This window comes from Erinaceus europaeus, chromosome 7, assembly GCF_950295315.1.
Source record: "Erinaceus europaeus chromosome 7, mEriEur2.1, whole genome shotgun sequence".
NCBI lineage: Eukaryota > Metazoa > Chordata > Mammalia > Eulipotyphla > Erinaceidae > Erinaceus > Erinaceus europaeus.
Window position 1 is genome coordinate 121,786,338 of NC_080168.1, and position 68,566 is coordinate 121,854,903.

At 42.8% G+C, this 68,566-nt stretch overlaps 1 long non-coding RNA gene across 1 annotated transcript; it reads right to left on the reverse strand.

Annotated features, from left to right (window-relative positions):
- Positions 1-27,314: 27,314 nt before the first annotated feature.
- LOC132539329 (uncharacterized) lies at positions 27,315-57,429 on the reverse strand. The gene is made up of 4 exons (XR_009550578.1): positions 57,292-57,429; positions 52,962-53,075; positions 35,030-35,130; positions 27,315-27,887 (listed from the first exon to the last, which is right to left on the reverse strand). It is a non-coding gene; the product is annotated as an uncharacterized LOC132539329 (long non-coding RNA).
- Positions 57,430-68,566: the final 11,137 nt, after the last annotated feature.

Here is a 68,566-nt window from a genome sequence, read left to right on the forward strand (position 1 = left end):
AGGTTGGAATAGTGGAGATGAAGTGTTGGGGGTACTCACTGCAGACTCTAGGGTACTTCAGCTTTCAGGTATATATTTTCCTCTAGTTTATGGAAATGTGTGAACATGCTCTATCTCATGGAACTTGGTCTATATCTAGGTTTTGGGACTTTGTTAGGAAGTGAACCACCTGGAATGGAATTAGAGAATACTATGAAAGGAAAGGTCTCACCTGAGTAATGAAGCTGAAGGGTTGTCATTCCACACCTGAAGTCTCTGGACACAGTCTGAGGTGAAGCATGTTGAGGTGGCACTCGTTGCGTTGATTAGGTTGCCATCAACGGATGCAATATTATTTGATATGAATTGGGAGAAGCATGCGGGAAAGTGGGCCCCACCCTAAGTTTCCAGGACTGAGGGAAATATAGGCTCTATAGTGGAAATGTGAGGTTCCTACTGTCTTAGGGTTCAAGAAGACAATGGATAGTTATTGTTATCATCACATTATTTGGTAATTGGGTTAACTTTGAAAAGTCCCTTTGTTAGGGTTTGCTGTATAATACCCAGTATCTTGTATATAGCTGTGCCACCAGTTGCTTCTGATCTACCTGGTCTAGGCTTTTGAAAGAGTCTGCATATCAAAGACTCATCCTAAGTTTTAAAAGACTCAGTCTGTGTTTTAAAAAGTTCGAGACATACAATCAATTTTTCCCCTCATATTAATTAAATAGTGATTTATATGACTACAAATTAATAGGAGTGTACATAAAAACCATTCCCACCACCAAAAGACTGTGTCCCACTCCACCCCCCTGAATCCCCCCCCCCTGCCCTGGGAAGCTGAATATCCACCCTCCCTCTCACCACAGAGTTTTTACTTTGGTCCCCTACTCCAGATTTAGTCAGATCCTGCTTTTAGTTTCCCTTTCTGATCTTCTTTCTCAACTTCTGTTGATGAGTGGGATCATCCCATACTCATCTTTATCTTTCTGACTTATCTCACTTAACATAATTCCTTCTAGCTCTGTCCAAGATGGGTCAGAGAAGGTGGGTTCATTGTTCTTAATAGCTGCATAGTATTCATATATATATATATATATATATATATATATATATATATATATATATATTCACAACTTTCTCAGCCACTCATATGATGTCTGGCACCTGGATTGCTTGCAGGTGTTAGCTATTAGGAATTGTGCTGCTATGAACACAGGTGTACACATTTCTTTTTGGTTGGGCATTATGGAGTCCTTGGGGTATGTCACTTGGAGAGGGATTACTGGGTCATATGGAAGGTCCATGTAATTTACATTCCCACTAGCAGTGCAGAAGATTTGCTCTGTCCCCACAGCCTCTCCAGCATTTGTTACTGCTGTCCTTTTTGATGTATGCCATTCTCACAGGGGTCAGGTGATATCTCAATGTTGTCTTTATTTGCATTTCTCTGACAATCAGCTACCTGGAGCAATTTTTCATGTGTTTGTTACCCTTTTGGATCTCTTCTGTAGTGAATGTTCGGTTCATATCCTCTGCCCATTTTTGGATGGAGTCATTTGCTTTTTTGTTGCTAAGTTTGATGAGCTTTTTGTATAGTTTGGTTATTAGTCTCTTGTCTGATATATGGCATGAAAATCTTCTCCCATTCTGTGAGGGATCTCTTTGTTTGTGTGATAGTTTCTTTGGCTGTGCAGAAACTTTTCAATTGATGTAGTCCCACTGTTTTGTTTCTGCTTTAGTCTTCCTTGCAATTGGGTTTGTTTCATCAAAGTTGTCCTTGAGGTTTAGGTGGGAAAGTGTTCCACTAATGTTTTCCTCTAAGTATTTGATAGTTTTTGGTCTAACATCCATGTCCTTGATCTACTTGGAGTTTATTTTTGTTTCTGGTGAGATAAAGTGGTTCAGTTTCATTATTCTGCAGGTTTGAACCTAGTTTTCCCAGCACCATTTATTGAAGAGAGCCTCCTTCATCCATTTAATACTTTGGGCCCCCTTATCAAAGATAAGATGTCCATCAGTGTGGGGGTTTAGTTCTGGGCTTTCAATTCTGTTCCACTGGTCTGTGTGCCTATTTTTGTTCCAGTACCAGGCTGCTTTGATGATGATGGCTTTATAATATAGTTTGAGATCTGGGAGTGTGATGCCTCCATTTCTGTTTCTTTTCCTCAAGATTGTTTTGGCAATTCTAGGTGTTTTCTGGTTCCAGATAAATGGTTTTCTATTCTCTTAAAGAAGCTTTGTGGAACTTTGATGGGTCTCACATTAAATTTGTTTATGGCTCTGGGGAGTATATTCATTTTGATGATATTTATTCTTCCAATCCATGAGCATGGGATGTCTTTCCATTTCTTGGTATCATTTTCTATTTCCTTGAATAGTGACTCATAGTTTTCAGTATACAAGTCTTTCACTTCTTTGGTCAGCTTAATTCCTAGGTATTTTATTGATTTTGCTGCAACAGTGAATGGGAGTGATTTCTAGATATCTTCTTCAGATTTAGTGTTTGTATAAAGAAATGCCATTGATTTTGTACATTGATTTTGTAGCCTGACACCTTTCTATACTGCCTAATAACTTCTAGTAGTTTTATGCTGGATTCTTTAGGTTTTTCTATGTATACTATCATATCATCTGCAAATAGTGAGAGCTTGACTTCTTCCCTTCCAATCTGTATTCCTTTGATTTCTTTCTCTTGCCTGATTGCTATGGCAAGAACTTCCAATACTATGTTGAAGAGTAATGGTGATAATGGACAGCCCTGTCTAGTCCCTGATCTGAGGGGGAATGCTTTCAGCTTCTGTCCATTGAGTATGATGTTGCTATAGGTTTGCTATATATGGACTCCACTATCTTGAGGAATTTACCATATATTCCAATTTTTTGTAGTGTTTTGAGCATGAATGGGTGTTGGATTTTGTCAAAGGCTTTCTCTGCATCTATTGAGATAATCATGTGGTTTTTGGTCTTGCTTTTATTGATGTGGTGAATGACATTGATTGATTTATGTATATTGAACTAGCCTTGCTTTCCTGGAATAAATCCCACTAGGTTGTGGTGAACAATCTTTTTGATATACTGCTGTATCCGGTTGACCAGGATCTTGTTTAATATCTTGGCATCTATGTTCATCAGAGATATTGGTCTGTAGTTTTCCTTTTTTGTTGTGTCCCTATATGCCTTTGGTATCAAGGTGATATTGGCTTCATAGAAGGTGGAAGAAAATGTTCCTGTTTCTTCAATCTTGTGGAAAAGCTTTACAAGTATAGGTATTAACTGTTTCCTGAAGGTTCTGTAGAATTCGTTTGTGAAGCCATCTGTTCTAGTACTTTTTTTGTTGGGAAGATTCTTAATAACTGTTTCTATTTCTTTGTCTGTGATTGGTGCATTTAGATTTTATAGTTCTTCTTGGTTCAGTTTTGGAAGGACATATGTTTCTAGGAATTCTTTCATTTCTTCCAGATTCTCTAGTCTGGTGGTGTATAGTTCTTCGTAGAAGTCTTGCATGATTTTTCTGGATTTCTGTTGTGATATCTCCTCTATCATTTACAATTCTATTTATTTGTGTCTTCCCCCCCCCCTTTTTTTAGTGAGTCTGGCTAGGGGTTTGTCAATCTTGTTTAATTTTTCAACATTTGGTTTCATTGATCTTTTGTATGGTTCTCTTATTTTCGATGTTGTTTATTTCTGCTCTAATTTTTAGTATTTCTGTCTTTCTGGTTGCTTTAGGTTTCCTTTGTTTCTCTTCCTCTAAGTCCTTATGGCATGCAGTAAAGTCATTTATTTGAGCTTTTTCTTGTTCTCTAATGTGTGATTGTATGGCTATGAGTTTCCCTCTCAGTACTGCTTTAGCTGTGTCCCAAATATTTTGATAGCTTGTGTCTTCATTTTCATTTGTTTCCAAGAACATTTGAATGTCTTGCTTGAGTGTCTCTCTGACCCAGAGGTTCTTAAGCAGCATGTTGTTGTGTTTCCAAATTCTGTGACTTTTAGTAATTTTCTTTTTGCTGTTAAATGTTAGCTTTACTCCATTGTAGTCTGAAAAGATAATTGGGATGATTTTAATGCTCTTAAATTTGTTGATGCTGTCTTTGTGGCTGTCTTTGTGGTCTATCCTTGAGGATGTGCTGTGTGGATTTGAAAAGAATGTGTATTCCAGTTTTGGGGGGTGAAGAACTCTGAAAATGTCCAGGAGGTCTAGTCTGTCCATCTCTTTATTGAATTATTTTATTTCTTTGTTGATTTTCTGCTTTGATGACCTGTCTAAGTGTAAGAGTGGGGTGTTAAAGTCTCCCACTATCATTGTATTATTGTTGATGTATTTTTGTAGTTCTTTCAGTAGGTGTTTGATGTATTTAGATGGTCCTTCACTGGGTGCATAGATGTTAATAATTGTTAAATCTTCTTGGTTGTTTGATCCTCTAATCATTATGTAATGGCTTTGCCTATCTTTTATTTAAATTAATGTCTATTGTGTTAGAGATGAGAATAGCTGTAGGATAGTTTTCACTTTGAACCTGTGTTTGTCTTGTTGGGTCAGATCGGATTCTTGCAAGCAGCATATGGTTGGGTTGTGTTTTCTGATCCGTCCTCCCACTCTGTGCCTTTTAATGGTTGAATTTTATCCATTAACATTTATTGATATTATGTATTTAATGTATTGTAGTGCCATTATTCAACAATTCTTTATTTGCTCTGATATATGGCAAGGATGATAGTGATGTTCTTGTTTATAAGAGATCTTTTAGTACCTCTTTCAGGGCAGGTTTGGTGATGGTTACCTTCCTTAACTGTTGTCTGTCTGAGAAGGTGTTGATCCCTCCATCTAGTTTGAATGAAAGTCTAGCAGGATATATTACCCTTGGTTGAAACCCTTTTTCATTCAGGGCTCTATAAATATCTTGCCATTCTCTTCTGGCTTTTAGAGTTTGAGTGTAGAAGTCTGCTGATAGTCTTATGGGTTTTCCCCTGTATGTGACTTTTTGTTTTTCTCTTGCAGCCTTTAGGATCCTTTCTTTATCTTTGCTTCTTTTCTTTGTAACTATGATGTGTCTTCAGATCTGGGTTGATTCTGTTTGGGACTCTCTGGACCTCTTGAATCTTAATGTCCTTTCTGTTGTTTAGGGCTGGAAAGTTTTCTTCCATTATTTCCTCTAGAATATTTACTTCCCCTTCCTTTCTTTCTTCCTCTGGTAGGCCAATTATATGAATGTTGCTTCTTTTGATATCATCCCATATGTCTATGTTGTTGTTTTCAGTGTCTCTTGATCTCTTTTTGAGCTCTTTTACCTCTTTCTTTGTTTACTCTAGCTCATCCTCTGTCTGGCTAATTCTGTATTCTGCTTCTGTTAATCTGCTTTCCCTTCCCTCAGCTTCTTTCTTCAGTTCAGCTATAGTATTAGCTTATTCTGCTAGTTGGCCTTTTAGCTCAGCTATTTCAGCTTTCAATTCTCTAATTACCTCGAGATAGTTTGTGTTTTCCTTAAGGGTCTCATCTGTTGTTTCCCTAATTCTGATAGCCTTTTCCTCCGTAATTGTCTTCATTTCTGTGATTATTAGGTTTATTATTGCTTGCATACTTTTCTTTTCTACGGTTACTTCTGACTGATTCGGAGTTTCTTCTGGGCTCCTGTCTTGATTCATTGTGGTAGCAGTTTTATTTGCTCTTGATTTAACCTTTTATTTTTAAGTATTGATGTGTTTTTTATTTTTCTGTTCTATTGTTTTTCAATTGTTGTGTTTTGAGTACAAGCCATGCTATATTGAATACCCTATCCATAGAATCCCTAGTCACAAGCTGCTGCCTTTTGGAACTCATGCCAGCTGCTGTTTTCAAGTTGCCATCCAGAAGTCAATTTCTTACAAATTGTAAATTGACTTTATGGTCCATGTTGTCTGTTTTAAAAAAAAAATGCAGAGATTATGCAGTCAGTCAATGTTTAAACCCATGATACTCTGGGAATTCATTTTTATAAATGATGCAATTTTCAGGTACTTAGATATATTTTACCTCCAAAGTGAATGTATAATGTCCCAGAAGAATTCTCCATGGAAACTAAAAAGAAATATAAATACCTACTTAGCTTATAACATTGTTTTTGCAAAGTGAAAACAGTCTTAGTGAAAATCCAGGTCTTGCTTAAACTATTATCTGTGTTTTCTACTCTTCATTCCCGCAGAAGGACAAAAGTGCATATTAAGAGGAAATTAAGTCCTAGATTCCACCATGTATTGTCACAGAGGGGGCTTCAATGCTATAGTCCTATGGTTCTCTCTCTCTCTCTCTTTCTCTCTCTCTCTCTCCAGCCCTCTTTCTATCTGAAAAAGTTGGCTCTAAATCATAAAGCCCTGGAGATAGCAAAAACAAGTAAACAAACAAGAAGCAAGGGGAGGGGGTGGGCAGTGGTGCATGTAGCACCATTCCCAGGGATCAGGGTTCAAGTCTCTGCTCCCCACCTACAGAGAAGATAGTTCATAAGTAGTGAAGCAGATCTTCAGGTTTCTATCTTTCTCTCTCTATCTCTATATCCCCTTCCCTCTCAATGTCTCTCTGTCCTGTCAAATTTTTTTTTTAAAAGTTGAAAGGGAAAAATAGCCACTAGGAACAGTGCCTTCATAGTGCCAGCACCAAGCACCAGCAGTAACCCTGGAGGCAAAAATAAATAAATAAGTAAATAAATAAATAAATAAGCAAGAGGACATTAATTCCTAATAACAGCAGAAGGTCTATGGTCAGCATACTTTTCATATTAATTGCTTTTGTGGCAGTGTATCTCTCTTTCCCTTCATTTCAGACCATAAGCCATGGCCTTAGCTGATCTGGAACAGCAACTGAGGCAGAGGCTTAATGGCCTAACCAGGACAATACCAACAACAGTGGTCTCTCGGGGCCAAGTGGTGGCGTACCTGGTTGAGTGCACATGTTACAGTGCACAAGGACCTGGGTTTGAGCCCCCAGTCCCCACCTGTAGAATGAAAGCTTTGCAAGAGGTGAAGCAGGGCTGCAGGTGTCTCTCTGTCTTTCTTCCATTCTATCTTTCTCCCTTTCCCTCTCAATTTCTGACTGTCTCTATCCAATAAATAAATAAAGACAAAAAAAAAAAAAAAAGCCAGAGATGTTCTCTGGCATCTGTCAACCTTTCTCTCTTCCCTTTCTTAAAAAATAAATAAATAACCTCCAAATCTTCATCTGCACTATTCCAGCCTTTAGGTTCATGAACAGTCAACAATTTCCTTGGCTTTGTATGTTAACTCTTCTTTCAACCACCAGGTTCCAGATGCTACCATGATGCCAACCAGACTTCCCTGGACAGACAACCCCAACAATGTGTCCTGGAGCTCCGCTTCCCCAGAGCCCTGCCCCACTAGGGAAAGAGAGAGACAGGCTGGGAGTATGGATCAACCTGCCAACACCCATGTTCAGTGGGGAAGCAATCACAGAAGCCAGAACCTTCCACCTTCTGCAACCCACAATGACCTTGGGTCCATACTCCCAAGGGGTTAAAGAATAGGAAAAGCTATCAGGGAAGGGGATGGGATACAGAGTTCTGGTGGTGGGAATTGTGTGGATTTGTACCCCTCTTATCCTATGGTTTTTGTCAGTGTTGCCTCCTTTTTATAAATAAAAATTATTTTAAAATTAAAAAATAAATAAATAAATAAATAAAAACAGTTGCCTCTTGAGATTCCAGGTGACTAGACTGGTTCCCCTTAATACTAATCCAGGTACAGCATTATGAAGGAATTCTCTGTATTCTTAAGCCCAAAGGAGTGATGATAGTTGTGTACCTGTGGCTGCTCCCTTGCTTTCTGGTGAGGTGTGAGAGGATGCTCTACCCTGTTAGAACAGCGTGAATAACGTTATCAAGTCAGCTCCAGATTTAGAGCTCCACCCAGACTTTGATACTTACTGGGAAGTTTCCAGCATTGGATCAGATTTTCAATTCAAATGAACAGAGCAGCTATGTGTTCTGTGCCTCACAGACCCTCCCAATTTAACTTGAAGCCTTTTCCCTTCTTCCAGATGGCTGGCGTAGGGATGGAGGGAGGCCAAGGGACAGAATTAGCAAGCACACCCAAAGAGACACGCTTCCTATATATTCTATGCTATTGCTCTTCAAAAAAAGGGGTTTTGTGTGGTATGTGTATATGAGAGAGAGTGAGAGAGAGATAAAGAGAGAGAGAGAGAATATCTTGGTGCCAGGGATCAACCCACATGAACAAAGCACATACTCTACTCCCTGAGCCATCTCCCCACCCCCACCCCCAATTCCAACCCTGCGTAACTGGGCTTCTCCTAAAATGATATTATCCAGGTAAACTTGAAGAGTGAAGAATACATTTTTCCCCCACCAAGGTTATTTCTGGGGCTCGACGCCTACACTACCAATCCACCACTCTTGTCAGCCTTTTTTTTTTCCTTTTCATTCTTTCTTTCTATTTTCATTTGACGAACAGAGAGAAATTGAAAGGGGAAGGGAGACAGAGAGGGGGGGAAATAAAGATAGACACCTGCAGATGTGCTTCACCACTCGTGAAGCATTTCCCCTGCAGGGACGGCTGGGTGGGGAGCAGGGGCTCAAACTCTGATCCTTGCACATGATGATATGTGCACTTAGCCAGTCGCACCACCACCCAGCACCCAAGAATGCAGAACACTTTTAACTCCTTAGGAATTTCCCTTCATAAAGCTCGTCGGAGAGAAGTTTTGTTATTGTTGTTGTCTTTCCTCAGAACTGGATGACTAGGTGTGAAGGATCCAGAACAGTTCTTTGTCCATATTACATCTCTACTGTCAAAAGGCAACAATACTTGTCTTCTCAGGGTGGGTCACTGCACAGGAGGACCTTAACTCAGGCCTTGAGGATTTGAGGCAGCCTCTTGAACCGTGGCTGTCCAGCAAATGCTTCACCCTGTTTTGTTGTTGTAGTTGCTGTTGTTGTTGCCATTTTGTTTGTTTGTTTGTTTTGCCTTGGACATAGAAGCAAAAATTCTCAGCAGCTGTTTCTCAATCAGAGAAAACAAATACCAAAATAGGTATTTCACAGTCGGGGGGTTGCATAATAGATAAAGTTTCGACCTCTCAAACATGAGGCCCCAAGTTCGATTCCTGACATCCTGACTTTGCATGTAGCACAGCAGTATCTGGTTCTCTCCTCTTTTTGTTCTCAGTAAATACCTACAATCTTTAACAAGTAATAATAAATAATAAATTAAACTAAAATCTTCCATAAGCGTGACCGGGCGTGTGTGGCTCTGGGGTGGAAGGCAGATGTCAGGGCTCTTGGTTCAATCCCCAGCCCTACAGATGACAGTAATGCTTTGCACTCTCTCTTCATCTCAAAAAATAATAAAATAATAAGTTTTAAAGCCTTAACCAACTGGGTTTTTTTTTCTTCTTCCTCAAGAAATAAAGCTAAGTGACATAGCACAAACTTTCAAAGAGTGTGAGATATTTGAATGTGGAAGTTTATACCGAAAGACATGTAGGAGCATGATCAAAGCAGAAATCATGCAAGAGCCCAGCTGCCTCTCATTAATAGACCAGATATGCCACATGATAGAAAGCTGTGTGAGGAGGTCAGGTGGTGGCACAGCTGGCTGAGCGCTCAGATTACTATGCATGTGGACGTGGGTTCGAGCCCCCACTCCCCACCTGCAAGGGGAAAGCTTCACAAGTGGTGAAGCAGGTCTGCAGGCTTCTTTCTGTCTATCTCCCCCTTCTCTATCTTCTCCTCCCCTCTCGATTTCTGGCTATCTCTACCCAATAAACAAATAAATAAACTTTTAAATTTTTTTTCAAAAGAAAGAAAGCTGTGTAAATATTAAGATCAAGTGTTGCTGCATGTAACTTGGGTGACTTTCATCACAGTGATGTTAAACTAAAGCAACAAGGGGAAAGACTGAGTGAGTAGAACTGAGCGACTTCTGGAAACTCTGGCAATAAAATGTCCAAGCACATCTTATCTTGGGGAAAGACCAAATCAATGTGTGGGGGAGGCCACTCAATGGATACAGGTCATATTTTGCAGACATGAAACCCTGGGCTTCATCCTCAGCCAGAATATCATTCTCTCTCTCTCTCTCTCTCTCTCTCAATATAAAATAAGTATTTGGGGTTTTTTTGTTGTTGTTGTTCTTTTTTCCATTTATTTATTTATTTATTGTACCAGAGCACTGCTCAGCACTGGCTTATAGCGGTTCTGGGGATTGAACCTGGGACCTCAGAGCCTCAGGCATGAAAATCTTTTGAAGAACCATTATGCTGTCTCCCCCGCGCTAAATAAGTATTCACTGAAATGACAAGAATATTCAGGAAGATTTGGAGTCACGACTATTTACCAGCAGGCGTTCAGTTTTTAAAGATCTCATAGAACTTAAGATTCGGACATATTCTATGTGCAAATTATGTCTTGATTTTTCATCTAAGCCCTGTTAGCACAGATTCTGGTTTCTCAATTACAGGGGGGAAATGCTCTTTTATTTTCTTTATTTAGTTTTGTAATCTAGACCTTTGGGCATGTGCAGTTCTATCGCTCCTGTCTGACTTAGAGAGACTGCTATGCCGGAGGGCTCAGCCCAGCAGGTAGCTAGCTCCTAGGTGAGCTATCTCACTTCTTTTACAACTTTTCAAAGTCTAGCACACCTTGGAATTTCAACCTATCCTCTGAATGACTTTAATCTTACCGATGTGAATCACTACATAGCATCTGGAGACATCCCTCCTTTAAGCTTGGAGCTATGACAAGTAAAGAATAACAGGAGTAATGAACTAATAACTTTGAAATGGAAAAAGCTGCCATCGTGCTCAGCAACATTTAACACGAAGTAAAGGGCCAGCTATAAGTACGGCACGTAGTGTGGACTGACTTCCAGCTCAGCATAATTGGCTGAAGCTTGCTGGATTCTATTGGCCTAGATGCAGATGGAAGGGATAGCGGTTGATAGAACAAAGAGGATTTTTGGTATGGCTGTGGTTGCTGCCATTAATTCATTCCACCTCTCTACATTTAACCACTGTAAACTCTACCTCTCTGTTACACAGCCTAGCGTGTTATTCAAACCCACGCAGAGTTCCACACTTTAGTTTACATTTCCCCATGTCAAGTCTGACCTATCTCAACAATGTTTATTTAAGCTCAATTTAGTTTATATTCTAATGTTGACTTCTTTTCTGAGGGTAAGTTGTTTCTCCACAACAAATAATAGAAGCTTTAACCATTAGAATATAATGCCGTATTCTGTGTTGGTCAAACAAATGTATTACTTTTTTTGACTATTACTCAAATGTAGAATTCAGTCTGGGATTGGATGGAGATATTACAAATCCCTTTGACTTACAAGTACAGTTGATCAGAATGTAATGGGCCTGCCAGCACAGCACTTACTCTTGAGTAAGAAATATCATGAGCTTGGGGACTAGGCAGTGGTGCACCTGATTAAGCCCAAGGATTAGTACTAAGTGCAAGGATTCGTGCAAGGATCCAGGTTCAAGCCCCAGGCTCCCCACCTGCAGAGGAGTGGCTTCACAAGTGTTAAAGCAGGTCTGCAGCTGTCTATCTTTCTCTCTCCCTCTCTATCTCCCCCTCCTCTCTCAGTTTCTTTCTGTCCTCTCCAATAAAATGGAATAACTAGCTGCCGGGAGCAGAGGATTCATTGAGCACCAAGCCCCAGAGATGACCCTAGAGGCAAATAAATAAATGAAATAAGTAGCATGGAATTTGTACTGTAACGATCCTTCCGACATTCTGGTCCCTGGATGAATTTCTTCCCAATTCAGTCACCAATAATAAAATTCAAGCTATACCCCAATTACTAAGAAAAATACCTTTAAAAGAAAGTTTGTATACAATACATTATGTAGTGGTCCCTGTATGTTTAAGTCTCTTAAAGCCAGGTGAAAGTGAGCTTTTTTAATTACAATGAGATGACTCTATTCATTCCATTCCAAGTAGTTATAAACACAGAAAATCAAAACATGGTCAAGTTCTTTTACCCCAGTACATTTTGGGTCCTCTAAGTTATTAGTTATTCTGGCATAAGGATCCTGGTTCGAGCCCCTGGCTCCCCACCTGCAGGGGAATCGCTTCACAGGTGGTGAAGCAGGTCTGCAGTTGTCTGTCTTTCTCTCCCTCTCTCTGTCTTCCCCTCCTCTCTCCATTTCTCTCTGTCCTATCCAACAACAATGACATCAATGACAACAACAATAATAGCTATAACAACAATAAAAGCAACAAGGGCAACAAAAGGGAAAATAAAGAAATATTTTTAAAAGTTATTAGTTATTATTCAAAACAATAAAATGGGAAATGTCTTATTCACCTGTTCCAATTTTCATTGATAGGTCTGTGTTATTAAGTTCAACTAGAATATTCACTCTGTCAATTAACCTGCCCCCCTTTGGGTTCCATTCTGTTGTCTTTTTAAAAGAAAGAGTAAGATAAAAGAGGGAGAGAGAGAGAGAACAACACTTGAATCTGGGTCATATTACATCAAATAGCACACAATCCAAATGAGCAATTTTATAATCCCCATTTCATTTTCTCGACTTTATTTTCCTCATCTCCTAAATTTTCAAACTGACTTCAAATCACTGTGTTGCTGGCATCTATGTAAACAATTTTGCATTCCTCTCTGGGAAAAGGCAGGCATGCCAGCTGGGGTCTTCAGAGAAGTCTGCAGCTCCATGCCATTAGACCTGAAAGAGAATTGTGTAAGAATTCTGTTCAGGAGAATCCCAGTGCAGGAGAAGGACCAAGCAGAGGCTGCCCAAGAGAGACCCGACTGGCCCCCATCTTCCCACCCCCACCCCCTGCCGCTGCCAGACCGCACTAAGTACTGAGAGCCTCCAAACTCTGCTGTAGACATAGCCTGGGTCCCACTGCAATGTAGTCAGGAGCTGGGAGCAACTATGGTGTGACCACTGTAGTGATTCCTAAGGTCAAGTCTCCCTCCTGCAGCTGCGCTCTCTGCAGCAAGCTCTCTCAAAGAAGGTGCCAATGGGACATGTCCCCACCCAGCACAGACAGCAGTGGGCAAACAAATGATTGCACAAGGGGCTGGGCAATAGTGCCCCAGGTTGAGTGTACACATTACTGTGCGCAAAGACTTGGGGTTCAAGCCTCTGACTCCTACCTACAGGGAGACTGTTTCAGAGGAAGGGTAGCAGGGCTGCAGGTGTCTATATTTCTCTCTCCTTTTCTATCCCCCTTTGACCCCCCATCTTTTCTCTGTCCTCTGTAATAAAAATTAGGAGAAAAAGGGCCAGCAGGAACGGTGGATTTGTCATGCAGGCATGGTGCCCCATTAATAACTGTGATGATGGGGGGAGGGGAAGAGGGAGAAGGAGAGGAAGAAGAAACACAAAAAGGCATTCACACACAAGCACATCTACATCAGTGCCAAGGTGTCACTGTGGGACTGGGATGAGTATTCTCATGGGTACCAGGCCCCAGATTCAAGCCTCAGCACCACATGAGAACAGAGAGTTATGGACAGCAACAGAATTATGGGGGGGGGGGGTGTTGATATTCATGGATACAGTGGTGCTCTGTTCTCTCTCTTCTTTCTCTCTCCCCACCCCCTTTCTCTCTCTCAAAAATAAAGAACAGAAAATTGGGCCAGGAAGACCACTGAGCAGTATCAAGCAAATGCAAGATCCTGGGTTCATCCCCTCATGCTGCCTTAAAAATACATACATAACTAACTAAACAAATAAACAGTCACAGTAATTTTTATTACTTTTATTTATTTATTGCATAAAGACAGCCAGAAATCAAGGGGGGATAGAGAAGAAGAAAGACACCTGCAGCACTGCTTCGCCACTCGTAAAGCTTTCCCCCTGCAGGTGGAGTCTGGGGGCTTGTAATATGTGCACTCAACCAGGTATGCCAATACCTGGCTCCTAGTAATTCCACTGCAAATAAATATTTATTAAAACCTACTTTATTTATTTATTTTTCTCAGCACATTGTTCAGCTGGTGCTCAACTGGCTTATGGTGGTGCTAGGGACAGAATCTGGCAGTGTTGGTGCCTCAAACATGGTAGTCTTTTTTGCAGAACCATCATGCTCTCTCCCCTAGCTCAAAACCTAGATTCCTAATATTCAAAACAGATTAAAATCACCTAACTAGATTCACAGTCCCTGAACCATGTTGGAGTGCTCTCCTACCCCCAATTTGTAACAGACCAAACTCCTTACATTATGTGTGGGGAGGGTGGAGGGGGGGGGGTGTCTGTGTCTGACACTGGCTTTGTTGCAACATGTTATCACTCCGTGATACCCAGCAGGAAAGAAAGGAAGGGAATCTCAGGTTGTGTTTTCCCTTCTGTTTCCATGGACACGGGTTTATAATTGTATGTGAAAGTCAAAAGCTGTCACTCTCATTAACTCGGTTCTTGGCGCTCCTTTGCTCACAGCTTCGATTAAGACAGCAAAGTCATTAGGAGTCTGCATGGAACACACACACAAAATGAAAGGAAGATAAAAGGGTGGTGGGGGCAGGGGAGGGATTGAAGAGTGCTTGCAGGAAAGGAATGAATAGAAAGCACAGAAGTATCTGATAGAGGCAGGGATGGAAAGCACATCCGACAGAATCTCAGCATACGAAATAGATACAGTTTGCTTCTACACTGGCAACAATGGAACTAATGTGTCTTTGAAATATGTCCCAGCCTTTGCCAAGCTCTCTATCTACTTCTGGTTGTCTCTCACTCAGACAGGTGACTACGGGTTGAACAGTTTTAAGGAACTTGTCATCAAACATCAACCATTCCAAAAAGAAAAAAGGATTCATAGTTATCTCCAGCCTCGGGGATGGTGGCCTAGCTACTACTTTATAGGTTCCAGGTCTGTGGGTTGTACCGTTTTCATCACATGATGTCCATGGACAGTTCACCGTGGAAAGACTACTGTCACTGGTTGCAGCTGATAAAGCCCAAGGAAATTTTATTTGGGGGTAATTTGGTATTCAAGACTATATGTATATAACTTGTGTTTTAAATAAAAGTTAGAAAGGAATTACTGGAGTATGAAGAATTCATCACTTGTGAAAGAACTTATTTCACTAATAGCTTAAAATTAAGAAACTGAGATGTGAGGATAGACAGCAAGAGAACATGGGACTTAGGATGGGCCAGTGGCACATTCCTCTGAGTGCACCCATTATCATGCACAAAGACCCAGGTTCAAATCCTCAGTCCCCACTGCAGGCAGAAAGCTTCACAAGCAGTGAAGGAATGCTGAAGATCTCTCTCTTTCTCTTTCTCTTTCTCTTTCTTTATCTTGATCTATCACTGTCTCCCTCTCCGCTCCCAAGTTCTTTCTGTCCTATCAAATAAAAGAGAAAGGCCTAGATATAATATTTACAGCTGCCAGGAGCAACAGATTGTTTGTGCAGGTACTGAGGCCCAATAATAACCCTGGTGGCAAAATAAAATAAAATAAAATAAAATAAAAACCATTCTGCATGTGAGAGACTCTAGCTTCAGTCCCCAGCACCACTAATAGCCAGAGCTGAGAAGTGGTCTGGTAGGAAGAAAAGGAGAAGGTGAAGAAGGAGGACAAGGAGGACAAGGACAGACAACAACAAGGAGGAAAACAAGAAGAAATTCATTTAATGTAAATGATATTAAATTTATGTATTCTCCAGGTTCTTAATGTGTTTGGTGTGGCATGTCTGATGAGGTGAGATCCACACAGGACAAGCTCCTTGGTGAGCCACTCAAAATGTGGAGCCTTCTCATCCCACTTGCTTTCTTCCTTTTGTTATGTAACAGGAGAGAAATCACAGAAGTGAAATCCCGCCCACAAGCAGGCAGCTGGGATTGTAAAGGGTGTGAGCACTTCTGGGCAGGAGTGTTAGGGGCAGCTGCCAATCCTTCGTTTATGGGTAATGACCAATTTTTGAATATCACTGTATTTAACTACTAGTCTAAACCCCGTACCAGCTGGACATCCTCACACGTTCTCCATGTTGATTTAGGATTGCATTTTGGGGTGCCCAGACATAATAGATTTGGACTAAAGGTTGCCATGGCAACTGGAAATTTCATTACGGGCCTAGTATTTTTTTCCCCCAATCTTAAGAAAGTGTGCTCATGTGTTTGTGCTCTATGAGTCAGACATGGTTAGGGGTAACATTTTGCATGCTTTGTAATTTACAGGTAGTCAGAATTCTACTCCTAGTGCCTGGAGGAGGGCAAATGTTGTTCAGGTCTTTTTTTTTTTTTTTTTCCCATCCAGGGTTATCACTGGGGATCGATTCCTGCACCACAAATCCACTGCTCCTAGAGGCTTTTTTTTTCCTTTTTCCCTTTTGTTGCCCTTGTTTTTTATCATTGTTGTGGTTATTGTTGTTGTTGTTGTTGTTGCTGTTATTGATGTCATTGTTGGATATGACAGAGAGAAATAGAGAGTGGGGGAGGCACAGAGGGGAAAGAGAAAGACAGATACCTACAGACTGACTTCACCACTTGTGAAGCGACCCCCCTGCAAGTAGGGAGCCAGGGGCTTGAACCAGGATCTTTACGCCAGTCCTTGTGCCTCGTGCCATGTGCGTTTAGCCCACTGCACTACCACCCAGCCCCCTTTTTTTTTTTTTAATCTAAGAATCACCTCAACATTGCTTCTTCAGAGAATATTAGTGATCTCATACATGGACATCCTCTAAATGCATTTGAACACTATTGAAGCATTGGCCTTCATTTGAATCTGCCGTTTAACACCCATTAAGTCAGAATCACCTCTCCACAGTGAATCAGACCCTGACAGTTTGACATGATCAGAACAATGAACTCCTTTGTTAAATAACCAACATAGGTGGGGAGATAGCACAGGGAGGGGCCCTAGATTCAACTCGTGAGCACTGGCAATAGTCAGAGTTAAGTGGTGGTGCATTGGCCAAAAGAAATAAACAACAAACAAATTTTGCAACCGTCATTCACATAGCAATTTTGAACACTGATCAAGAATTATTTCAAGGTCTATTGTATACCAGCCAATGTTCTGAGATCTGAAAAATAAATTCTTCTCCTTCTTCTTCTCCTCCTCCTCCTCCTCCTCCTCCTCCTCCTCCTCCTTCCCCTTCCCTTCCTCCTTCCCCTTCCCCTTCCCCTTCCCCTTCTCCTCTTCTTCTTCTTCTTCTGTCAGGCGGCCCCCTCCAGCTCCATCCTCCATTGCTGACACTATGGCCTATTTACATAATCATTGTTTTGCTTGCTCTATCTTCTTTCTACCTCGAGACTCGCCCTGCCTGCAGGGTACATTAATCCCGCCAGTTAAAACCCTAGCAACCTTTGCTACAGAAGTTTTCTACCTTTCCACTCTTTCTTTTCTCCACCCCCTTTCCCAGCCATCTCTGTCTGGACTTGCCACTTCCAGTTTTACCCTATGAAACCCACTTCTGTTCCTGGTTTCACTCTCTTCTCTTCTTCTCTTCTCTCTTTTCTCTCCCTGTGCAGACCTGGAGAAGAGCTGGCGTGCAGAGCGGGAGTCAGCCATTGCAGTTTGGTGCCACATGGCTTAACCCGCTGCACTCACTCCCGACTCTGGGGTGCCCGCCCGCATGAATAAAGAATTGTATTACCACGCCACCACAAGTTCCTGGTCTCTCTCCTGTGAAACTAGCCCAGCATTCTTCTTCTCTTCTTCCTTCTCCTCTTAATTATTCTTTCTCTTCTTCTTTTATGTCTCCAGGGTTATTGCTGGGGCTGGGTACCTGCACTCCTGGGGCCATCTTTTTTTCTATTGTTTTTGTTGGATAAGACAGAGAGAAATTGAGAGAGGTGGGTAAGACAGAGAGGGAGAGATTAAGATAGACACCAGCAGACCTGCTTACCATTTGTGAATGGACTGGCCCTCTCCTGGTAGGGAGCCAGGGGCTCCAGCCAGGATCCTTGAGCTTCCTGCTATATGTGCTTAACCCAATGCACCACTGCCCAACCCTCAGATTCTTATTTTCTAAAAGGGGGTTAGGGATAGCATATTGATGGTTATGCAAAAAAAAAAAAAAGTCTCTCATGCCTGAGGTTCTAACATCGTTCATACCAGCATAGATCAGTGCTCTGGTTAAAAAATGAATGAATCAAAAGAGGAGAGTATAGACAACAGGGAAAAATAAAATCAGACAAGACAGTTGCAGATGATACAGGCCATGAAGGAAATGACACAAGTTAAGTCTCCAGATGAGAGCAGAGAATATGAGAGGGGGTGAATTGATACTGTGAGATAAATTCTCATGGACTGGGATGACAAAAATGATGCCAGGCCAGAGAAAAGCTGAGGACAGGAGCTTTCAAGTAAAAGGATCCAACAAGTAGGAACAATCTTTGTGCACTCAAGAAACACAGGAAAAAAAATAAAATAAAATAAAACCAGGCCAAGCAGGGGAGAGGAGGAGAGGAGGAGAGGGGGAGAGGTCAGGTAGAGGAGGCTATGTATCCTCTGAGATGCTGTGACGTAATTAAGTGTTCCTTTCCAGGTGCAATTGGCAATCTAGGACAGCCCTGAATTGCAACGTTTGAAGTGAAATCATTCAGCCATGTTGTAACTAGCATTTGATAATGACTCGTCGATATTTTTGGCTTATAACTACAAACGTTAATGCTATTATTGCCAGTCTTAAGGAACCAATCAGTCCATGGTTTTTAGTACCTAATAGTTGTTTTTTTTTCCACCATATCTCACAGCCAAATCTTTCTTTGTGTCATAAATCCTACCTAGAGTTATTTCTGATTAAAAATAAATAAATAAAAGTTAAAAACCTTAAAAGGGAACAGTCAAAGAAATGCTATAAATACTGGGAGGGAGAGATTTGGGTGGTAGTGCAGTGGGTTAACCACACATGGTGCCAAGCGCAAGGACCAGAGTAAGGATCCCAGTTCGAGCCCCTGGCTCCCCACCTGCAGGGGAGTCACTTCACAGGTGGTGAAACAGGTCTGAAGGTGTCTTTCTCTCCCCCTCTCTGTCTTCCATCCTCTCTCCATTTTCTCTCTGTCTTATCCAACAGTGATGACATCAAATAACAACAATAAAACAAGAGCAACAAAAAAAAAGGGAAAATAAATAAATAAATACTGGGAGGGCAACATAGGTTCAAACCCAGCCCTCACCACACTGGAGGAAGCCCCCATGATCTGTTGTCTTTCCTTCTCTCCCTATATCTCTGTCTCTATGTCTCTGAAAGAGTAAGTAGAACAGCAAGACCCTCAGAAATGACAAAGAAAATAAATGATATAGTTACTGTTTTTTCTCTACTATTTGCTGTTTTAAAAAACATAGAGAAAACATAAAGCCCAACCTTTGGTCTTTGGTCAACTTGCCCCTTTTCCTCAAAAAAAATAAATAAAAGAAATAGGGAATCAGGAGGTAGTGCAGTGGGTTAAGTGCACGTGGCACAAAGCGCAAGGACCAGCATAAGGATCCCAGTTCCAGACCCCGGCTCCCCACCTGCAGGGGAGTCGCTTCACAGGCGGTGATGCAGGTCTGCAGGTGTCTGTCTTTCTCTCCCCCTCTCTGTCTTCCCCTCCTCTCTCTGTTTCTCTCTGTCCTATCCAACAATGATGACATCAACAGCAATAATAACTACAAGGGCAACAAAAGTGATAAATAAATAAATAAAATCAGGCAAAGTCTTTATTAAAAAATAAATAAATAAAATAAATAAATAAATATATGCTATGGTTTGTTATTTTAGAGCTAGTTTAGCCTTCTTTTCCTAACAGAAAAATCAACAGTGAAAAGGAATATGTTTCTCAGGAGAACAAGAAACTCAAATTCAATGGGATTCTTTTATTTTTAATAACCTCCCTTCAACACTCTTCTTTCTTCTGTTTTCTCGTTGGTTTTTTGGGTTGCATTTTTGAATGCATGAAAATGTATAGCCCAGCTCTCCAGTCAACCCCCATCTAGTTGCTCACTTTAAATAGTTAGGATTTCAAATTTCCAGTCCAAGCAACTTACTTTGCCATCCTAAAAATAATAATAAATAAGTAAGTAAATAAATAAGAAGCAGCTTGAGTACATTTCAAAAGATTCAGTCCTGTAAAGTAGTAGTGAGGCTGGAAGCTAAGTAATCTATATTCAAAATTCAGAAATGCGGTGACATTCCAATTCTAGTAGCAGTAAAGTACAGTGCCAGTCCCTGTTCAGGGCGCCATGTGCCGGGCTGGCTTCACAGGCAGTAGAGAGATGACTGAGCTGGGAAGCAGTATCTCGTTTATTAATCAGATACATCGCCTTTTATGCATCTCTTCACCGGAAGTGGCAAGGGAAAGGAAATGACTAGGAAAGGGGGCGGAGCAAAAAAGAGCATGAACAGAACATAGAAAGCTTCCATCTAACCAGCGGGGATTAAACCAATACCCTGCAGGCAGGGCGGGACCCAGGTAAAACAGTGATTATGTAAATAGACCACATCGTAAATAATACAAGTGAACCTAATGTGATGATCAAAACAGAAGGTCTTATAAGCAGAATTTAGAAGCATACCAACAGTACAGAATTAGGACAAGGTCTACATTAGATAAATATTTTTGACTTGACTGCATCAAATAGCAAACATAGCCATGAAGAAGGGCCAGAGGCAAGAAAAGGAAGAAATTCGGAACAATCCTGCATGTGGAACCACTTTTCTGCAGGGAGCTTGTACCAAAGTGACTATGAAGGGGAGAAACGAGTGCTGGGACACTTTTGACTATCTGCTGGTTCCAGGATGACAAGGTTTGGGGCCATTTTCCACCAAGAAAAGCCCAGGTGGATGCTTCTTGCTCTCTATTGAGAGTCTAAAAGACGCTTCATAAGGAGGAGTCAAGGAGGACCAGAGAAACAGTTCCCTTGGATAGTGTGCCCCTTTGCCCTGTGACCGAGGTTCGAACTCAGTCCTCACCTCACCACATTAAAGGAAGCTTTGGTGTTGTAATCTCTTTCACTATCTTTCTGCCTCAATGCCTTTCCATCTCTATCTAAAATAAGTAGGTAGGTGGATGGATGGATGGATGGATGGATGGATGGATGGATGGATGGATGGATGGATGAGGAGTCCAGGTGGTAGCACACATAACAGTGCTTAATTTGATTAGGCTCACACATTATAATGTGCAAGGACTGGGATTCAATACCCTGGTCCCCATCTGCAAGGAGAAAATTTCTCAGGTGGTGGAGGGGTGCTGCAGGTGTCTCTCTGTCTCTCCTCCCCCCTTTTTATTAGTAATTTAGTAATGATTGACAAGATTGTGGGATAAGAGGAGTATAATTCCATACAATTCTCACCACCAGAGTTCCATATCTCATCACCTCCATTGGAAGCTGCCCTATTCTTTATGCCTCTGGGACCATGGACTAAAGATCTTTATGAGGTGCAGAAGGTGGGAGGTCTGACTTCTGTATCTGTTTCTCTGCTAGACTTGGGCATTGGCAGGTCGGTCAATAACCCCAGCCAGTTTCTATTTTTTTCTCGTGGGGTAAGGCTCTGGGAAGGTGGGGTTCCAGGACACATTCGTGAGGTCATCCGCCCAGGGAATGCAGGTTGTATCATGGTAGCATCTGCAACTTGGTGGCAAAATAATGGAGCTGGAAGGTTGACATTCCACACCTGACATCTCTGCACACAATAGCAAGTGAAACATGTCAAGGTGGCATTGATGTTTGTAGTCATAAGCTATAAACATGGATGGGGCTTTATCAAATGCTAGTCACAACATGGCAGAGTGATTTCACTTCAGACATTGGAATTCAGGTCTGTTCTAGACTGCCATTTATACCTGGAAATGAACACTTGGTTATGTCACAGTTTCTAAGAGCACACATAGCCTCCACTGTCTGACCTTGCATTTTATATACCAATAGCAGGTAAAATAAAAAATTTTAATCAAGGGTTAACTGTGAGGTAGCTTAATGGATATAGCCTTGGACTCTTAAGCATGAGGTCCTCAGTTTGATCGTTGGCATTGCATGTACCGGAATGATTTTCTCTCTCTCCCTCTCTCTCATAAATAAAGAAATTTTTTTTAAATGTAAAGATTCAATTTTACTAATGCTGAAAAGGCTTATTTAGTCAAAACAATTCCATAGATATTGTTAACAAATGAAAAATACAATTAGAAAATGAACATGTTTAGTAGTAGAGCAAGTAGATCTTTTTCTCTAAAACCAGTAAGATAAAGTAATATAGCTCTCCCCCCACAAAAAAAAAAAAAAAAGAATTTTCTGTTATGCTAAGCTGAGCCAACTACAAGTGTTAGTTAAGTATCCTTGTTGATTTTCTCTATCTCTTTCTCTCTCTGTTTCTTTCTTTCTCTCTTAACATTCTGTTTATTTTATTTTGGATAGAGTCAGAGAGAAGTTGGGGAGGGGGAAGGGAGGGAGAAAAACAGAGAGACACCTGCAGCCCTGCTTCACCATTCATGAAGATTCCCCGCTCCAGGTGGGAGCCAGGAGTTTGAACCCAGATCCTTGAGCATTGCAGTGTGTGTGTTCAACCAGGAGTGCCACCACCTGGCCCCCTGATTCTCTTTATACGATGGGGCATAAAGAAATTACCAAAAATTGATCCTTTGCTGAGCGCCCACAGTCTAAATACAGAGATGATCATGGTGGCTGCAGATGCAAGATTCAAAACAATGTCGCATTTGTTCCTCTGCTCGTTCAACAAAAGAACACTGACTTCCTGCCTGGCATGAATCAAGCATTTCTTAGGCATCAAGAAATATAAAGATGAATGAGACAGGACATTTGTGTAACGTTAGACCAGAAGCAAAGAAGAGAGGTTCATAACAAGTCGTAAACAGTGCTCCAGGCAGGACACAAAGACTGAGCTAGGTTAGTTTTTGAGGGTAGAGAGAATTTGGATAGAGACAGGACAGAAAGAGAAAACAGGACTGGGTAATGGTGTGGCCATGCACTCACTCTTGCTAATCCAAAAGTTCAAAGGGAAATTGGGAGGATCAAGAATATATACACACACATATATATGATAGAAACAGAAATTTAGCGGAGAAGACAGAAAGACAGGAGAGAGACAGAAAGAGACAGACAGACACCTGCAGTCCCGCATCACCACTTGTGAAGCTTTCCCTCTACAGGTGGGGACCAGGAGCTTGAACCTGGGTCCTTGCACACTGCAATGTATGCACTTAAGGTACTCCAGTGCCTGGCCTCCAGGTGATTTATTATTATTATTATTATTTAATAATGATTGACAAGACCCTAGGACAAGAGGGGTACAATTCCATATAATTTCCACTACCAGAGTTCTGCATCATCCCCTCCATTGGAAGCTTTCCTATTCTTTATCCTTCTGGGAGTATGGACCCAGGATCATTATGGGATGCAGAAGGTGGAAGGTCTGGCTTCTGTCATTGTTTCTCTGCTGGACATGGGTGTTGGCAAGTCAATCCACAACCCCAACCTGTTTCCATCTTTCCCTAGTGGGCAGAGCTCTGGAGAGGTGGGGTTCCAGGACACATTGGTGAGGTTGTCTGCCCAGGGAATATTTATTAATATTCAACCATAATATTAATAAACATTCAACAATATTCGAGTCATAGCAGGGTGCTTATTCATTCATCTGTCAAGAATTCATGTTGAATATGCAACCTGCAACATTAGATTCTAACTTTATTTATTTTTTTATTATCTTTTATTTATTGAATGGAGACAGCCAGAAATTGAGAGGGTAAGGGAGATACAGAGGGAGAGAGACAGAGACACCTGTAGCCCTGCGTCACTACTTGCAAAGCTTTCCCCCTGCAGGTGGAGACCCGGGTCTCGAACCCGGATCCTTGAGCACTGTAACATGTGCACTCAACCAGATACACCACCACCCAGTCCCCTTTATTGACTTCTTGCTTGCCACAAAGCAGGAAGAAAACTTCATACCTCACTAGCATATTTACTCATCCACTCAATGGCAATTCGTGAATGATGCTCCTAAAGCAAGGCATTGAATAGGAAATTGGCTTATCCTCAGCCTATTTCTTCTAGCCTCTTAAATTAAATAGGAAATTGGCTTATCCTCAGTCTATTTCTTCTAGCCTCTTAGAGAAACTGCTTTTGGTTCCACTTGTGGTTTCAAAAGAGAGAGAGACTTTAAAATTATATTTACTTTTGACTATGAGGAGGATTGGAATAAGTTCAAGTCAAATAAATTCCCACTGATCAAATCCTTACAATGCCTATATGACATTTCCGTCCCTTCCTGCTGTTTTCCAGCTATCTGAGTGGGAGTCACTTAGGTTTGCTTATTTTAAATGTCAAAATCCAATGCCGGCTTCTACTTTGTCACAGTCACAGACGATATTGAAAGTTAAAGGAAAGAAAGAGAGGAAGAGAAAGAAAGAAAGAAAGAAAGAAAGAAAGAAAGAAAGAAAGAAAGAAAGGAAGGAAGGAAGGAAGGAAGGAAGAGAAGAGAAAGAAAGAAAGAAAGAAAGAAAGAAAGAAAGAAAGAAAGAAAGAAAGAAAGAAATGTTCCTCTTGGCTTGCATCTAGAAAGGCATTGTTGGGCAGGGGATAGGAGGGGATGTAGAGAGTATAATGGTTTTGCAAAGAGATTCTCATGCCTAAGGCTCCAGAAGTCCCAGGTTCAACCCCCGCACCACCTGAAACCAGAACTGAGCAGTCCTTTGGTAAAAATAATACAAAAAGAAAAAAAAGAAAGGCAAAAGTATTGTTTATAGAGTCATAAGTCATTATAGAAAAAAAAAAAGTCTAACACTTGCAAATATACAACAGTAGGATATTTTATACAAAATCAATTATACCCCCATTATACAAGTCTAGACAAATGCTGAGTGCCATGGAAAGTTCTTTTTTTAAAATATTTATTTATTTATTTTTCCCTTTTGTTGCCCTTGTTGTTTAACATTGTTGTGGTTACTGATGTCATTGTTGTTGGATAGGACAGAGAGAAACAGAGGGAGGAGGGGAAGACAGAGGGGGGAAAGACAGACACCTGCAGACCTGTTTCACTGCCTGTGAAGCGACTCCCCTGCACGTGGGGAGCGGTGGGGCTTGAACTGGGATCCTTCTGCCAGTCCTTGCGTTTTGCACCCTGTGCGCTTAACCTGCTGCTCCAGTGCCCGACTCCCATGGAAAGTTCTATGAGTCAAATCGCTATGGAATATTCAGATGACAAAATATCTGCATTGTTTCAATGCTCCCGCTAATGACCCAGTTATTTTTGTCTCTGAGGAAACTTCCTAGTATGCAATTTTTATCAAATTGGCCCAGAACTGATTTTAAAAGTTCATAAAGAATTTAGTTGCAGGGGACTGGCAAATGGTTCAAAGGGCAGAGTCTGCATGTCGCCATGTGTTTGCACATGAGGAGAGGGAAAAAAAAGGAAGAGGAAAAAGAAATTAATTGCAAGACCCAGAACATGGCAGTGGCACACCTAGATGAAAACACACATTTACCATGCACAAGTACCCGGGTTCGAGCCGCCACTCCCCACCTGCTAGAGAAAGTTTCATGAGTGGTGAAGCAAATAGTGCAGGTATCACTCTGTCACTATCTCCCCCACCCTCAATTTATCTCTGTACTATAAAAAATAAAAGGAAAGGGGGGGAAGAAAGGAAGAAAGGGAGGGAGGGAGGAAGAAAAGGAGGGAGGAAGGAAGGAAACAAAAGCGACCCTTTGTAGTGCAGTGAATTTGTAGTGCTGGCACCAAGCCCCCAATAACTCTGGTGGCAATAACAAGAAAAAAAAACTTTTTAATTAAATTAATTAATTAAAAGTAAAACTACCACCCCCCGCCAGGACAGTAAGTAATGTTGAGAAGATTAGGCTCTCAAAAGTTACATGCCAACACATGGTTTCTAACACCTGGGCATGGAGATAGCATCGGATTATGATTTTGATGTATTTTCACATCACTTACCATATCACTTCTTACTCAAGTCAGAAGCCAGAGCTGAGCTGTATGTATTCTAGTATAACAAACAGAGCTGGGGAGATAGCACAATGTTTATGTAAAAAGACTCTCATGCCTGAGGATCCAAAGGCTTAGGTTCAATTCTTGCTATCACCATAAAATAGAAAAATAGAGCTGAGTTCGGCGGTAGCGCAGCAGGTTAAGCGCAGGTGGCGCAAAGCACAAGGACCAGAGTAAGGATCCTGCTTCGAGCCCCCGGCTCCCCACCTGCAGGGGAATCGCTTCACAGGCGGTGAAGCAGGTCTGCAGGTGTCTGTCTTTCTCTCCCTCTCTCTGTCTTCCCCTCCTCTCTCCATTTCTCTCTGTCCTATCCAACAATGACATCAATAACAACAATAACTACAACAATCAAACAACAAGGGCAACAAAAGAGAATAAATAAATAAATATTTAAAAAGAAAAATAGAGCTGAGCAGTGTTCTGGTAGGAAAAATAAATAAATAAAATGAAATATTAAAAAAAAAACTTAGTTCCCAGAGCAAATACCACCAAACTAAATTATTTTTCTCCTTGGTGAATATTATTTTCAGTTTTCTCTGTTATTAACTGAGGTTATGTCATTAGCATTAGTTACCTCGCATCTCATTTTCATCTCTTTATAATTTCATTCAGGAACAAAGTACTTGTCACATCAACTCTTAGGAATTCCTCTCTAGCCTTGTGAGTTTTTCTTTTGTGGTAATTATTTCCTCCAATTTTAGCAGCACAAGCTGATTAAAAGGTTGTCGAGGACATTCATTTTTAGCTCATCACCAAGTTTACCCTGTGTGGTAGAGGGATGAAAGAAGGGAGCAAAGGATGGTGGAGTGGAAGAGAGCAGGAGGAAAGCAAAAAAACAGAGAAAGACACAGATCAACACATCTGAAAATATTTAGAAGATAAATAAATGCAGACAGTGGGATAGCTAATACTGAAACGTAATTTAGTAATGCTGTCTCTTTTCTCTTTACACCTAATCACAGGAATGCTTTCCCTTGATAAGTTCCTGAAAGACTCCTCCAGAATTTTCCTGTAATTCTTATCTTCAATTTCCTTCCTTATTGATCTGCATCAGAATAGCAATGACTTCTGCATATCAGTTAGGGAACTTCCTACTTGGCCAGATAACCATCAGTTATATGACCTTTGGTACTGTTTGTCCTGCATGCTCACAGCAGCTACCCTGAGGTTGTCTGTTCACAGAACTGTGTGGCTTTTTAAAATTTTTAAAAATATTTATTTATTTATTCCCTTTTGTTGCCCTTGTTGTTTTATTATGATTGTAGTTATTATAAATGTCACTCTTGTTGGATAGGACAGAGAGAAATGGAGAGAGGAGAGGGAGAAAGAGAGGGGAAGAGAAAGACACCTGCAGATCTGCTTCACCTCCTGTGAAGTGACTCCCCTGCAGGTAGGGAGCACAGGGCTCAAACCAGAATCCTTACAATGGGTCTGTGTGCTTTGCGCCACTTGTGCTTAACCCGCTGCACTACTGCCAGACTCCTATAACTGTGTATTTTGACATCAGCTTATGGGCTATGCAGAAACTCTTTTCAGTGTTTATCCACTATCCTACTCTTCAACATAGAGCACAGAAGTCTCTATAGTATCATGCCTCCCACCTTTTAAAAAAAATTTTAAATTTATTCATAAAATTAAAAATATCAACAAGACCATAGGATAAGAGAAGTACAATTCCACACAATTCCCACTACCAGAGTTCTGTATCCCATCCCCTCCCCCACTCCCTTGAAAGCTTCTCTATTCTTTATCCCTCTGGGAGTATAGACCCAGGATCATTATGGGGTGCAGAAGGGAGAAGGTCTGGCTTCTGTAATTGCTTCTCAGCTGAACATGGGTGTTGGCAAGTTGATCCATACCCCAAGCCTGTTTCTATCTTTCTCTAGGAGGGCAGGGCTCCGGGGAGGTGGGGCTCCAGGAAACATTGGTGAGGTCATCTGCCCATTGAAGTCTGGTTGGCTGCATAGTATCATCTGCAACTTGATAACAGAAAAAGAATTAATATATAAAGCAGAAAAAATTGTTTAATAATCAGGAACCTAAAGGCAGAAGTATAGCAGATGAGACTTGGGGTCTCATTTTGGAAAAAACTAGTAGATCTATTTTAAGTATGCCCAAGGGCCCCATGATTTTACTGAATTTTTGCCTGAGCCCGACAGCTAACATACAGATAGGCCAAAGGTATTGTCTGGGGAGATGGTGTCAGAGTTGGAAATAGGACTAGACAGATGGATGAGAGAAGAGATAACTCCCAAATATAGGAAACGGATATAAATATGGTTAACTGGAAAAAAACCATAGATTTGATCCTTTTGTGGGCCCCTACAGGACCTTGCCCTCAACGTGATTCAACAATGGTAGGGACTGCCCCATTCTCTCAAGGGAGGTTGGGCCTTCTTCTTCTTCTAGCGTTTGCCCTTCTTCCGTAGCCAGTCAACAGCGTCAGGTTGAGCCTGATGTAAAGTTTCGAGGCCTCCTTTGAATCTGGAGAGGTGGCAGTCGTTGACTATGTGGGTCATAGTCTGTCTGGAGCCGCAGGGGCAGTTCGGGTCGTCTCTGGCTCCCCAGCGATGGAACATAGCGGCGCACTGGCCATGGCCTGTTCGATAGCGATTGAGGAGGGCCCAATCATAACGTGCTAGGTCAAAGCCGGGTTGACGCTCGCAGGGGTCTGTGATGAGGTGTTTGTTCTTGACCTCAGCTGACTGCCAACTCTGTTTCCAAGAGTCTGGAACAGAGAAGTTCAGTGTAGGCGTAGGGGACCAGATTGGGTGACGAGACGTCAAGCGTTGGACAGGGTGGGCGAAGATATCCGCGTATATTGGCAGGTCCGGTCGAGCGTAGACGTGGGAAATGAACTTAGATGATGCCGCATCCCGACGAATATCTGGCGGGGCGATGTTGCTAAGAACTGGCAGCCATGGAACATGGAGGTTGGACCAAAATACTCTATCACTCGAAGAAGGTGGGGCTGGTAATGAGTGCAACCTAGAATGTTCCTAGGTATGACCACAGAATATGAGTTCAGACCTACAAGGATGCAGAGATTACACAGGCTCCTGTACTGTATATGGGTCCCCCTTTTTTAAAAAAAAAGGCATGGGTTCCCAGAATCACACGAGAAAACTCATGTTTTAAATTTGCAAAGGTTGCTGTTCTAGAGCTATTAATACAATGGAAAATAGAGTAGGGTTTGGAGGAAAATGAATCCCACATGCTTAGATTCGTTGTGTCTCCCCCCACAAACACCCCACAGCGACCTTAGAAGGAACCCCCCCCATGAAGCCCCGTATGAACCCCACTGGTTTAGACGTCAGCACTGAATTCTAGACTCACTAAACATACTTTGTAATTTTTTTTTTTTTAATCAGAGCACTACTGAGCTCTGGCATGCTGGTATGAAGGATTGAACCTAGAACTTGAAAGCCTCAGGCTTGAGAGTCTCTGTACATAACCATTATGCTATCTACCCCCTAAAGGTACATTTTGCAAATAGGCTTTCACAGACTAAACTGCCACTGTGCTTGCTAATGGAAACTTCAAAGTTGAAGCTGTGAATTGTATTTCATGAAGTGTTTCATAGTTTCTGTTTTCTATTAGTTAAGGACTTAGACATTGTGTCAAAATTAAACTCTGATCTTTACCTTGGATTATTAAACTGATGATGACGATTATAGCTACCAGTTATTACGTATCACCTGTTCTTTCTGGACAGGTTTCTAAGTGCTTACACCCACTAACACATTTAACTCCAACCCTAAAGGTCAGTGCCATTATTACCCCCGTATTATGTGATGAAGATACTGAGACACAGATGACCATTAATTTTGTCAAGATTACACATCTGGGGGCCTGGTAGTGACACACCTGGCTGAGTGTACATGTTACAAGGATACTATCTGCAGGGGGAAAGCTTCACAAGTGGTGGAGCAGGACTGCAGATGTCTCTCTATCTCTCTCCCTCTCTATCTCCTCCTTCCCTCTGGACTTCTGAGTGTCTCTATCCAATAAATAAAGATTTTTTAAAAGATTATACATCTGGTAAGTGATGTAAAAAATACATATATATATATATCAAAATCGTAATCTGATGCCATCTCCATTCCAGGGTATTAGAGATCATGTTGATATCTGATTACTGTAAAAAATGGCGACTAATCCCTAGCACTGCAAAAAACGGTATCATCTGTTTTCCACCTACACCATGCCTCGGCCTCGCGTGAGCTTAATGTGCAACTTGGCGATATGAGAATCCGGCACGAAGCCCAGCCAGTCTATCTTGGCGTTACTCTCGATTGCACCCTGTCATTTCACGAACATCTCATAAAAACTGCAGCAAAGGTGGGCGCAAGGAATCACATCATTGCAAGACTGGCCAGCTCCTCATGGGGTGAGAGTGCTTCCACACTACAATCATCCTCTCTGGCATTATGCTATTCCACTGCAGAATACTGTGCCCCAGTATGGTTCCATAGCCCCCAATGTCCACTTGGTCGATTGCAAATTATATTCCTCCATGAGGATCATTTCTGGAACCATCCGTTCCACCCCGGTTCCATGGCTGCCAGTTCTTTTTTTTTTTTTTTTTAAATATTTATTTTATTTATTTATTCCCTTTTGTTGCCCTTGTTGTTTTATTGTTGTAGTTATTGTTGTTGTTGTTGTTGGATAGGACAGAGAGAAATGGAGAGAGGAGGGGAAGACAGAGAGGGGGAGAGAAAGACAGACACCTGCACACCTGCTTCACCGCTTGTGAAGTGACTCCCCTGCAGGTGGGGAGCCGGGGTTCGAACCGGGATCCTTATGCCAGTCCTTGTGCTTTGCGCCACCTGCGCTTAACCCGCTGCGCTACAGCCCGACTCCCGGCTGCCAGTTCTTAGCCACATCGCCCCGCCAGATATTCGTCGGGATGCGGCATCATCTAAGTTCATTTCCCACGTCTACGCTCGACCGGACCTGCCAATATACGCGGATATCTTCGCCCACCCTGTCCAACGCTTGACGTCTCATCACCCAATCTGGTCCCCTATGCCTACACTGAACTTCTCTGTTCCAGACTCTTGGAAACAGAGTTGGCAGTCAGCTGAGGTCAAGAACAAACACCTCATCACAGACCCCTGCAAGCGTCAACCCGGCTTTGACCTAGCACGTTATGATCGGGCCCTCCTCAATCGCTATCGAACAGGCCATGGCCGGTGCGCCGCTATGTTCCATCGCTGGGGAGCCAGAGACGACCCGAACTGCCCCTGCGGCTCCAGACAGACTATGACCCACATAGTCAACGACTGCCACCTCTCCAGATTCCAAGGAGGTCTCGAAACTTGACATCAGGCTCAACCTGACGCTGTTGACTGGCTACGGAAGAAGGGCAAACGCGAGAAGAAGAAGAAGAGGTCATGTGTTGGAATGTAACTTTTGAGAGCCTAGGGGTAACATACTAGCTTTCTGCTTAGCACAGTCAACAAGATTCAGTCTGTGACTGGACAATGTCCCTGCCTTTTCATCAACATGGCTCCAAATGAAAAATCAGTGGTGCCCGCTGTAGTCCTTTATTCATTAAATATGCCAGTGACTTTCCCTCCCCACAGGGTCTGTCTCTGAGAGAGAAAGAGAGAAAGAGAGATGGGGCAGGTGAAAAAGTCATGACACATTTTTGCATAGAAAAAACACATCGGGAGTCGGGCGGTAGTGCAGGGGGTTAAGAGCACATGGCACGCAGATCAAGGACCTGAGTAAGGATCCCGGTTCAAGGCCCCGGCTCCCCACCTGCAGGGGAGTCGCTTCACAGGCGGTGAAGCAGGTCTGCAGGTGTCTATCTTTCTCTCTCCCTCTCTGTCTTCCCCTCCCTCTCTCCATTTCCCTCTGTCCTATCTAACAACGAAGACAACAGTAATGACTACAACAATAAAACAACAAAGGCAACAAAAGGGAATAAGTAAATTTAAAAAAAAAATTTTAATTTAAAAAACAAAGAAAAAACACATCATGACTTTTCCGACAGACCAATATGACCTCGATGAAGTCAGAAGTGCTCAGATGACTTGCCTTAGCTGATGAAATGCAGATAGAGATGATGTGAGGATTTCAGGCCTGCCATGGGGCCACCATGTTCCCGTTCCTTCAGCTACTCTAACCATAACTATCTGGAACACTTCCAGATACCAGCAACTAGAGGAAAAGAATAGTCCAACCTGGGAAGGGTATGATGTTGAAGGCAGATATGCTTAGACTTCAATCTGGGGATTATTTGTTCCTGTAGGGCCATAAACAAGCACATCCAGACTGAAAGGTCTCCACAGACATAGACTTTCAGGGCAAAGAGTGCTGGGTACACACACCACATACCTGTAGCCCCATGATCATGGGAGTGCCTGGGGTAGACCCCAGGAAACGCCTCCACAAATTTCACCCCAGAACCAGGGAAATGAAGCAGGTTGGATTTGACATTTTTCTATTCCCTTCTCACTCATGACCACACAGTTCAGTGCTAATGACTAACTACTCCAACCAAAAAAAAAAAAAGTGACAAGGGTGGTAGGCAGCCTGTCTGTGTTCCATTTTCACAGCCCACTGCTATAAATAAATAATAGCATTCGGAAAGGAAGGCATGCATTGCCTTAGAAGGAAGACACAAAGAAAAGCACTTTCTCTGATAGTTTAGCAACACATTCAGATTTCATGTCTCAAGGTAAAAATAGGCCTAACAAATGAATTAGATTTGGAAGCTGAGCTGAAGCAGAGAATACTGGAATTATAAAACATACCGTAGGAGGGAAAGAGAGACTTATATGGTGCTGTATTCTCTCAGCTAGTGAGAAGGACAGAGAGTGATTGGGGGGGGGGGAGGATTTTCCCAAGAAATAAAAATAATCCTCAAGGGTCTGAAGTTAAAAATATCGTCCTTATTAAACTGATAATGGAAAGGGACTCTGAAAAAGCATGTATGCTTCAGCAAAGGATGAAATACATCTTAATAGATAGGATTTTCTTCAGTGTACTTTCATCATTAAGAAGAAATCTGAAGAAAATAAATGTCAAGGAATGCATATATATATATATATATATATATATATCATTGAATCAGATGTTTTCATTATTTTGCTTTAAGTTTCAATAAAACCTGCCCCTGTGTATTATACAACTGTCATACTATTTTTAATAACTCTGGCACTTAAGCAAAAAGAAAAGAAAGTGAAGATATATCCTATCTTCCAAAAGACAAAAAAAAAAAAGCATTGATCATCAACCATTCTTAATGTAATATATTAAAGTAAATACACCTCTTATCATATACCACATGCAAACAAAATGACATTAAACTGTCTTCCTACATCCAAAAATATGTTTTTTAAAGTTTTTTTTATTCCCTTGTGTTAACCTTGTTGTTTTATTGTTTTAGTAATTGTTGATGTCTTTGTTGTTGGATAGGACAGAGAGAAATGGAGAGAAGAGGGGAAGACAGAGAGGGGGAGAGAAAGACAGACAATTGCAGACCTGCTTCACTGCCTGTGAAGAGACTCCCCTACAGGTGGGGAGCCAGGGCTCGAACCGGGACCCTTAATGCCGGTCCTTGTGCTTCACGTCATGTGCACTTAACCCACTGCACTACCGCCTGACTCCCCAAAAATATGTTTTTATAGGACAGGGGTAATAGCTCACTAGTAAAGCAAAGAAGTTACATGCATGACATTCTAGATTTAAGCCCCAGCAGCATACATGCCAGAGCTAAACAGTTCTCTAGTCTCTCTTCACCTCTCCCTCTCCCTCTCCCTCTCTCTCTGTCTCTCTGTCTCTCTGTCTCTCATACACTCACACAGGCACACAAATAAATAAAGCTTTTAAAAACATATGCACTATTTGCATCCAGTGTAAATTGTATGTAACATTAGGTTATAGTTTCTGGAGGGCAAGAATGATTTTTCATCTCCTTTGTATCTGTCTCTCTCCCCAAAGATGCCTGATTCAGATGTTCCATAGACCAGAGAAACCTTTCTCCACCCTCCCTTCTTTACTCTATCTGATTTCCTATGTATGAACTACCCACCGTATTGACAGAAAATGAGTGCCAACAGAAAGCATCAGCATACATAAGGACATTCCTACTTCTCTGTCTATCTGTGCATGCAGAACACTCCCTCCACTGCCCTACTGGCTTCATCTCTGAGTTAGGATAATTCAATTCATTCACTTCACTGAACAACAGGAGAACTGTCTCAAGATGCCAATAGTCCTGTGGTCAAAGTGATTTGGCCCAATCTCAGTTCCCCAAGGCTTGGCCCTGAACACAGGTGAAGTCCTTCCGGGACAGCCAAATGACGGAGGGACACAGCTGGATTGACTCACAGCCAGGACCGTGAGACCGTTGAGGGTTCTGTGTTTATTACAGAAACTAGCCTAGAACAACTCATTTCTGTGTGCATAGATGATGCCAGCAATCAGCCATCTAAGTATAGGGGAGCTAAGTTGTCAGCTCCAGCTGTAGGCAGTGACTACACACATCCTCACTGGCCACAGCAAGGCAAGGTTCCTTGCTTACTGGGTGAGTGGTTCTGTCCTGCCACTTTGAGACTCAGCTCGCATAGTGGGACAAAGCTGCTTCAGTACCATCATCTGAAATGTCGATGGAAAGAAATTTTCTATTTGTGTATTCATTAAGTTACTAGCAGAGGTGTCCAGTAGGCTGGAAACACTAATCCCAACACTGCCCTTTTTTTTTTCCAAGCTGAAGGACAAAAAGTGTACCCAGACTTGGCAACTGTATTCATTTGTTTTTAGAGTCAACATGCTATAAACCATTTCACTTAGTCTGGGGTCTAGTGGCTTCGGGTATGCCACAATGTAAAAGCAAAAGTGAAAGCTTTTGACCCATGCTTTTTGACTGAACCAATCCAGCAAGTATTGAATGAATACTATATATCAAGTTGTGGGGTTGGGCACTGAAATGATAATGATGAGATCAGGAATAGGGCGTTGTTAAAACTTTGCTTGTCTTCCATTTGATTCCACAATCAAGATATCATTTCTCCACTCCCAGAAAACAAGTCTCTTTAAATGAATGAAATTTTCATGCTCAGAAACATTTTGAAGGGAGGGAGAGAGAGAGAGAGCACTCAGAGCTAACCTCAATGAACATGACTCTCTTAGGTATCTATATTGCTATCACTCACAATCAGCCATAGTTGATAAGCCTGTGCAAGTTCAAATTCCACAAGGTCCTTGAACCTAGAAAGAAGAACAAAAAGTCAATTGGCTGCAGGATCTCGATATGAGTTCATTCTTTCATCTTTTCTGTTTGGACTTTGCTTCTCCTGCATGTTTCTTGAGGCCTCATATGAAGATCTCCTGTTCTTGACACGGAATACTGCAGCAAGCAGAATTAAGTCTCCCTCTCTGAACTTGTACTTCAGTGAGTGAGGGAAAAAGTAAGCAGACAAGCATGAAAAAAACAATAATAATAATTTCTCTAATCATTGTATTACATGATCGTCACTACTTTAGTTACCAAATATTATGTTTATTCCTGGGACCAGGAGACAGCTTAGCACGAAAGCACAGGATTTGTATGTAAGAAGTCCCAGAAGTCTGAGAGGTTTAATCCTTAGCAAAGATACATCCCAGAACTATGCTGTGTTCTGCTCTCTATCACTCACAAAACTTAATGAATTGATACAAAAATAAAATCTTTTAAAAGACAATCTTTCTTTACATTTTAATTTGTTAAGCCAGGGAGATAACATATCAAATAAGAAAGTCTCCTTAAAATAACAGATTCTTCTTCTGAAGGGGGAGGAAAGAGAAGTTCACTGAAAACATTTAAGAACATTGGGTGTGGGAAGGGACAGCTATGGCAGACCCCTTATGTAGAACGCACACATTACTATGTTTAAAGACCTGGGTTCAAGCCCCTGGTCTCCACCTACAGGAGGGAAGTTTTGTGAGTGATGGACCAATGCTGCTACTGTCTCTCTTTCTCTCTCCCTCTCTATTTCCATCTCTATCAGAAAAGAAAGAAAACAGGGGGGGATGACTATGGGAAATGGTGGAATCATCATGGAGGTATCAAGCCGCAGAGATCACCCTGGTAGGAAAAATATTTTCTAAAAGTTGAACAAAATCGCTCTTCCCTGAAACAGATGGAAATTAGCTTTGTAGCTCCCCACCAAAAAATGCAGTTTAGAAAGAAAATAAAGTCATCATCATTATCCCTTTACTATTTCAGCCTTCTTTTATTTTTTAAATTTCTTTATTGGGGGAATTAATGGTATACAGTCAACAGTAAAATTCAATAGTTTGTACATGTGTAACGTTTCCCAGTTTTCCACATAAGAATTCAACCCCCACTAGGTCCTCCTCCGCCATCATGTTCCAGGTCCTGAACCCTCCCCCCTCACCATCCCAGAGTCCTTTATTTATATGTCGTACGCCAATTCTTTTATTTTTCTTTTTTGAAGTTCTATATTCTTCTTCTAACATATTTTTGATCATCAGCTTGGCTGTGACATTAGAGTGCATCTTCTTAAATGAAAACAATCTATCTTTGATTCCACAAATCCATCAGCTGTAGCAGACAGATCAGACTTTAAAAACTAGGCTTCACCTCTATGAAGATTCCCTGTGAATTCCCCAGAGGCCCCACGAAGGGGAAAGTAAGCTTTGTTGTTAAGTGAATCACTTGAAAGAGCTTCCATCTTAACTTTTTAAAATGTCCTCTCACTCAGCAAAACGGTCCATACTTATTAAACCACATACCCTCTGGGAACCTTGAATGCTCAGAGGCCAGGAGGTGACTGACTGGTCATTCTTCACACTTCCCTCCCCCCCCCCAAAGAAAAGCCCCCCTGTTCCTACTTGCCTGTAATAACTTTTTAACATTGAACTTAATCTCCTTCTCACAAATTACAAGCTTGTAACCATTACCTCAAGAGTGGCACCAGGAAACAAGAGAGCATTATGACTGTGCCCTCGTCCCTTAATATTTCCAATTTACTCCTTTCATGCCAGACCTTTGCAAGAGGCCTCATTTATTCTTAAATTCTAGGAACACAGAAGCCCAGAAATGTTTTGTTGTGTGGCAGAGAGCTCCAGGTCTGATGTTTCTGGAAAGGAAAAATCAAATGGGGCCATCCATTAACAGGTCAACCCAGGGAGCGTAATGAAACCCTTCTGCCTTTTTGAATGATGGATGGGGCCTCTTGTCCTTTTTTGGGTCTGGGCCTCTCAGACTGAAGGCTGTTTGCATTTAGTCAACACTTCCAATTTTATAGTCCTGTGGAGCCAAAGATTACAAGACTATTGAACTCCAGGCTGCCTTCTGTCTGGCTCCCCTCTCTGTTTCTAGAGCCCAAGTCTTTTTTAACAAGTCTACAAAAACAAGCAATTAGAGCTAGTTCTGTTAATCCTCTTCTTTTAACCTAGAGGTAATTGCATATTTGAGCAAGGATGCAAGGCAGAATGACCACTACTTGAAGCTGGGGGTTGTTCCTGGGAGGAACAAACTTCATCAAAGGGAATGATCAGAAGGGACTCCTACATCCCTAATCTCTTACAATCTTGGAAAGCACTACTAAATCACTAAGAAAGAAGAAAAAGAAGTGACTCCGGTCACCTAAAAGGCTTCACAGGAGCTGTATACAATACGAGGCTGAAAGAAATATATAAGTTAAAATGAATGAATGGGTGGATGATTGGATGGATGGATGGATGGATGGATGGATGGATGGATGGATGGATGGATGATAAAGAAAAAAAGAGAAAAGAAAAGAAGTCAGGGAGACATTTTAAAAAGCTGGGCATACGCGCTGGGTGGTGGCACACCTGGTTGAGTGCACATGTTACAATGTACAAGGACCTGAGTTTGAGCCCCCTGTCCCCAACTGCAAGGGGAAATCTTCTCTCTCTCTCTCTCTCTCTCTCTCTCTCTCTCTCTCTCTCTCTCTCTCTCCCTTCCCTCTTGATTTCAGGCTGTCTCTATCCAATAAATAAAGATTAACAACAGCTGGGCATATACTACTGAAGCAGCCACTGCTCAGTCTTCCTCCAGGGAACCCCACATCTGGTTCCACATGTAGAAGAAATACTGTGCTCCCTCTTCACTCAGTTCATGCTATTAATGCTCCAGAACTGACAGTTTTGGTGTGCTGTGTACACAATGAAAAGCATCCTGTTTGAGTCTTTTAAATTACTCATCATCCAATGTCAAACAGTATGGGCAAATTCAAAGCAATGACATTCCTTTCAAAACCTGTCTTGTAAAAATGCAGGGTATTTCTAGCATTTTATTGAGGGGAAATTGATGGTTTATAAACTACTGTTGCCACGGAGGTGCGATTTCTTGTCTTCCCATAACAGGTGACTGCAAAACACTCACCACCAACACCACCACCCAATTCAGGTGTTTCAGGGGCTGGGTGAGGGCGCACCTGATTGAGCGCACATGTTATAATGCTCAAGGACCTGGTTTGAGCCCCCAGTCCCCACCTACGGGGAAAGCTTTGCAAGTGGTGAAGCAGTGCTGCAGGTTTCTCTCTCTCTCTCTCTCTCTCTCTCTCTCTCTCCCTCTCTCTCTCTCTCATCCCTTCCCTCTAAATTTCAGGCTGTATCTATCAAATAAATAAAGATAATTTTAGAAAATTAAAAATGGGGAGTTGGGCAAAGTGCAGGACAGTAAGGATCCCAGTTCGAGCCCCCAGCTCCCCACCTGCAGGGAGGGGGGTCCCTTTGCAAGCAGTGAAGCAGGTTTGCAGGTGTCTGTCTTTCTCTCCTCCTCTCTGTCTTCCCCTCCTCTCTCAATTTCTCTCTGTCCTATCCAATAACAACAACAGCTATTACAACAGTAACAATAACAACCACAAGGGCAACAGCAAGGGCAGCAAAATGGGAAAAATAGCCTCCAGGAACAGTGGACTCACTCGTAGTGCTGGCACCAAGCCCCAGTGATAACCCTGAAGGTAAAAAAGGCAAAAAAAAAAAAAAAAAAGTCTCATTTCTCTTGACTAAGTCATTGGTCCAGGTCAAACAGATCTAAATTCAGGCCAGATGAACTGATTCAAGGGAAAGGCTACTAGTATCAATATCACTACAAATGTTAGCACTTTTGACCAGTGGTTATAAGAGGGAACATTCTCTTCCTGGATTTGAAAATTAAAGACTTTATGGCTCACATAGCTAATGACAAATATCTCTTCCCCTTCAAGGAAGTCAACGTGATGTTGGTCTGGAGAGCAGGGCAGAACTGTTGCATTCGCAGGGAAATGAAGCCTGAATTCTGACAAAGTAAGTTCATTCAGCCTGACCTACCTCTGAACTTTCCAGTTGCATAAGCTGATTTTTCCTTCTTATTATCAAGCCACTTCGAGCTAAATTTTGTTACCTCCAATGAAACCATCCCACTGACACTGTCCTTACCTCTTTCTATTCCATATAATATTGTGTGTGTACCGGTTTTATATTCTTTATTGTGTCTATTGACTTCCTGAGACCAATACCATATTTAATATATCTTTGTGTCTTCCCAGAGCGCCTAGCATACACATACATTCCATATATATGGAGAGAGAGAGGATTAAACATTAAACCAACTAACTCTGAATTTCTCAACTAAATATCAATTACATGAGCTGTTACAATATTTTATAGAAATATAAACACTGAACACTACATCTTAAAAAGAATAAATTAGATTAAAGGAGTCGAGCTGTAGCACAGCGGGCTAAGTGCACACAGCATGAAACTCAAGCTGTCCTAAGGATCCCGTCAAGCCCCCAGCTCCCCACATGCGGGGGGGGGGGTCACTTTACAAGCAGTGAAGCAGATCTGCAGGTGTCTGTCTTTCTCTCCCCCTCTCTGTCTTCCCCTCCTTTCTCCTTTTCTCTCTGTCCTATCTAGCAACAACATCATCAATAACAACAATAATAATAACCACAACAATGATAAAAACAAGAGTAACAGAAAAGGAAAATAAAAAGAAGTAATGATTTACTTACTACAGTATTTCTTCAAGTCTTCAAAATACTGTAGTTCATCAGATAAAAAGCAGGATTTATCATATTGTATTTGCCCAGTTGATTTATCTCCTTAGGTCTTTCAAACTAAGCATCTTGATGAATTATTGTTACAAGGAACACATCTGGAAAAGTATTACTGTATGCCATAATGTCTGAAAATAATGCTAAGGTCTCCTGGCTGGTGGGTTTTGATCCAGAAGCAGGAAATGAAAAAGAAAGTTTTCCTTCATTCCTGAAGACCACTACCAGTCTGGAGACTTGCCTGGGGCATTCTCATCCTTCTCTGTGCTCTGCTGAAATAGTCTGTAAGCTGCCTGCTCTAACACTTACCTTGTTCTGCACTAAATTCTAGTCTTTCAAAATGTTCCTTTCGTTGGCCATCAATAAAGGTCCTCCTCCCCTCCACACTGTAGAGTTATAGGACAGTAATTCGACTAAATGATATCACTGTATGTGGAAAAGAGAGTTAACCTTTCAGTTTCCAAACCATACAGAAATTGGACTTTTAAAAATATGTCGAGTGTGGCCAGGGAAGTGGTACAGTGGGTAAAGTGTTAGATTCTCAAGTTTGTGGTCTTGAGTTCAATCACTGGCATGGCATGGGCCAGAGTGATACTCTGGTTCTCTTTTACACAAATAAATAACGTTGTTGTTTTTTTTAATATAACTGTGTAGTGACAAATATTCACTAAACTTATGCTTATTATCATTTTGGAACAAGTACATTCATTAAATCACTCTACACCTACAAGTATTCCAAAGTATTCGCCATAAAACTAATAAAAAAAATTTTTATTTCATTTTTTTTAACCTCCAGGGTTATTGCTGGGGCTCGGTGCCTGCGCTACGAATCCACTGGTCCTGGAGGCCATTTTTTCCCACTTTGTTGCCCTTGTTGTCATCATTATTGTTGTTATCATTGCTGTTGTTGTTGTTGTTGGATAGGACAGAGAAATTGAGAGAGATGGGGAGACTGAGAGGGGGGATAGAAAGATAGACACCTGCAGACCTGCTTCACCGCCTGTGAAGCAACCCTCCTGCAGGTGGGGAGTCGGGGGCTTGAACCGGGATCCTCCTGATGGTCCTTGCGTTTTGTGCCATGTGCGCTTAACCCGCTGCTCTACCGCCCGACCCCCCACTTTTTTTTTTTTAACCAGGGCACTGTTCAACTCTGGTTTATGGTGGTGTGGAAGATTGAACCTGGGACTTCAGAAGAGCCTCGGGCATGAGAGTTTCTTTGCATAACCTTTATGCTATCTACCCCTACCCTGTCATCACTTTTTTTTAACTTAAACTCTTGCTTGATGCATTCTTTATTTTTATTATTTATTTATTTATTTAATATTTTTTATTTATAAAAAGGAAACATTAACTAAACCATAGGATAAAAGGGGTACAACTCCACACAATTCCCACCACCAGATCTCTGTATCCCATCCCCTCCCCTGATAGCTTTCCTATTCTTTAACCCTCTGGAAGTATGGACCCAAGGTCATTGTCAGATGCAGAAGGTGGAAGGTCTGGCTTCTGTAATTGCTTCCCCGCTGAACATGGACATTGACAGGTTGATCCATACTCCCAGCCTCTGTCTTTCCCTAGTAAGGTGGGTCTCTGGGGAAGTGGAGCTCCAGGACACACTGGTGGGTTTGTCTGTCCAGGGCAGTCTGGTTGGCATCATGCTATGGAACCTGAAAGAGAGTTAACATATAAAGCCAAACAAATTGTTGACCAATCATGAACCTAAAGGCTAGAATAGTGCAATTGAAGAGTTGGGGGTCCTCCATTTTGTAGATAGCTAGTAGGCATATTTTAGTTATATTCCAAAGGGCCCATGGCTATACTAGCTTTTTTCTTCTTCTTCTTCTTCTTCTTCTTCTTCTACTTCTTCTTCTTCTTCTTCTTCTTCTTCTTCTTCTTCTTCTTCTTCTTCTTCTTCTTCTTCTTCTTCTTCTTCTTCTTCTTTTTCTTTTTTCCCCTGAACCTGACATCTGATATGCAGGTGGATCCAAGTTATTGTCTGGGGAGATGCTGTCATGGTTGGAAAAGGACCAGAAAGCTGGATCATGGAAGAGTGTAGCTCCCTAAAATGGGAAAAGTGTATAAATATTGTTGACTGTAAACCCCATTGATCTGATTTGGTCTGGGGCCCATATTCAGCTTAGGAGCTTATGTGACCTCTGCATCCCTATAGATCTGAGCTCACATTCTGTGGTCATGAGTAGAAACATTCTAAGCTGCCCCAATATCAGGACCCATCTTCCTCAAGTGTAGCATAGAGTTGTCCATCCTCCCTTCAGAGGAAGAAACACTCTACCATTGTTGTTCCAAGTTGAGAGCAAGGTCCTATGGGGGCCCAGAAAGGGGTCTATTGTGTTGTTCCTGATAGAAATGACCAGTAACAATGGAGAGAGGGATTTATTTGAGGTCTAGGTCCATCATGTCTCTTTGGGAATCTCAGGACTCACTGAATAGGGCCCCAGCTATAATCATGTTTATACTAGTCTCTTCTGATAAGCTTTGTTTTCACAATTTCCACAATTATAATTAGGAATATTTCTCTCAAGGGCATTCCATCCTGTATAAGTACCACACGCTAACCAATTGCACCACTGCAGCTCCAACATTCCATCCTAAACAGTTCTTTAAGATGTTTCTACATAAGGGTATTGCTATACAAACACAGCATTTCTAATTTTTAATTACCTTTTTTTATTTATCAGATAGAGACAGCTAGAAATCAAGAGGGTTGGGGGTAACAGAGAAAGAAAGAGACAGAGAGACACCAACAGCCCTGCTCAAGGACCCACTCAAGGATCCAAGTTCGAGCCCCTGGCTCCCCACCTGCAAGGGGAACATTTCCTGAGCAGTGAAGCCAGTCTGCAGGTGTCTGTCTTTCTCTCTCTCTGACTCCCCCTTTCTCTGTCCTATCTAATGCAAAAGTGGAAAACATGGCTGCCAGGAGCAGTGGATTCATAATGCTGGCACCAAGTTCTAGTAATGGCCCTAGAGGCAAAAAAAAAAAAAAAAGACTTTCATGCCTGAGGCTCGGAGGTCCCCAGTCCCATCATAATAAGCAAGGGCTGAGCAGTGCTCTAGAAGGATTTCCCTCTCTCCACGCACGTGTCTTTCCACCTGTACCTCTCTCTCATTAAGATAAAACAAATGAGATTTTTCAAAAGATGACTTAGGACTTCTCTGTAAGAGGATGTCACTCTTGACATCCTTTCCATTGATGAAACTCTTTGCCCAGCAAGGACTTTCTGTCTTACAAAAACAGTTACACAATCTGTGTATCAAATAACACCAGTAACACTATTATGTGTGATCAAGAGTTCTTTACATTGTCTTGATGAATGAATCCTCCCAGTCATTCAGCCAACTTAAGCATGGAAACATAGATATATATATATATATATATATTTTTTTTTTTGCCTCCAGGGTCATTGCTGAGGCTCAGTATCTGCACCACAGAATCCACTGCTCCTGGAGGCCATTTTCCCCATTTTGTTGTCCTTGTTGTTGTTATAGCTATTGTTGGATAGGACAGAGAGACATGGAGAGAGGAGGGGAAGACAGAGAAGGGGGAGAGAAAGACACCTGCAGATCTGTTTTACAAAATGACCCCCCTATAGGTGGGGAGCCAGGGGCTTGAACCAGGATCCTTATGTTGGTCCTGGTGGTTCGCGCCAGGTAAACTTAACCCACTTAGCTAGCACCCAGCCTCCAGAAAAATAGATCTTTTAACTGGCAGTGATTCTCCTTAGTGAAATAAGTAAGGCAGCAGTGGGTGACTACTGGATGATTTTATTCACGTGAAATCATTTAGCAGTTCAAAATTTAGAGAATTTTGAAACACACGAACTTGAAAAATTTGTGTATATCTATTTTTAATATAGTTAACCCATATTTGTGACTTTGAGAGAGCAACGGTGGCTGCTGTTAGTGGGGATGGGGGTAGGGTAAGGTATACAGAACTTTGGTGGTGGGAGTGGTGTGGAATTATACCCCTATTACCCTATAATCTTGTAAAATGCTATTAAGTCACGAATAGAACATAAAATAATAATAATAGATCTTTTAGAATTATAAGTGTTTAAAAAATCACTATAGTAAATGACTTTTGATCCCTGTAATCAATGTGTTATTTTAAATAAACAAACCAAAAAGTACATATTCTATGTCTGGTTTTGTTTGTCTTCACTAGAACATTGCTCAGCTCTGGCTTAAGGTAGTGCTGGGGATTGAACCTGGGAATCTCAGAGCCTCTGGCCTTTTGCATAAACATTATGCTATCTCCCCAGCCCTTCTTTGGTTTACTTTTTTAGTGCACCAATGATATCTAATTTCTCACAGGTCTCCTGACAGACTGAATGGTCTAAGACACTCTCATTCACATGTCTGAGGCGTCTGTCAGAACAGCTGAGACATCTGTTATTTCTTTCCAAGTGATTCTTTCTTCTCCAAGATGTTAGTTTAGGCTTGACCAGAGTTCTGTTTCTCAGTTCCAACAATACAAGAGACACATATAAATACTTCTTAAATATATGTTCTGTCATTTTTGTGTTTGTGTGTTTGTTTGTTTTTGAAAATGTCCTGTCAGGCAAAATAAGTCACCTGATTAAATTCAACTATGAGAAGCAGAGAATGAAAGTCCTATGTGCTGAGGGAGATGTACACATCACATCACAAATGGAGGCTTCTAAAGGTGTGGGAGGAACCATCACCACCATCTTTGCCATCCCTCTACTTCCTCCCCCACTGTGGTCACAGCAAGAGCTATGGTGGGCTATCTCTGTGTAGCCCAGCCACACTGCTGACCTGCAGTGTGGTAAGCAAGTGAACGACGGCTCTAAGGACATCAGACTTCTATTGCAGAAGCTAACTGGAACAACTTCTGAAGCTATATGGTGAGGAAGGGCCTCAGCTTGTATTTTTTCTTTCAGTGTCCTTTCCAAAACTCATTCTGTTCTTCATGTCCAAATCTCTTCAAGTGACTTATAGGCATCATGATACGTGTCCCCGTACCATCTTTCTGTTTTTAATGACATGTGAATTTTTTTATTTTTTAAAATACATTGGGGGGGGTGATGTGGTAGCATAGTGGGTTAAGCACACGTGGCACCGAAGCCCCCGGCTCCCCACCTACAGGGGAGTCGCCTCACAAGTGGTGAAGCAGGTCTGCAAGTGTCTGTCTTTCTCTCCCTCCTCTGTCTGCCCCATCTCTCTTTATTTCTCTCTGTCCTATCCAACAACAACAGCAATAACAACAACAATAACAACAACACAACAATAAACAACAAGGGCAACAAAAGGGAAAAAATGGCCTCCAGGAGCAGTGGATTTGGAGTGCAGGCACCAAGCCCCAGCAGTGACCCTCAAGGCCAAAAATATATATATTTGAATTGAATAGAGACAGAGAGAAACTGAGAGGGGAGGAGGAGGCAGAGAGGAACACAGAGCGAGTCACACCTGCTGCCCTGCTTCACCACTTGTGAAGCTTTTCCCCTGCAGGTGGGGACGAGGGGCTTGAATCTGGGTCCTTGAACAGTGTAATGTGTGAGCTTAATCCCCCACCCCTCAAGTATTTACTAGGCAGGATAGAGAAAAGAAAAGTGTTCACACAGGAAAGTCAAGTAAAAATTAGAAAAGATACCCCCCCCCCAAACACACCCACTTCCCAATAGACAGGAAGAAAATTTGCTAAGGTTACCACAAAAAACAAAACATGGGAGTCGGGCGGTAGCAAAGTGGGTTAAGCACAGGTGACACAAAGCACAAGGACCAGAGTTACAGGGCTAGCGTAAGAGTGTTTCTTCCTGGGCACGTGTTCTCTGGGTTGGAGAGAACTGAACCAGAGCCAACCTGGGCTGCTGCATACTCAGCAACGTGGGAGAAAAACCAGGAACTTGTGGCTGAGTGGGAACGCAATGTGTCTTTATTGATCAGAGACAATGCTTTTATATATTTAGAGCCAGAAGTGGCAGGTCAGATAAGGAAATGGCTAGGAAAGGGGGTGGAGAAAAGGAAAGAGTGGGAAGGTAGAAAGCTTCCATAGCAATGGTTGCTAGGGTTTTAACTGGCGGGATTAATGTACTCTACAGGCAGGGCGGGTCTAGAGATAGAAAGAAGATAGATCAGGCAAAACAGTGATTATGTAAATATGCCATAGTGTCAGCAATGGAGGACAGAGCAGAGGGGCTGCCTGACACAGAGTAAGGATCCTGGTTCGAGCCCCCAGCTCCCCACCTTCAGAGGAGTCAATTCACAGACAGTGAAGCAGGTCTGCTGCAGGTGTCTGTCTTTCTCTCTCCCTCTCTGTCATCCCCGCCTCTCTCCAGTTCTCTCTGTCCTATCCAACGACAACGACATCAATAACAACAACAATAAGAACTACAATAAAAAACAACAAGGGCAACAAAAGGAAATAAATAAATATTTTTTAAAAACTCAAAACATGTGTCCAGTTTAGAAATAGGGGAAGTAGGGGAAGGGTCCAAGTGGTGGTGCACCTGATTAAACACACACATTGTAATGCACTAGGACCCAGGTTCAAGCCCCTGGTCCCCACCTGCAGGGGGGAAAGCTTCATGAGTGGTGAAACAATGCTGCAGGTGTCTCTCTGTCTCTCTTCCACACTATATCTCCCTCATCTCACAATTTCTCTCTATCTCTATTCAAAATAAATAAAGATTTTAAGGGGAAAAAGTGTGGTAGAAGAGGACCGTGTTTGCTTTGTTAGTTGTTAGGGTTTCTTGGTTTTGCTTTCTTACTGCTGAACTCTGACTTGTAGAGATGCTAGGGATTGAGCCTGAAACCTTTAGTGCCTCAGACACAAAAGTCTTTCTGATAATCACTACAGTCTCTCTCCAGAGCCCAGATTCAAGGCCCCTGGTCCCCACCTGCAAGGGGAAAGATTCACGAGTGGTGAAGCAGGGCTGCAGCTGTCTCTCTGTCTCTCTCCCTCTCTACCTCCCCCTCCCCTCTTAATTTCTCTCTGTCTCTATCCAATAATAAAATTAAATTAAAGGGAAGTCTGGTTAAGCGCAGGTGGCACAAAGCGCAAGGACTGGCGTTAAGAATCCCTGTTCAAGCCCCCGGCTCCCTACCTGCAAGGGAGTCACTTCACAGGCAGTGAAGCAGGTCTGCAGGTGTCTGTCTTTCTCCCTCTCTCTCTGTCTTCCCCTCCTCTCTCCATTTTTCTCTGTCCTATCCAACAACAATGACAACAATAATAACTACAACAATAAAACAACAAGGGCAACAAAAGGGAATAAATAAATAAATATTAAAAAATTAAATCAAAATCAAAAGTTGATCAAAAGGAACCTGTTGCAGATGTAGTTCAGTAACTGAGAATGTTGGGCAGGTGAATTCTTAATTTCCTCACCTCTACAATGAAGGCAAAAAAAAAAATCGCAAGTAATTTGTTTATTGCGAGATGATGCAAAGCACAAGCTTAGGTCGTGCCTGGTACCAGGGAACCCTCTGCAAATAAGATTTTACATTGCTAGCCAGAACTTAAGGCACATCTGTTAATTCAGTCCATAATGTCATAAAACACACAGGCCCGGGGTGTCAGGCAGTAGCGCAGCGGGTTAAGCTCAAGGACCAGCGTAAGGATCCCAGTTCGAGCCCTGGTTTCCCACCTGCAGGGGAGTCGCTTCACAGGCAGTGAAGCAGGTCAGCAGGTGTCTGTCTTTCTCTCCCCCTCTCTGTCTTCCCCTCCTCTCTCCATTTCTCTCTGTCCTATCCAACAATGATGATAACAATAATAATAACTACAACAATAAAGCAACAAAAGGGAATAAATAAAAAAATAAATATAAAAAAATTTAAAAAAAAAAACACAGGTCCAGCAGAAGGTTTCAAAGAGGAATCTTTCTGAATTGCCTCAACACCACCCCCATGGCCTGAACCCTATCTTTGCCTGCTTGTCTGGAGACAAAGCAGAAGTGGTGTGTCCTAAATGACCAGAACGTTCTGGATTCACGGCTCTCCCTGCCCAAGCTGTTTTTGCTTCCCATTTTTAAAACCTCTGACTTTCAAAACTAAGAAAAACAAAGGGCTTCAGGCTCTGGGTTTCAGGTACAGAAAGAAAGCAGATTGTATAGACAGTGACTTCTCTGATTTGTGGAGGGTCTCCTGGCCCCAGCTCCCCAGACTAAAGAATGTCTTCCAGGCATCTGTTTGAAACAGGATACTTGATTTAACCGGAAAATCTAGTCTTTCCATCCCTAACCCACCACCTACCTACCCCCCTCGTGCACCGGTAGCAAAGGAACAGATACTTCAATGTATCTGATTGATACTTCAATGTCTGAAGTATCAAAATGTTTTTTGTTCTCCACCTTAAATATATATATGTATATTCATATACATATATAATATATTAAGAAGTTAAGAAGTAACTGAGGGCATGTTTAGCAGGTATATTCTGTTATTCAGTAATTCAGGGTCTCTCCTATAATTGCTAAGGATAATTTAAAAAGAAAAACAAAAGCAATAACAGTGTGTGTGTGTGTGTGTGTGTGTGTGTGTGTGTCTAAGCCTCTAGACCCAAAAACAGAATTTTTTTTTCCTCCAGGGTTATTGCTGGGGCTCGGTGCCTGCACTATGAATCCACTGCTCCTGGTGGCCATTTTTCAAATTTTGTTGCCCTTGTTGTTGGTGTTATTGTTATTGTTGCCATAGATATTGTTGTTGTTGAATAAGACAGAGAGAAATCCAGGGAGGAGGAGAGACAGAGAGGGGGAGAGAAAGACAGACACCTGCAGACCTGCTTTACCACCTGTGAAGCAATCCCCCAGAAGGTGGGGAACCCGGGACTCGAACTGGGATCCTTGTGCTTCGTGCCATGTGCGCTTAATCCACTGCACTACTGCCAGACCCCCTAAAAAAGGAATTCTTTTTTTTTAATTTTATTTATTTATTCCCTTTTGTTGCCCTTGTTGTTTTATTGTTGTAGTTATTATTGTTGTCATTGTTGGATAGGACAGAGAGAAATGGAGAGAGGAGGGGAAGACAGAGAGGAGGAGAGAAAGACAGACACCTGCAGACCTGCTTCACCGCCTGTGAAGCGACTCCCCTGCAGGTGGGGAGCCGGGGTTCGAACCGGGATCCTTATGCCGGTTCTTGTGCTTTGCGCCACCTGCGCTTAACCCGCTGCGCTACATCCCGACTCCCAAAAAAGGAATTCTTACAGAGACAAGATCAGGAGGACAAATATCTGCCCTGCTCCACCCCCAACCAAATACAGTTATGAAAAGAAATGAACAACTGGGTACAAAGGAATCGCTTTCATTCTCCTGCTTTGACAACTCCACATTTATCCCGCTTCTGTTGCCCTTGTTGTCTTAGTTATTATTGTTGTTGATGTAGTTGTTGGATAGGAAAGAGAGAAATGGAGAGAGGAGGGGAAGACAGAGAGGGGGAGAGAAAGACAGACACCTGCAGACCTGCTTCACCGCCTGTGAAGCGAGTTCCCTCCAGGTGGGGAGCTGTAGGCTCAAACCGGGATCCTTAGGTCTTTGCGCTTTGTGCCACCTGCGCTTAACCTGCTGCGCTACCGCTGGACTCCCTAACTCCACCTTCTTAGTCATAGGGAAGCCAGGGTCTAAGGCTGGACTCTTACACTTCCCGGCATTCTACACTGAAACATGGCAGCCAAAGAGAGTCCTCCCCTGACCCTGCACTCTCACCCCTTCCTCTAGCTTCCAGTTCCCTCTAGACCTCAGCAGTCTCCAAGACACAAATGAGGACGCTGGTCAGATGGGAGGCTCGACATTAGAGCACATGCCTTGTGTCCATGTGGCCCTGGGTCTAGGCCCTGCCGCTCACACTACGTAATTGAGTGGTGGTCTCGCCTCTATCTCGCTGAGAAAAACAGATGAGGCTAAACCATCCGATCAGCAGCTCAGACCCTTCCTGATAGCTGACCTTGGCCTCCTTGCACACTCAGAAGTCAGAAGCAGAAACAGCTGCTCCCTCGGACTGGCCTCAGGCAGACAGAGTTTAAGGAACTGGGCATTCAGAAAGGGGTCTTCCTGTGGACTCTCTGAATCCTTGCCCAGCATGTCCCAGGACAGCGTTCACCTGAGAGTGGGGTCTCAGCACAGGGGCACCCCTTGCCTTGGTCTTAAGAGCAATGCCAAATCAACCACAGCCCGAACTGAGCCCCAAGCAGCTGATCCATAAAAGAGAGCAAGTCTCTCTAACTGTGACATCATCTCCACAGACAATAACTTGGGTTCACCTGCATGTCAGCTCTCAGACTTGGGCAAAAATTAGTTAAGTTATGGGCCCCTTGGAATAGACCTAAAATAGACCTACTTGCTTTTTCCAAAATGGAGACACACACCCCCCCCCCCATCTTCATCTGCAATATTCTTGCCTTTAGGTTCATGATTAGTCAACAATTTGCTCTGCTTTCTAGCTTAACTCTTTTTTCAGCCACCAGGTTCCAGATGCTACCATGATACCAACCTGACTTCCCTGGACAGACAACCCCACCAATGTATCCTGGAGCCCCACTTCCCCAGAGCCCTGCCCCACTAGAGAAAGAGAGAGACAGGCTGGGAATATGAATTGACCTGTCAATGCCCATGTTCAGCAGAGAAGCAATTACAGAAGCCAGACCTTCCACCTTCTACACTCCATAATGATCCTGGGTCCATACTCCCAGAGGGATAAAGAATAGGAAAGCTTTTGGGGGCAGAGGGGATAGGATAGGAAGTTCTAGTGATGGGAATTGTGTGGAATTATACCACTCTTATCCTATAGTGTTTTCAATAGCTCCATTTGATAAATTTAAAAAAATAAATAAAAAGAGAAAGAGCAAGTCTCACACCTTCCCTGAAGACATATGGCCACCATCAAATCCCCTGCACTTCCAGTTTCTGGGTGACAGCTCCCATGCCACAGCCTTTGCCATAAATCACAAACAAATGTCACACAGCCAGCTTCTTGCTAATGCCTCATTGCTGACATTTTTCTTGGTCTGAAACGGAAGCCCCAAGTTTCTCATTTTCTCCAAATTCAGAAAGTTTGTCTTCTCATGACATTTTCTCTAACTCCAAGGTGATTCTACTCATTTATCTGTCTCCTCAAGGGGGACACCCACACACACACACACACTACATGGACAACAATCTTAAAGTTATTACTTATCCCTCACTTCCCCTAAGAAATCAGGATACTAATATCCAGTTCATTTTTTAAAATGAATACTTACTCCTATCCAGTGTCGCCTCTATTTTTCTGGGCCCTGAGTATTTTTTTTTTTTGTATTAGTAGTATTCTGCTTTCTTTTCTCTTTAAATGATAGGGCAAAGAAAAATTGAAAGAGAAAAGAGAGAGAAAAAGTAACACCAGCAGCCCAGTTTCACCACTAGTGAAGGTTTTCCCCATGGAGACGAGGACCCAGGGCTTGAACCATGGCACTATGTGCTCTCAGCCTGGTGTGCCACTATCCAGCCCAGTATTCTGCTTTGAGAGCATACCTACCAGTAGCCTAAAAAAAAAAAAAACTGGAATCAAGTAAACTCAAGCTCCCCCCAATTATCATTCTTCTGGGGAGCTAGAGGGGTCTGTCCTGTGCACATGAGACTGTCTGTAGCGCCTTCCCCAATGGTTGTCTCTTTCTCCCCTACTCTCCACTTGCATCCTCCCTTCCACTCGAGTGAAGTAGCTCGCCCCTCTTTTGTCCATTTCTCTCACATGTGCCTCCCCGTGACCCTCTCTGTTCTTATAATGAGTGTCATTTTCCCAGCCAGGATCTGTTAAAAGCCCTTCTGAGCAACCATGTGAATTGTCACCAGCATAAAGCAGAGGGACAAAGCTGTCACTCAGGCAGCAGGCTTATTCTCTTCTGACTGTCTATCTCCTGTGCCTGAGAGGAGGCTGGGTCTAGAGAGAGTAGAGGTGAAAAACAGGGTCGGTGTGTGCCGTGGGCCATGCGGTTGGTTTGCTGTTCCATGGCCACCTTCCTCAAATTCCAGGTGTTAGCTTTGAACTCTTTTTTTTTTAAGGGTAAGCTCTAAGGGGAATATGAAGCATTTGAAAGAGCAGGAGAGAACTGTGTACCCCATCTATCACCCTATATTGCCACCCCCCCATTCACATAAATTATTGGGTTGTTGGAAAAGTTACGATCCATTTTTGTGTAGAAAAACATAAAGAAATGAATCATGAAGGGGCTGGGCAGTGGTGTACTTGGTTAAGCGCATATAGTACTTAGCACAAGGACCAGGACTGGTGCAAGGATCCAGGTTTGAGCCCCCAGCTCCCCCTACCTGCAGGGGGGGTCACTTCACAAGCAATGAAGCAGGTCTGCAGGTGTCTATCTTTCTCTCTCCTTCTCTGTATTTCCCTCCTCTCTTAATTTCTCTCTGTCCTATCCAATAAAATGGAAAAACTGGCTTCCAGGAGCAGTGAATTCATAGTGCTGGCACCAAGCTCCATCAATAACCCTGGAGGCAAAAAGAAAGAATCATGAGTTTTCTGACAGCCCTATATGTGGGATACCCAGTGAATACAAAACGCCTGTGTGTCTACATTCTGGGGGGAGTTCAGAGGAACTGAGAACCAGTGAGGTTCTGTTTGTTTTTTAAATGTGTACATTTATTTATTATCGGATAGAGAAAGAGAGAAATTGAGGGGGGAGGGAGACATAGACAGGGAGAGAGACACCCGCAGCCCTGCTTCACCACTGGTGAAGCTTTCCCCTGCAGGTGGGGACCAGGGGCTTAATCTGTGTCCTTATGCATTATAATGTGTGAGCGTAAGCAGATGTGCCAACACCTGTTTAATTAGAGGCTGCTGACCATAAAGAGGGAATCAGGTTTTACATTGCCAAACCCCCACACACACCCCAGCCCAGAACAGAACTTGCTCCAAATACAGATGGAAGGCAGAACAAGTCTAAGAAGCCCAAACAAGCAAAGAACTCGATTCTATCACTTATAATTGCTAAGCACTTCCCTAATGAGTCAGTCACTTAACCCTGAAAATGATAACATGGGAAAAAAAAGGGAAAAAGATAAGACAACTTACCTGTTCTTTGTAGTCTGCCTTACTCCTCTGCAGGCAAAAGGTAAAGTGTTGGCAGATGGCACCAATCAGAAAATCAGAACAACCGGGTTGCTTTGGGGTAGCATTTTGTCTGGTCTGACAGGAAAATAAATACGTGTGGATGAGCTACAAAATGAGTGTAATGTTGACGATTGCACGTGCAATACTAAATACTATTACTACGACACTGTAATGAACATGGCAAAATACTACTACACTGGCCTTTTTTTTTTCCCTCCAGGGTTATTGCTGGGGCTCGGTGCCTGCACTACGAATCCACTGCTCCTGGAGGCCATTTTCCTCATTTTGTCGTCCTTGTTGTAGTTGTTATTATTGTTGTTATTGTTGTCATAGCTGTTGTTGTTATTGGATAGGACAGAGAGAAATGGAGAGAAGAGGGGAAGACAGAAAGGAGGAGAGAAAGATGGACACTTACAGACCTGCTTCACCGCCTGTGAAGTGACTCCTCTGCAGGTGGGGAGCCAGGGACTTGAACCAGGATCCTTATGCCGGCCATTGCGCCCAGCTCCCTACACTGACCTTTAACATTGATATTACACAACATCAAAATGAGTGGCAAAGTGAATGCTAAGGGCTGAAGGTACAAATGCCTGTTTCCTTTGACCTGCACTCAGTGACAAGTTTTGAACAGTGTGCAAGAGAGAAGCCGCAGAGGGGAGGAGGAGGAGGTTGTAAATTTGACTGCCTTTCACGCTTCCCATTCTCCCTGCTCTTTGTACACGTGGTCCCGACATTTTCTGTTTGGATTGGGCCCTAGGAGTTATGGAGCCACCTCTGGTGGATAATAAAAAAGAGATTGTGTCAGGGCAGACATTGGGCAAGAAAGGGTCAGAGTTCGGTCACAACCCAGCAGGAAGCAGACACATTGGCTAAATGACCTTTCTTTCACACACCAGAGGTTTAGACTCAACCACCTCCCATGCTGTCCTAAATCATTCCAAACGAATGTCACGATTTTCCCAGTGGCTCTAGCCCACCCATACCTCCCTGCCCACTTCTCTAACCTCACTGACTTGCACTTCCAGCTCAGCCACGGGGTCCTACTTTCCTTCTGCCACTCCAGGGACTTCACACGTCTTCATCTTCCTCTGCCCAGATACCCGGAAGACCCACAACTTCAAGTCCTCAAGCACATCACGGAATGTCTCTAGACCAGAGAAGCCTTGTCCACAGTACAGAAACTCACACAATTTCACTCACCTTGCTCCGTTTTCTTCCCTAGCACTTTCTACCACCAGACCTCACATCAAAGTCTTTGCTTCTTTGCATAAAATGTTGTTCTCCTCCACAGGAGTGTAAGCTCAAACTGAAGTAGGATGAAGATGCATGGAGATGAATGAATCAAATGCTTCCTGGGTAGCAGTGCACCAGGTTAAGTACACACAACACAGTGAGCAAAGACTCAGGTTTGAACCCCCGGCCCCCACCTGCAGGGAGAAGGTTTCATGAGTGGTGAAGCAGAGCTGCAGGTGTCTCTCTTCCTCACTATCTCCTCTTTCCCTCTCAATTTCTATATTCAATTATTATAAAGATATTTAAAATATTTTAATTTTTTATCTTTTTTATCATTATTTATTTATTGGATAGAGACAGCCAGAAATCGAGAGGGTAGGGGGAGATAGAGAGGGAGAGAGATAGACACCTGAAGCCCTGTTTCACCACTCACAAAGCTTTCCCCCTGCAGGTGGGGACCTGGAGCTTGAACCTGGGTCCTTGTGCACTGTAACATGTGTGCTCAACCAGGCCTGCCACCACCCAGCCCCAATTTAAAAAAAAAAAATTAAGCTTATTTAATAGGAAGCCAAAAAACTAGATGAGCTTTCATTATCTTTATTTATTTATTGGGTAGAGAAATCAAGAAGGAAGGGGATGATAGAGAGGGAGAGAGGCAAAGAGACACCAGCAGCCCTGCTTCACCATTCGCAAAGCTTCCCCCCATAGGCGGGGACCAGGGGCTTGCGCGTTACAAGTACGCTCAACCAGGCGAGCCACCACCTGATCCCTGGGCGAGCTTTCACCCTACCAGCCAGTCTCTCCCTTGAATTCACAATGAAGCCTGATGTCCAAAGTTGGGGAGTATTCTGTTTAGGGAAAACCACCCAGTGAGGGTGCCTGGCTGGGAGCCTGGGGCTGGGAGAGGGGAAATGGACTCTGGCATTAATGAGCCGGACAGTCGGAAACAATAGCGGCAGCTAACTCAAGCTTCAAGTACCCCAGCGAGAAGATGGGTGTGATTGATGAACACCCACCCTTCTTGTTTTGTAGCTTTTTTCTTATTTTCTGTCATGTTAAATGAGATGTCTTCTCCTTTTCCTTCTCCTTCTCCCTCTTCTCCCTCTCCCTCTTCTTGCAAGGCTAAAATGTGATAGAAATCTTAGCAAATTCCATGTGCCCTGCTAATTAAAGAAGCAATAAGGGCAGAGGTAGATAGCATAATGGTTATGCAAAGAAACTCTCATGCCTGAGGCTCTGGAGTCTCGGGTTCAATCCCCCACACTATCATAAACCTGAGCTGAGCAGGTGTCTGATTAAAAAAAAAGAAAGAAAGAAAGAAAGAAAGTGATGAGCGGACCGGGCAGTGATGTACCAGGCTAAGCACGCACATTACTGTGCACTAAGACCCGAATTCAAGCCCCCATTCCCCACCTTCAGGGGGAAGCTTCACAAGTAGTAAAGCAGGTCTTCAGGCATCTCTCTGCCCACGACCGTGTGTGTGTGTGTGTGTGTGTGTGTGTGTGTGTGTGTGTGTGTGTGTGTGTGTGTGTGTGTCTTCCCCTCCCTCTCAATTTCTCTCGGTCCCATCAAGAAAAAAAAAAAAAAGGCCACCAGGAGCGCTGGGTTTGAGGCAGGCCTTGAACCCCTGCCATAACCCTGGGGCTGAAAAAGCGCTAACAGGAAAGGGGCCTGGTGGAGGGGCTCAGGGGCTCAGGGAGCAGTTTACTGAGCTGGGTATTTAGAGCGAATGGAATGAAAGAAGCCGTGCAGGACAGCAGATGTGGGGGGGTCTTGGTTGTCTTCCACAGGGTGACCCCATACATCTTCAGGCTGACATGAATGTGAGAGGCCAATTAGAACTAGCCTTGCACATAGCAACCACATTCCTGGACTTCCGAGAAGAGCCATATAAGGGAGAAGCAGACAGAGCAGACAGGAGGAGAGGAATGGAGGCAAAAGCTTCTGTGTGTGGGGTGGAGGGGGGGTGGTGGACATTTTCACATTCCCCTGCATAAAGGGTAAGATATTTTAATAAATCCTGTGACTGAGAAAAGATGGAAATCAAAAATAGGAACCCAAGTTGGCAAGTCACCTTCTTTCTCACTGTTTTGAGCCGCGTGCGTGCGTGCGTGCGTGCGTGCGTGCGTGCGTGTGTGTGTGTGTGTGTGTGTGTGTGTGTGTGTGTGTGTGCGCGCGCGCATGCGCAGAGGAGTGAGGTGTGTTTGGTTAGTTTTTCATTTTGTTTGGTTTAGTTGATTTGTTGCCTACTTGCAGACCTCAGTCTTACTTATCCTGTTTAGTTGCTTTGTCTTAGGCTCCCTGAGTAGACTTTTCTTTCTTCCTTCTTTTCTTCTTCTTTTTTTTTTTTGTTTTGCCTCCAGAGTGATTGCTGGGGCTCAGTGCCAGCACTGACAGCCATTTGTTTTTCCTTTTTATTGGACAGAACAGACAGAAATTGAGAGAGGAGAGGGAGAAAGAAAGACAACTGCAGTCCTGCTTCACCACTTGTAAAGCTTCCCCCCTGCCACCCCCACACGCCCTGCAGGTGGGGAGCAGGGCCTCGAACCCACATCCTTGCACTTAATACTATGTGCACCACTGCCTGGCCCCTTTAGTGGGCTTTTTGTTTCCTTCTGCTGCACACATTGGACAGACAGAACCATTCCCAGAACCGTTCTCCCAACTTAGTGACTTTGACACCAGGCAGAACTCCTCTCTGCAAGCCGCCCCCCCCCACACACACACACACCTCCTCGCCTCCGCTAGAGTGTATTTTTAAAAATTCATTTTCATGCTGACAATGGCCCTGCAAAGAGAGGGAGGCAAAGAAATAATATAACTGTGCACAACTCTTCCCTGGCAAACTGGAGCATTGTCTCAGGGTGTCCTCCAGTGTTGCCAGTGAAGCCTTGTGGTAATTCCGAGGTATTCAGATCACCTGGCATAGAACACTCTAAATTAAAAAAAAAAATGCTGTGACAAGTATCAAGAAAGGGAGGCAGAAGCGGCTGTCAAAAGTGGGCAGCCTGACAGCACTCCGAAGGGGGAAAGCCCCGCACACTATTTTTAAACCAACCTGTGTAACTTAGGAGAGAAGTCACCAGTTTCCTGCAAAAGCTTCTGAGGGCGGCTGGCGGACGCTTTCACAGTGCTGGGAATGGCAGCGCCGCCTACACGGGAAGCTAGGAGCCTTGACAGTCTGCCTTTGCACAGGGCCAAAGAAGAGAGAGGGAAAAAAACAAGAACTGAAAGTATGCAACTTCCGGATAATATGAAAGCAGTTTCTAGGAGAGCAACACACACACACACACACACACCAACTCTTCAATCACCCAGAAAGTAGCACAATGGATTAAGTGTTGGACTGGACCTTCCAACATTAAGTTATGAGTTCAAGACCCAGCATCACATGTGTCAGAGTGATGCTTTGGTTCTCTCTCTCTCTCTCTCTCTTCCCCTTTCCTTATCATTAAAATAAATATATCTAGAGCAAGTATGGCAGGGAGATAGCTTAATGGTTATGCAAAAAGACTCTCCTCTCTGAGGCTCTGAGGTCTCAGGTTCAATCCCTATTCCCCCCGCCAAAAAAAAGAAAGAAAGAAAGAACCTGTACTACCATCAGCCAGAGCTGAGCATTGTTCTGTTTTTTTTTTTAAGTAAATAATAAATACATCTAAAAAAACAAAACAAAACTCTTCATAAATTGGTGTGAGCGCCAGTGAGTGTTGGTTATAGGCTAGAGAGATGAGAGATGCAGGAGACGAGGCAGTGGCACACTCTGTTAAGTGCACAGAGTACTAAACTCAAAGACAAGCACAAGAATCCCAGTTCAAGCCCTTGGCTCCCCCACATTCAGGGGGTCACTTCACAAGCGGTGAAGCAGTTCTGCAGGTGTCCATCTTCCTCTCTTTTCCCCCTTTATCTCCCCCTCCTCTCTCAATTTCTCTCTGTCCTGTCCAATAAAAAGAAAAAGATGGCCACCAGGAGCAGTGGATTCATAGTGCCGGCACAGAGCCCCAGTGATAATCCGGGAGGCAAAATAGAAAAAGAGGTGAGAGATGGAGAGGCTGATTTTCAGTGAGAAGACAGAGTCCACATGTCAGTGTTTGCGTAGCAGAGCAATACTCCCACAGCTGGTCCTTGGAGAAACGATGACTCAGAGATTTCACTGAGAGTCAGACCCATGGATTTGGCCAAAGTTGTAGAATCCCATTCCCCACTCCTTAGTCAACTGTGCTGTGCAATCTTAGTTACGTAGCCCCTCTGAGCCTCAATCTTCCTCATACAGAGAATGGGACCCATGGCTTGGTATCTCCTTGACTTGCTGCTAAAGTTAATTAACCTAGACTATGTGGCTCTTAATTAAATGAGCATAAAGGCCACACCCTAAGCATCTGCCAGACCTTGAAGGTGTTGAAAGAGCATTTGATTTGAGGAGTCGGAAAGTATTTGTTTTCCCAGAAAACAGCACACTTAACTCTTCTTGGCCATCAAATAAATGGCCCAGCTGCCTTCTCTAGCTTCTGCTTAGGCCAAAGCCTGGTCTTGATTTAATAGCTTTCCCTACCCCAGCCCCACTCAGTCCCTCCTCCACCCCCACTCCTTCCTAATACTGTCCACAGACACACACACTTCCGGGGCCACAGTCAAGAGCAGAGGCCACGTCACTACCAGGCCCCAGGCAACTGACCCAGACTTGGGCCCCCCCAGAGGGCAATCATTTCAGTGAATGGAACCTCTTGTTATCAGTTCACGTCTACCAAAGTCGATTCCATGCAAACACATAGCGTCATTGTGGGCACCACTGTCATTTCTATAAGCAGGCATAGATAGGACTCACTGCTGGCAAAAAAAAAAATAATAATTAAATAAATAAATAAATAAAATAAAAGGAGCAGTTTAGGACGATTCTGATGTGTGAACATGGAGACACAGTCAGCAACTCCCAACCCCCACCTTCTCAGGAGCAGCAGTGTGCCCCACCTCCCTTTACCCCATGCTCTCTGCTTCTCTCTCCTGGGGGGGAGGGGTGATGGAGATGAGGAAGCCCCTAATTCCAATCTTACCATTTCTCATAGAGTTTAGGCTCCCTTCTCTACAGATACAGATAAATGATAACACAATCTCCTACCTAACCTATCAGTAGAGGTGGGAGGGAGAGGTATTAAAATAAAAGAATGAAAGCAAAGCCCTTAAAATATAGAGAACAGGAACTCAATAATTACCCCCTCCTATCTCACTGTGGCCCCTACTGGGACATGGTCTTCCTATTTTTAGGGCACAAAACTAGGGACTCTCCTTTACTTGACAGCAATGTATCAAAGAAAACAGAGAGAGATCAGGGGCCTGGTAGTGGTACACCTGATTGAGCGCATGTGTTACAATGCAGCACGGCCCCAGGTTCAAACCCCTGGTCCCTACCTGCAGGGGGAAAGCTTCGCAAATGGTGAAGCAGGGCTGCGGGTGTCTCTCTGGCTCTCTTCCTTTCTATCTTCCCCCACCCCTCCTAATTTCTCTCTGTCCCTGTCCAATAAAAAATAAATAAAATATATTTTAAAAAGAGGGGGTCGGGCGGTAGCGCAGCGAGTTAAGTGCACGTGGCACAAAGTGCAAGGACAGGTGTAAGGATCCCAGTTCGAGCCCCGGCTCCCCACCTGCAGAGTGATCGCTTCACAGGCCGTGAAGCAGGTCCGCAGGTGTCTCTCTTTGCCTCTCTCTGTCTTCCCCTCCTCTCTCCATTTCTCTCTGTCCTATCCAACAACAACGACATCAACGGCAACAATGATAGCCACAACAAAAGGGAAAAATAGAGCCTCCAGAAGCAGTGGATTCGTGGTGCAGGCACCAAGCCCCAGCAATAACCCTGGAGGCAAAAAAGAAAAAGAGAGAGAGAAAGAGAACAGAGAGATCTGAGGTTTAAAATATTCTCACACACACCCTATCTCTCCCCACCCCACCTTCTCTCTTCCTCTCATTTCCTACCCCACTCCCCCTCTCTCTCTATATATATATATACATATATATATAATTCTCTGTTGGATTTTTTAACTTTTTTTAATATTTTAATTGATTTATTAGATAGAGACAACGAGAAACCAAGAGGGTAGGGGAGAGAAAGGAGAGAGACAGAGAAACACCTGCAGCACTGTTTCACCACTGGAAAAGCTTCCCCCCTGCAGGTGGATACCAGGAACTTGAACCCGGATTCTTGCATATTGTTAACATGGGTACTTAACCAGGCACACCACCACCTAGACCCTTTAAAAAATTTTTTTTGATTATCTTTACATATCATAGATGTTTAAGATGAAGTGGAGCTATGCTCAGTCAAATGGGAAGCTGTTCTCTATAAATCAGAAAAATTGAAAAAAAAAACACTTGCAAAAAAAATGAATAGAATTTTATTGGTATAAAAATATAAAATTCTCCTAAGTTTATTTGTGTAAACATTTTCACACCCCAAATCTGCTTTGTCAAACTTGTGAGAACTGATCCTTGCTGTAAGGATTATAAGAACACTTAAAAAAAAAAATACTTGATAAGCTTGATGGTGGTATGAATTCTGCAAATTGAGCTTATCCACATTTATAATCATACAAACAAAAGTTTAAGAGCGCTACAATATTTTACTTATAAAATCGGAAAAATAGTTCCGATTTTAAGTAAGTAATTTGCAAATACTTACTGAGCAGCTTACCATCAGGCACTAGTCCAGGTGATGGGTTAACAAAAGTACTTACTTTTAACATAAGGGTTACTGCATCTATTTGACCTTTGAAGAAACTGAATCTCAGGGGGGAAAAAAATCAGTGACTCAGGATTGGACAGTATTGGCTAAGCAATGCTCTCAAATCCTGTATTTTAATAATACTACCTGAAAAGACACTAAGACACAAAGACAAAGGGATACAATTAAGCCAACAGTTATGGAACAACTATTTGGATCAGTGAAATAGCTCACTTGGGTACATTTTGCCATGTCCACAACCAAGGTTCAAGCTTGCCTATACCACACTGAAGGAACCTTCAGTGCTATCTTCTCTCCTCTTTCTCTCTCTCTCTCTCTCTCTCTCTCTCTCTCTGCCTATCCCTCCCTCCCTCCCCCACTTCCCTCCTGCCATTCACCTTTGCCCCTGCTTGTCATTTGCCTTCAGAGAAAATAAAGCAGCTGAAGAACTCCTGTAAAGAAGGAGAACCCAGGTCAATTAGAAATATCAAAGGAGATCTCCTGGGACCGCAACAAGACAGGATCAGAACCACTTTGGGAACCCACCAAATCACCAGTGAGTGCAAATACATGTGACTCATGGATCGAGAGGAGCCTAAGGAGAGATTCCTGGGCTAAAGCCACTATCTACTGCCGAGTGCCTGGTAACAGTCCAGCAGTTTGTAGGTAGAGGAGCCACCTCCAGTCTGTTTTACCAACAAAAAGACTGTTGAAGGAAGGAAAGGACTCCACTAAGGCTCACCAAATGCAACTGTAAGTCTCCACTGTTACTGCCTCTTGGAGGTTGGAGCAGCAATGGGGAGGCCATTGGAGAGAGGGGACAGAGAAGTGACTGGGAAATTCAGGAGATCTACACCCTGGTGGTCTAGAGGTATAGCTGAATAGTGGGAGCCTTTCCACGTTGTTCTCCTGATGAACTGGAAGACACAGTGAATAATTGCAGCAGAACCAACAGGGGGTTTTGGATCCTTTGGGTGTGGAAGTCTCTTTTCATAACCACTGTGCTATCTCTCCCCCATCCTGATTTATCTCTTGGTCAACAGTGAGTGATTAGAACAAAAGAGGCTTTAACAGCCACTGTGCTTCAGCTCAGGGATTGAGATAACATTGAAACAACTGTTAGGGAGTCAGGCAGTAGTGCAGTGGGTTAAGTGCACATGGCACAAAGCTCAAGGACCAGCGTAAGGAATCTGGTTTGAGCCCCTTGCTCCCCACCTTCAGGTGAGTCACTTCACAGGCGGTGAAGCAGGTGTCTTTCTCTCCCCCCTCTGTCTTCCCCTCCTCTCTCCATTTCTCTGTCCTATCCAACTACAATGACATCAATAATAACTACAACAAGAAAACAAGGACAACAAAAGGGAATATATATATATGTATATATATATATATATATATATATATATATATATATATATATATATGGAAACAACTGTTAATTTCCACAACTGTGAGCTCTTCTAAGTACTGTACTTAGACACAAGTCAACCCAGGCAAGAGCGATCAGTGGATTGAAAGTACAGTGAAAGGGACTTCATAACACACTATATACAATGGTTAAGCCAAGAAGAAACACTGGAGAAATGAACCAGGACAAAAACCCAGATAAAATCCCCCCCAAAGGCAGAAGCACATAAAAATGAGGTCAGCATCCAAATGCTAATTGAGGAATTAGTCACAGGAGTGAGAAAAGAGTTTAAAAGTAAAGTCATCAGAAATGGGGAAACAACAAGTGAAATTTTGAAAGAAAGCACTAATTATCTCAAAGTAACTAGAGAGCTGAAAGCTAAAATAAGTGAGCTAGGTGCACAAGTAGCTGAATAAGCTAACAGAGTATCAATTCCTCTCCTGGGGATATATCCTAAGGAACCATACACAACCATCCAAAAATATTTGTGTATATCTATGTGCATAGCAGCACAATTTAATAATAATAATTATAGTAATAGTCAAAACCTGGAAGCAACCCAGGTGTCCAGCAACAGATAAGTGGCTGAGCAAGTTGTGGTCTATATACACAAATGGAATACTACTCAGCTATTAAGAATGGTGATTTCACCATTTTAAGCCTATCTTGGATGTTGCTTGAAGAAATCATGTTAAATGAAATAAGTCAGAAACAGAAGAATGAATATGAGATGATCTCACTCAAAGTTGAAAAACAAGATCAGAAGAGAAAACACTCAGCAGAACTTGGACTGGAGTTGATGTATTGCACCAAAGTGAAAGACTCTGTGGTGGGTGGGCAGGGAGAGTTCAGGTCCTGGAACAGGATAGCAGAGGACCTACTGGGGGTGTATTGTTGTGTGGAAAACTGAGAAATGTTATGTCTGTACAAACTATTGTATTTAGTGTCAACTGTAAAACATTAATCCCATAGTAAAAAAGAAAGAAAAAGGAGAAACCATAACCATTCAGAAGGTCATTCAAAAAATCCAGAAGGCCCAATGACTTGATAGCTTCAGAGTCCCAGTCCAGTTTAATCCAAACCTACCTCCCATTTTCAAGGAACAGCCAAGATAGAACATCCCAGTCCCTCCTTTGCCTGGTGCAAACATCCTCTAAAACAGAGAGATCCGTTTGAGCATCACTCTGGTCTCCATGGTATGTTCAAATGACAATAAAGCATTTTCCCTCTTTAGAAAAACCAACATGGTGATATTTAGTTTTCTGTGGGACTGTACAGAGGACCCTTGTTCAACTTAATGAGCCGCATAGTAAGCTTGAATGATGGCCATTATGGCTCATTCAGAGACCAGAGGACCAAAGTCAAGATTGCCAAAGGGACATACTCAGCATCAAACCGATACCATAGCACATTCCAGGGTCTGTGTCAATCATTTCACAACCATCGAGCTAACGGCAACTTGGAGGGTTAAATCACCCTACTGTTAACATTACTGTTACTGGATCTTGCTTATGATTTGGTAACATCATGGCCATTTTTCATGAAGCTGGGGTACATATTTCAAGCTTCATTTAACTTATCATCAGTCTGAAGACCTCTCAAAAAATCCAGAAGGCCCAATGACTCAAAGGTAGGCCCAAAAGACCAAGAAGTAGGTTCTACAATCATTTCCTATAATATCAAAGTTTCAAATCCTGATTTTTAAGAGAAGAGTGACTTAGGCTGGAGAGACAGCATAATAGTTATGCAAAAGATTTTCATGTATGAGGTTTTATAGTCTCAGGTTCAGTTCCCAGCACCGCCACAAACTAGAGCTGTGTTCTGGTTTCCGTCTCTATCTTTCTCACTGTATCTCTTTCAACAAGTAAATAAATTGGTTTTTTAAAAGATTTTATTTACTTATGAGAAAGCTAGGAGGAGAGAGAAAGAACCAGACATCACTCTGGCACATGTGATGCCGGAGATTGAACTCAGGACCTCATACACTCAACCAGGTGCACCAGCACCTGGAACCATTAAAATTTTCTTTTCTTTTTTTTTAATTTATTTTTTATTTAAGAAAGGATAAATTAACAAAACCATAGGGTAGGAGGGGTCACATTTTCTTTTCTAGAGAAGTGTGACTTTAGAAAGAAAGGAAGGGGGCCAAGCGGTGGCACACCTGGTTGAGCACACATGTTACAATGTTTAAGAACCGGGGTTCAAGTCCCCGAACCCCAGTCCCCACCTGCAGAGAGAAAGCTTTGAAAGCAGTAAAGCAGGGCTGCAGGTGTCCCTTTGTCTTTCTCCCTCTCTATCAACCCCTTCCTTCTCCATTTCTGGCTGTCTCTATCCAACAGATAAATAAAGATAATTAAAAAATCAAAGGAAGAAAACTCACTTATTTATGTACATGTCAAGAATCTGGATTCTTCCCTCTAAAGCAAGTCCCAGATACACCCACAAATAACACCCCATCCCATTCCGATCATAACTCTAAATTATGAAATAGGTTCAAAAAACATTTCTGAGTTTTTAAAATCTTTTTCTAAATTTTCCCTCTCTCTAAGCTTAGCACCTTAAACTCAGCCAAAGGGATGGCCCCATTGTAATTTCCCTACACCAGGAGGAGTGACTTGAGGTTGCTTGAGCTTCCTCTGCCTCTTGGTGACCTTCCGATGACCTGGGAGTTTCACTGCTTTGAGTAAGGCCTCCAATCTACACACATCAGTGGGATTTGGTTTTCCTTTATGCTTGACTGAGCCCTCTGAACTCCACTCCTCTAGCAGGCTCACCACTTCCTTTCTAGTTTCCCTGGTCTTAGCAGTTACCCACCTCCCCTCCCCAAGCAGGCCAGCTGTGGTGGGGGTGGGGGCCATGCTGATCAAGAGATCTACAATTCACAGAATGTTTTCTTTAGTTAATTTGGTTAGTGTGTGTGTGTGTGTGTGTGTGTGTGTGTGTGTGTGTCTGTGTTTCTCATATGGGACAAAAAGCCAGACTGTGTTTTTCCTTTATTCTTCTCCCACTTAAAGTGTCAGCTATCAGCCCTTTGATTTCTCTTCCTACATAAGCCTTTGCTTCTTAGTATAATTATAAATCTCACTGTGCCTGATACACCTTGATTGGCTTAGCCTTATGGCTAAGCTGAGGATCAACCCAAGAATCTTGCCATTAAATTGACATCACTAAGACCCAGCATTCATATATATTAGAAAGTACAAGAGGGGCTGAGCGGTGGCACACCTGGTTAAACTCAAAGATCCACACACAAGGATACAAGTTCGAGCCCCCGCTCCCCACATGCCGCGAGGACGCTTCAAGACCTTCGAAGCAGGTCTGTAGGTGTCTATATTTTGCTCTCTCTATCTCCCCCCTTATCAGTTTTTCTCTGTTCTATGCAATAAAACAGAAAAAATGGCCACCAGGAGCAGTGGATTCATAGTGTAGGCACCAAAGCTCAAAGATAACCCTGGGGTAGGGTGGGGAGGGAAAAAAAAAAAGAAATAAGGGCAGTTGGTGGCACACCTGGTTTAGTGCACATGTTACAGTGCACAAGGACCCGGGTTCAAGCCCCCAGTCCCCATCTGCAGGGGGAAAGCTTTGTGAGTGGTGAAACAGTGTTGCAGGTGTCTATCTCTCTCCCTCTCTATCTCCCCCTACCCTCTCGATTTCTGGCTGTCTCTATCCAATAAATAAATAAAGATAATAATTTTAAGAGAGAGAGAAAGGAAGGAAGGAGGGAAGGAAGGAAGGAAGGGAGAAAAAGAACTAGATATTAGCTAGCTCCAGCAAGACAGTCTTTCTGTACACCCTCCTAAGGGCTTTTGGAAAGTCTGGTGAAGAGACTAACCACTAGCAGCCAAACTCTCTGATTCTGAACTATAATCACACAAATGATGCATAGCATATTGAGCATAAAAGCTCTGAGAGAACCATACAGAAAAAAAATGTGTGGGTGTACAAAGATGTCTAGGCAGCTAATAAACCACAAAGGATGTATTTAAAACTCAACTCCGTGTCCGTCTTTTAAAAGCCCATGACATCTCGTCAGTAGTCTCCAAAGGAAAATAAATTTACTGCATGGTCCCATCTTGTTCTAGAGATTTCGAGTTTTGCTCTGAAATGATTTAATCTTCCTTCTGGGGAAGCTTCCCAGTGTCTCTCCAAAGGAGAGATAAACAGAACCCATCCTCATTTCTTCCATTCCTCAAAGGACACATGCCACGCAGAGCTGTATGATCCTATCCATTTATCCAGGAAATATTTCGTAAACAGAATCTGCACGCCATTTATTCCGCGTTTACTTTACGAAGCCACTTATCTCTCTCAGAAGGATTTCCCTTCCCAATCACCTTTTGGAAAAGGCCTGAGACAGACACTCCCTGAGGACGTGCAGACTCCTAGGTCAACCGCCTTGTGGTAGAAATAAACAATGAAACTATCTGCATCTTAGAGCCATACCTTTTCCTTCCAGAGACAATCATTCTTTTGTAGAACAACTGAGACATTTACGTAGGTATCCGAGCGTGGACGTGCACTCACACCCATTTCCCCACGTCTTCTCTGGTGAGTCCTTAGAAACATCATCTACAATAAAGCACTTGGATTTCTTGGTGGGTTCCCCCCCCCCATTTATTTTAATGAGAGAGATACGGAGAGAAAGAGACAGATGGAGAGACCAGAGCACTGCTCATGGTGTTGCTGGAGAAGCAATAAAAGTCTTTTACATGGGCGTAGGGTGGTGGCGTAGCGGGTTAAGCGCAAGTGGGGCAAAGCGCAAGGACCTGACGTAAGGACCCTGGTTCGAGCCCCCTGCTCCCCACCTGCAGGGGAGTCGCTTCACAAGCAGTAAAGCAGGTCTGCAAGTGTCTGTCTTTCTCTCCCCCTCCTCCCCCTGTCTTCCCCTCCTCTCTCCATTTCTCTCTGTCCTATCCAACAACGAACGACATCAACAATAACAATAATAACCACAACAAGGCTACAACAAGAGCAACAAAAGGGAGAAAAAAACGGCCTCCGGGAGCAGTGGATTCATGGGGCAGGCACTGAGCCCCAGCAATAACCCTGGAGGCAAAAAAAAAAAGTCTTTTACATAATTCTGTTTCCTCAGTCCCTGAATTTCTTATCCAAGATGATGAGTTATGTGGAAACACCAACAAATGAACGGTGATTTCTGTGGTCGAAAGATCCTTAAGAGTCATATGGTTGATTTTCTTTTTTCTTTTTTTTTTTTTAGCTAGAGACAGAGATGCAAAGAGAGAGAGAGACAGAGAGAGAGAGGTGGAGAGGGACCACAACACAGAAGCTTCCTTCAATGTGGTGGGAACCAGGCTCAAACATAAGTTGTACACATGACAAAGCCGTGCACTATCTTTTTTATTTTTATTTATTTGTTTGTTTATATATTTATTTGGATGAGATAGCCAGAAATCAAAAGGAAAGAGGATGATAGAGAGGGAGAAAAACAGAGAGACGCCTGCAACACTGCTTCACTACTGGCAAACCTTTCCCCCTGCAGTTGGGAACTGGGGATTTGAACCCAGATCTCTGTGCATTGTAACGTGTGCACTCAACCAGGTACACCGACACCCAGCCCCAAAAGTACACTAACTACATGAGTTATTTCACTGACCCAAAAGTACTATTCAAATTCTCTCTTCCTGAAAGATGAATCAAAGGCTTTAGTATATATTAAGTCTAGTCAAAGAATGTACATTCATTCTGCCAATAATCTTGAGACAAAATTATAGTTTCTCCTTCTCTGTCATCTCCCAGTAGAAAGATCACAAGACTTAAGATCAGGACAGCCTGGTTTCAAATCCCATTACACCTTGTACCACCTTGGTGACGCTCCGTAAAAATAACCCAAGCCATCCCTTGTCTGTCCACAAAAACAGGTAAATGTGTAAGGGGGTTGGGAGTGGGAAGGGGGGGTGGACAGTAGCCCAGCAGGTTAAGCCCACATAGTGGCAAAGCGATAAGACCGGTGTAAGGTTCCCAGTTTGAGCCCCCAGCTCCCCACCTGCAGGGGAGTCGTTTCACAAGCAGTGAAGCAGGTCTGCAGGTGTCTGTCTTTCTCTCCTCCTCTCTTCCCCTCCTCTCTCCATATTTCTCTGTCCTATCCAATAACAATAAAACAACAAGGGCAACAAAAGGGGAAAAATAGCTTCCCAGAGCAATGGATTCGTAGTGCAGGCACCCAGCCCCAGCAATAAGCCTGAAGGCAAAAAAAAAAAA